We start from the raw sequence: 71852 nt of genomic DNA, 5'->3' as shown, positions 1-71852 counted from the left end.
GTTACGGGGATAGGGTAGAATTGAGGGCGTAAGTGGGTCGGTGCACTCGATGGGCCGAATGGCCTCCTTCTGCACTGTATGTATGTTCTAATTCCTTCTTGTTCTAAGAATTCTTTGAGGAGGACTTCCGGTGGGGCCATGGTGTGTGTGGTTGCACATTTGGCAGCTCCCGCTCAAGGTGATTTTATTTGATCCTTTTTCCCGGTTGCCGGGTGGATGTTTTGGTGAAAAAGGTGCAGAGATGGTGGAGGAAAGCTGTGTTCCACTGGTGAGGTCGGTGGATGGATCCATGGACCAGAAATGTGTCAAGAAGAAAGGAGCTACAGGAATAGGAAAGTCTTTGTGCGACACAGGGGAAGGTGGCAGAGGGTAAAGGGTCAGCCCTACCAACCCAATGGTCGATGGAGCAGTTTGTGGACTTTCTAAACAAAATGTTCAGCCAACAGAGGAGCGAGGCTCAGGAGGATCTGACGAAGGTGGGAGACCCGCTGAAAGCGGGGATCGGCCATGTGGAGCTGAGGCTGGAGACCCAGAGCCAGGCCATCCAGAAGGTGGAGGAGCCGCTGGGGGAGCACAAGGAGCAGCTTAGCTCATTGGCGGAAGAAGTTGGGATGTTGAGGGAGACCCAGAAGTGGCTCAAGGAGAAAGTGGAGTATTTGGAGAATTTCTCCCGGAGGCAGATTCTGAGGATAGTGAGGATGCCGGAGGCATCGAGGGAGTGGATGCAGGCTCCTATGTGGCCAAGCTGTTGGAGCAGCTAATGGGGGAGTGGGCCTTTCGACCGGCCCCTGGAGGTCGATCGGGTGCATAGGGCACTTATGAGGAAGCCGCAGGTGAATGAGCCGCCGAGGGCGATGGTGGTGAGGCTACACCGGTTTTTGGACAAAGAGAATTTTTTTCTTTTATCACAGAATTTACAGTGCAGAAGGAGGCCATTCGGCTCATTGAGTCTGCATCAGCTCTTGGAAAGAGCACCTTACCCAAGGTCAACACCCCCACCCTATCCCCATAACCCAGTAACCTCGCCCAACACTAAGGGCAATTTTGGACACTAAGGGCAATTTATCATGGCCAATCCACCTAACCTGCACATCTTTGGACTGTGGGAGGAAACCGGAGCACCCGGAGGAAACCCACGCACACACGGGGAGGATGTGCAGACTCCACACAGACAGTGACCCAAGCCGGAATCGAACCTGGGACCCTGGAGCTGTGAAGCAATTGTGCTATCCACAATGCTACCGTGCGGTGGGCCAGGCAGCTGAGGAGATGTACCTGGGAAGGCAATGAGCTCCGGGTATATCAGGACCTGGACGCAGAACTGACCAAGAGGAGAGCCGGATTCAACCAGGTCAACCAGGTCAAGAATGGGGTGAAGTTCGGGATGCTATACCCTTCCTGCCTTTGGGTGTCGCACAACGGTCACAAATATTATTTTGGAACACCGGAGGATGTCATAATGTACACCAGTATATCATGGTGCAGGCACACACACACACACTGATGGACATGCAGTGGGACCAATCAGCATACACAACACCGCAGCCAATCACCAGTGAGAGCACACGCACTATAAAGACAGGGGACAGGAGAGTTCCCGCTCATTCTAGTAACAGCCAGCTCGAAGCACAGAGCTCACAGCCTGCAACACAGACATTCACCATGTGCTGAGCGCATCACCTGGTTAGGACTAGGCAAGGGTCAACAGTTAAAGCTGGTATTGCATTTACCCACAGTTCAAGTATGTTAATATAGGTAACATTATAATAAAATAGAATTGCACCACTTCCAGTATTGGTGACCTGTTTGTGATCCACAACACCCAACACATCAGAGGAGGCAATGGGGTTTTTGAGAGACAATGAATATGCAGGAGAGGGAGGACATTGAACTTGGGAGGAAATATGAGGTAGTGTTGTTCTCCCAGCCCCTCGTTGTGCTCTTTTTTGGGTGATGGACAGGGGAGAACCTCTCTTCTCTTAGAGGCTGTTTAGCATTTTTATGAGGTTCTTTGGTGGGAGGCCAGAGGATGGTGGCGGGTGAGTGCACCTTTTTTGTTTCTTTTCATTGTTATTGTTGTTTGCACTATTGTAGTGTGCGAGCAGAGGGGAGGAATCAGTGGGGGTAGGATGCTTGACGCCATGGGCGGGGGCTGCCAGGCTAGCTGAGCGAGCTAGTTTATGAGAGCGCAGAAAGGGAGGGGGGCGATCAGGTGGTTAGAATTTTAGAGGGGGATGGGATTGTTGCGCTGTTTAGGGAGGGAGGGGGGAACTGCTGACAGATGTGTGATAATGAGGGAGTGTGTGACGGTGGACATCCGAGAGCGGGCCTGGCGGGTTGCGGGGCACTCGTCGGGGGCTGGCCCAAGAAAGGTTGATTGATCGGCAGGAAGGGAGGTGGGGTGCCCCCCGACCAGGCTGGTCACATGGAATGTGAGAGGGCTGAATGTGCCAGTCAAACGGTCGTGTGTGTTCGCACACCTGAGGTGCTTAAAGGCGGATGTGGCATTTCTACAGGAAACACATTTGAAGATTGAAGATCAGATTAGGCTGAGGAAGGGATGGGTTGGACAGGTTTTACACTCTGAGTTAGATATGAAGACACGGGGATTGGCGGTGATAATTATCAAGCAGACAGCATTTGAGGTGGAGAGTATGGTGGCAGATCCGGGGGGGAAGGTTTGTCATGGTGAGCGGGAAATTGGAAGGGATGCCAGTGGTGTTGGTGAACGTTTCTGCCCCAAATTCGGATCATGTTGAATTTATGGGGTGTGTGTTGGGGAGGATTCCAGACCTGGACTCACACCAGTCGACCATGGGGTGGGAGGGTGGATTTTAATATGGTTATCAAGCCGTGATTCTTCCAATCCGCGATCGAGGAGGGTGTCGGCGGTGGTGAAGGAGCTAAGGGGGTTCATGGAGTGCATGGGGGCGTAACCCATAGAGGTTTAGGAAGCCGAGGGCGAGGGAATTTTTGTACTTCTCCTGTGCACAGGGTGTACTCGTGGGTCGATTACTTTGTTGTGAATCAGACTCTGCTGGTGGGGGTGGTCAACCCGGGGTATTCAGCGATTGTGGTTTCCGAACACACGCCACACTGGGTGGACTTGCAAGTGGATTGGGGCAGTGGGGAGGCCAGCACCCGCATTGGAGATTAGACGTGGGGTTGTTAGCAGACGAGGAGGTGTGCGAGCGGGTGAGGGCTGCCACTCGGGGGGTCTGTGGAACTGAATGACACGGGTGAGCTTTCGGCCGCCACCCTATGGGAGGCGCTTAAGGCCGTGGTCAGGAAGGAGTTCATATCGATTCGGGCGAACACGGATAGGATGGAGCGGGCAGAGATAGCTAGGCTGGTGGAGGCGATCCTGCAGGTAGATAGGAGGTACTCAGAGGCCCCAGAGGCAGGCTTGTTGAAGAAGCAACAGAAGCTCCAGATGGCATTTGGGTTGGTGTCAAAGGGGAAGGTAGTGGGGCAGTTAAGGAGGGCCAGGGGGCAGTGCATGAATATGGGGTGAAGGCGACTCGGATGCTGGCTGACCAACTTAGGAAGCAGGAGACAGCGATGGACATCAGAAAGGTGAAGGATATGAGGGGAAGTGTGGTCTTGGACCCGGTGAGGTGAATGGGTGGTTTTTAAAAAATAAATTTAGAGTGCCCACTTCATTTTTTCCAATTAAGGGGCAATTTAACGTGGCCAATCCACCTAGCTTGCACATTTTTTTGGGTTGTGGGGGCAAAACCCGCGCAAACACGGGAGAGTGTGCAAACTCCACACGGACAGTGACCCAGAGCCGGGATCGAACCTGGACCTCGGCACCGTGAGGCCCAGCGTTAACCCATTGTGCCACCGTGCTGCCCTTTGAATGGGATGTTTGAGGATATATGAATTGGAGCCCCTGGCGGGGGGGGGGTGGGGAGAGGGAATGCGGTGATATCTAGATGGGTTGGAGTTCCCAAAAGGATCTGCTAGAGGGTCCGCATGCGGGCACCCATTGGACTGGTGGAGGTAATGAAGGGCATGAGGGCGGTGCAGGCAGGGAAGGACCCAGGCTCGGATGGGTTCCCAGGGGAATTTTACAAAATGTTTTCAGGGGATCTGGGGCCCCTGTTGGTAAGGGCATATAATGAGGTGAGGGAGATGGGGGAGCTTCCCCCTCGCTATCATGGGCCTCGATATCCTTAATTCTGAAGAAGGATAAGGAACCGGAGCAGTGTGGGTCTTATCGCCCGATCTCGCTGCTAAATGTGGATGCCAAGCTGTTGACAAAGATCTTGGCCTCGCGGATCGAGGACTGTGTGCTGGGGGTGATTGGGGAGGACCAGACGGGGTTTGTAAAGAGGAAGCATTTGTCGGCGAACGTTAGGAGACTATTGAATGTGATTATGATGCCCCCGGTGGGTCAGGAGGTGGAGGTGGCGGTTGCTATGGATGCGGAGAAAGCCTTTGATCAGGTAGAATGGGAATACCTGTGAGAAGTACTGGGAAGGTTCGGGTTCGGGCAGTTGTCTGTGGATTGGGTCCGATTGCGATATAGGGCACTGGTAGCGAGTGTTAGGATGAATCGGTGGCGTTCGGGGTAGTTTGGATTGCATCGTGGGACAAGTCAGGGATGCCCAATCTCCCTGTTGCTTTTAGCCCTGGTGATAGAGCCATTTGCAATGATGCCTAGAGCGTTAAGAAGTTGGAAAGGGATAGTGGGGGGGGTGGGGGGGTGCATAGACCTTTGCAATATGTGGACGATCTGTTACTTTACATTTTGGACCCATTGGGAGGAATTGGGGGGAGTTCGTGAACATCTTAGTGGGTTTTGGCCAGTTTTCTGGGTATAAGTTAAACATGGGGAAGAGAGGTCTTCCCGATTCAAGCAAGGGGACAGGAGGGGAGGCTGGGCGAGCTGCCGTTGAAAGTCTTGGGGATGGACTTTAGATACTTGGGCATTCAGGTGCCACGGGGATGGAAACAGTTGGAGAAGTTGAATCTGGTGTGGTTGGTAGAGCAGATGAAGGTGGATTTTAAGAGATGGGACGTGCTCCCGCTGTCGCTGGCGGGGTGGGTGCATACCGTGAAAATGATGGTACTACTGAGGTTCCTATTCGTTTTTCAGAGCCTTCCGATTTTTATCCCAAAGGCCTATTTTAGGACACTTAACGCCCTGATTTTGGGGTTTGTTTGGGCGGCGAACTCCGCCCAGGTAAAGAAGGTGGCGCTGGAGCAGGCACATGGGGGGGTGGGGTAGGTGGGGCGATGGCCTTGCCAAACTTAATGAGCTATTACTGGGCAGAAAATATAGCCATGGTTAGGAAATGGGTAGTGGGGGAGGGGTCGGTGTGGAAGCGGATGGAGACAGCCTCATGTAAGGACATTAGCTGAGGGGCACCGTTGATGGCACCTCTGCCGTTGTCGCTGGCCAGGTACTCCACAAGCCCAGCGGTGTTTCGCGGCTCTGAGGGGTGCGGCCAATGGCGACAGCACCTGAGGTTGGAGGATGCATCGGTTTGGGCACCGATCTGTGTGAATCATGTGGGGGCGGGGGGGGGGGGGGGTTGGCGGCGGAAACCATGTCCACATGTTCTGGGCTTGTCCAAAGCTAGAGGGATTCTGGGGGGGCGGGGGGGGCGGGGGGGTCGCTGACGTTATGTCTGAGGTACTGAAGGTGAAGGTTGTCCCGAGTCCAGAAGTGGCAATGTTCGGAGTGTCGGATGTCCCGAGGGTCCAGGGGGCGAGAGAGGCCGCATCTTGGTCTTTGCCTCCCTGGTAGCCCAGAGACGGATCTTGTTGGAACAGAGGGACTCGGGGTCGCCAAAACCGTAGGTATGGGTGAGTGATCTCATGGAATTCCTTAAGCTGTAAAAAATAAAATTCACCTTGAGAGTGTCAATGGGGGGGTTTGCCCAGAGATGGAAGTGTTATGGGCGAGGCATTTTCAGAACCCAAAATGTATCATGGAGTTCAACCAACCTCTCCTTTAATGTATTTGTTGCTTTTCCTAGCACACGGCTTGTTCCCTAGGTTTGGAATTACAATTATGGACACGTGGGTTTTTAAACACAAAGCACTGCTTATTCCATGAACGCAACTTAACATCTGAAATAAACATTGGATCTCTTAACACCCCTTACTTCAAAGATAACTACGAAAATATTAGAACAGTAAATAATTCCTCAAAATGTTCCTTCAAACTTCCAAGAGACTTAACACCTTTAAACAGAATCACATCAGGTTAAAGGCTTTACTATTATGAGTTTAAATCACCCAAATGATCCAGAGATAGTCTTTCATGGCAGACATCACAGCAAATCCAGCTCACTGCAAAACACAGACACTCCCCAAGCTCTTTTCCTCCAAACTGCAGCTCTCTGGAAACCACAGACACACACAAGTTGCTTTTTCAAACTGCAAAACTAAACTGCAAAATGGCTGATCTGAAGCCCAGCTTCACCCACTCTCTGACATTACTGTTTTCTTAAAGGTACATTGCTTAAACATCCATGTCTTAAAGGTACTCTCACATGACAGAAGTAGTATATTGCCTTCTTCAAAGATAGTTAAGACGTCAATAGGGGGTAAAAACAGGGGAGGCAGAATGGATGGAAGGGAACGGCAGGGAGGGTGGGGTGTCATTTATTGGTTAGGAGACTTCCTGTTTGTTCTCTTTTTCTTGGTTTAGGTTGTATTTTATGTATATATTTATAAATGCTTTAATAAAAATATTTTACAAAAAAGAATTCTTTGAGGAGGTAACGAGGAAGTTAGACAAATGAGAGCCAGTGGACGTGATCTATTTGGATTTCCAGAAGGCCTTTAACAAGGTGTCATACAGGAGGCTGCTAAATAAGATCGGACCCCATTGTGTTTGAGGCAAGGCACTGGAATGGATAGAGGATTGGCTGACTGGCAGAAGGCAGAGAGTGGGGATGAATGGGGTCTTTTTCAGGATGCCAGCCAGTGACGAGTAGTGTTCTGTATGGGTCAGTGTTGGGACCATAACTATTCATGATATACATTAAAGATATGGAAGAAGGAACTGAAGGCTTTGTTGCTAAGTTTGCAGATGAAACTAAAGATGTGTAGAGGGACAGGTGATATTGAGGAAGCAGGGAGGTTGCAGAAGGACGCGGACAGGCTAGGAGGGTGGGCAAAGAAGTGGCAGATGGAATACAATGTGAGGTTATGGATTTTTGTAGGAATAAGCAGCATAGATTATTTTCAAAATGGGGAAAGGCTTCGGAAATCGGAAGCACAAAGAGATTTAGGAGCCTTGTTCAGGATTCTCTTAAGGTTAGCACACAGGTTCATTGGCAGTTAGAAAGGTAAATGCAATGTTAGCATTCATTTTGAGAGGGCTAGAATACAAGAGCAGGGACGTACTGTTGAGGCTGTATAAGGCTCTGGTCAGACCCCATTTGGAATGTTGTGAACAATTTTCAATCTTGTATCCAAGGAAGGATATGCTGGCCTTGGATGGGGGAATCTGATTGAAACATACAGAATCACTTCCGGTGGAGGCCATGCGCTGAGCGGTTGCATAGAAGTTGGCTCTCATCTAAGAACTTGGGTTAAGGTCCTTTAACCCCAACAAACAGGCACCAAAAGGTCAGAAAATCCCCCGACCAATCCCTCATCAACCACAGCGCCAACCAGAATGCTGAGGGATCCACTACCCAGCTGTAAAAGTAGCAGAAGTGAGGAGAGGCATATCTCATCCTCGGAGCAGGGAAGCCCAAGTGATGGCACGGAACTGGTGACGGCTGACCTCACAGAATCTCCAGTGCAGACCCAGGCACTGATGGGGAAAATGATGGATTTCATCACCTTCGAGCTCCAGAAACACAGGGAAGCAATGAAGGAGGACCTTATGGCTGCCTTGGGGCGGCAGTCGAGGCCGCAACGGCTCCCATGAAGGAGGCTATGAACAAAATAGAGCGGAGGCTTGAAGACCAAGAGGTAACAACGAGAGACCTCGAAAAAAGCCACGAACCATGGCGACCGGATCGCGGCACTCGAAGCCGAGGTGACGAGGCTGGTCAGGACTCAGAAAGGCCTGAGAGAAAAGGTTGACGACCAGAATAGATTGCGCCAGCAAAACCTGTGGATTGTGGGGCTGCCGGAGGACACGGAGAGAAGGGACTTCACGGAATACGTACTGCGATGCTCAGGATGCTGGTCGATGAGGAGGGCTTCACCAAGCCCACAGAGGTCGACCATGCACACAGGTCGTTCCTGCAGCAGCCCAAGGCGGGGGAATTACCGCGAGCGATGAATGTAAGGCTCCACAGGTACCAAGACAAAGAACGGATCCTAAGGTGGGGGAAAAACATGAAGGCATGTAAGTGGGAAGGACATTCCATCCGCTTGTATCACAGCATTGGAGCACTTCTGGTTGGGTTGGATTTAATGGTGCCAAATCCACACTATTTAAGAGCAAGGTATGGTTTGGCATGCTCAACCCTGCCAAATTATGGGTCACCTACTAGGGCAAGGAATACTACTTTGACTCCGTGGAGGCGGTCAACAAGCTCATTCAGAAAATTGAACTGGAGAAACAGCAGTAAAAGGCAATGGCTTCAACGCGTGCTTTAAAGATTCAAAGGGGCAGGGGCAACCACATCAGGGAGGGAATGTGGAGAGAATTAGACGCATTTAAGAAGGGGATATCCAACCTCTGGGAGAGCCACCACACTAGCGAACAGTCTGGTGTACAGAGGTACAGAGAAGGGGGAGGCCGCGGCCTCTAAGAGGGAGGAAGCACCTGACAGGAGGGGGAGGGGAAAGCAGAAGTTACGGGGAAACAAAAAATAAGAGGGGAGGGAACTGAGGGGGGTGCAGAGAGCGTGGTAAAGGAAAAGGAAGGAGGGTACAAGAAGAGGGGAGCACACGGGAAGGGAGGGCCGATGGGGTGCAGGTAGTGGGTAGGGATGGCAGGGGGGAGGAGGGAAGAATGCTGGTTGCAACAGGTCGCATGTGGAGATGACAAAAAACAGGAAGAAGACAGTGGCCATCTTGAATGGGGCAGCACGGTAGCATTGTGGTTAGCACAATTGCTTCACAGCTCCAGGGTCCCAGGTTCGATTCCCAGCTTGGGTCACTGTCTGTGCGGAGTCTGCACGTTCTCCCCGTGTGTGCGTGGGTTTCCTCCGGGTGCTCCGGTTTCCTCCCACAGCCCAAAGATGTGCAGGTTAGGTGGATTGGCCATGTTAAATTGCCCTTAGTGTTGGGTGGGGTTATTGGGTTATGGGGATAGGGGGGAGGTGTGGGCTTCGGTAGGGTGCTCTTTCCAAGAGCCGGTGCAGACTCGATGGGCCAAATGGCCTCCTTCTGCACTGTAAATTCTATGAAATCTATGAATGGCCCGAGAGGGAGGGCAAGCCCGGGTGAACAGGGTTAGGCTCACAGGGTGAGTATAGCCGGTCAAACGATCCAGATTCCTCGCCATCTCAAAAACCTGAGGGTGGACCGGTGCCTTCCTACAAGAGATGCACCTAAGAGAGAGGGGCCAACTGTGGGTAAGGATGGGCTGGGTGGGACAAATGTGTGCTACGACATGTGGCCAAGGAGGGTGGCTATACTAGTTATCAGGATGGTAGCGTTCACGGTGATGAATACAGTGATGGACCCACGGGGGGCGGGGGGATTTGTTATGGTCAGCGGGATCCTGGAATGGGCCCTGGTAGTTGTGGTAAATATATACGCCCAAACTGGGATGACGCAGGGTTCGTCCAGAAAACAATGACCTAAATCCCTGACCTAGACACCCATCGACTCATCATGGGGGGCTGGCGGGACTTTAATTGTGTGCAGAACCCGAAAATGGACAGATCCAATCCTAGGGTGGGAACCATAACAGGTATGACATGAGAGCTAAACCCCTTTAAGCAGCAGATGGAGGGCATGGAACTGTGGAGGTTCAATCACATGAGGGAAAAAGAATTCCACATGCACAAGGCCTGCTCACACATAGATGTTTTTATCGTAGGGGACATGGTGCTTCCAGGGACAGTTAGGGCGGAATAATCTGCAATAGTGATCTCTGACCAAGTGCCACATTACATGAGGCTGTTTAGCACAGGGCTAAATCGCTGGCTTTGAAAGCAGACCAAGGCACACCAGCAGCACGGTTCAATTCCCGTACCAGCCTCCCCAAACAGGCGCCGGAATGTGGCGACGAGGGTTTTTTCACAGTAACTTCATTTGAAGCCTACTTGTGACAATAAGCGATTTTCATTTCATTTTTTTCATGTGAGGCAGAAGAGCCTGGCCCAACGCCCCCTCCTCCCCCCCCCCCCCCCCCCCCCCCCCCCCCCCCCCCCCCCCACCCATGGAGGCATGGACACAGCCCTCCTCGCCAATATGGAATTCTGTAAATAAAATATCCCAAACCACCAATGGTTATGTAACCGGTAATCAGAATGGGGAGGTCTCATCCTCCATGTCCTGGGAGGCACTGAAGACAGCTGGGGGAAATAATAGCTTATAGGGCCCTTAGGGACAGGAAAGAAAGGGAAACCAAGCAGCGGCTGATCGACTCCATACTGAAGGTAGATTGGCGGTACTCCACGGTGGGGGGGGGGGGGGGGGGGGGGGGAACCGGGGGGGACAGTCGCATGCTGGCACACCAACTAAAGAAGCAGCCTGCCACAAATTGAATAGTACAAGTCAGGGACAGAAATGGTCAGATGGTTGCGATCCCGAATAAGGTTAACAAGGCTTTTGCAAACTTTTACCAAGGCCAGTACGCCTCTGAGTCCCCCAAAGGGGAATTGGGGATGAAGCAGTTCCTTGCTGGACTGGATATACCAGTGGTGGGGGAAGACAAGGGCTAGAAACACTGCTAGGGCTCGATGAAATCATGGAATGCATTAATTCCATGCTGTCAGGGAAGGCGCCGGACCATATGTCTTCCCGGTAAACATTTACAAAATATTTGAAACAGTACATGCGGGAGATGTTCAACGATTCACTATTGAAGTGGGCCCTGCTGCACATGCTGGAACAGGCCTCGATCTCACTGACCCCCAAAAAGACAAAGATCCAATGGAGTGTGTATCATACAGACCCATTTCTCTCGTAAATGCTGATGCTTGAGTCCTGCCGAATGTTCTGGCGAGGCGCCTGGAGAGTTGTCTTCCAGAAGTGATCACAGATGATCAGACCGAGTTTGTCAAGGGCAGTCAGCTAACAGTGAACATCAGATGCTTGCTGAATGTTATAATGACCCCACCCGGGGAGGGGACACCAGAGTTGATCATCTCCCTGGACGATGAGAAAGCCTTGATCGAGTAGAGTGGAGGTACCTCATGGAGGTGCTTAAATGGTTTGGGTTTGGATCAGGGTTCACCACGTGGGTGAAACCCCTGAACAGCACTCCCATGGCGAGCGTGCAGACAAACTCCACCAGTTCCGAGTACTTTTGGCTCCAGAGGGGAACTAGGCAGGAGTGCCCGTTATCCCCGCTCTACTTCGCTCTGGCAATTGAGCCACTAGTCATTGCTCTTCGATTGATGGAGTGGTGGACAGGCATTCAGAGAGGGGGCAGGGAGCACAGAGTTTCACTGTATGTGGATACTTGCTCCTCTACTTGTTGAAACCCCTAGCGAGCATGGAAAAGATAAGGAGACTCCTTGGAGAGTTTGGTGCGTTCTCAGGTTACAAACGCAATCTGGGGAAGAGCAAAATCTTCCTGGTAAACCCTTGAGGAGCAGAGCTGGAAGAACTGCTGTTTAAAATGACCTAAACCAAGTTCAGGTACCTGGGGATACAAATAGCTCACAACTGGACGAAGTTCCACAAATGGAACCTGTCCAGCCTGGTGGAGGAGGTGAAGAGGGACCTGCAATGAAGCAACTCACTCCCTCTCTCACTGGCGGGCAGGGTGCAGACGATCAAAATGAAAGTACTGCTCAGGTCCTTCTTCATATTTAGATCATTCCCGATCTTCATCCCAAATCCTTAATCATCAGAGTTGATATATCAATTATGACCTTTGTCTTTGGGGAGATGGAGTGGGGGGGGGGGGTTTAATCTATCACTGAGCAGCAATTGCAGAGAGGGTGAGGGGGTAGCCGAGAGAGCTGGAGATGGACTGGGTCCAAATGGAGGATGCATCTTGCACTGGGAAGTCTTTCTGGGCCCTGGCCACTGCCTCGCTCCCCGCAAACACATGCTGGGAGCCTCGTGGTAGTGGCCACATTAAAGACCTGGAATCAGTTCAGGCACCACTTCAAGCTGGGTGGTATGTCTCAACTACCATGGGCTGGAATCTCCGCACCCCGACAGCAAAATCGCGGATGGCGCTGGGGCGGAGAATCCATTTCCCCGCATGGATTCGGGATCGGCGCCCGTTCCCCGATTCTCCGGGTCCCGAAAAAGCACCGCATATCACCTACCTGTGGCCAGTCCCCTCCCCCGACTGGCCGAAGTCCCGACGGCGTGGATCTAACATTGTCCTGCTGGTCGGGATACTAGCGTGGCGGCTTCCACTCAGTCCGCAGCCGCCCTGGTCAGGCTGATCGGAGGGCAGGGGGGCCTGAAACGCGTCCAGGCAATTTTTCGGTGGGCGGTCCGGGTCGGGCGCGTGGTCATTCGGGGGGTACTATGTTTAAGGTCTAGCTCCGCTGTCTGTGTCCGCCATGGAGCACGGCGCGGCTGCTGGAGGTCGTCACCATGCGCATGCGCGGCCTCTGACTCGGAAGTGCAGTGGCCCATATCTGCAGCAAAAGCTGCTAGTTTCACGCTGGTTCACTGCTAGCCCCCTGCAGTGTTAGGAATATCTCGAACATAGAACTGTGGCCCTTTCACCCCAGTTTTTCTGGGGTGAATGTCCACAGTTTTTACGACACCGTGGGGACATAGTCCCAAAGACAGAGAATCCAGGCCCACAGGTTTACACCAACTAAAATAGATGGCACGTTTAGGACATGAAAAGAGGACATAGGAACTTAAGGGTGAAGGATGTACGTGGACGGTAGATTAGCACCCCTGGGGGAACTGGCAGAGAAGCTCCAACTCCCAAAAAGGAACAAGCTTTGGTACTTTCAGCTGCATGATTTTCTCCGCAAAGAGACCAAGTCGTTCCCCCAGCTACCCGGACACACACTCATCGATGATGTGTTAAGTAAGTTGGTTCAATGTTGACTGCAACAGGATGCAGTGAAACTAGAAACAGGGTTCTGACACAGGAGATGGCCCAACACTGTTTTATTGAACTTCCTGATTGCTGGACATAGTCTGCTGTGAGTTGACACTCTATCAATCTAACTGATAACCTCCTACTGGCTTGACCAGACTAACTCTCTACCTCATGGTGATAGTGCTCACTGGCTTGTGCACTCTTACTATCTCAGTAGCTGTGTCCTGTAGAGAGAGGGAGAGTCTTAAAGCCCTGTGTGCTTTATAGTGGTGGTGTCCTGTCTGGTGATTGGTTGTTATGTGTCGTGTGTGTTCATTGGTTATTCTGTCTGTCAATCACTGCCTGTCTGCATCTTATTATATGCATGAGCGGATATTATGACATCTCCCCTTTTTGAAGTAAATTTTGGAACGTGGCGATATATATGCATGCATGATTATATACAAGCGGTGAATGAATGAACATATGTACATGGGAAGGTGTCTATCGTGCAGGTACAGAGCAAACTGAACAAAATTTACAAGATTTAAGTCTATAGATTCAGTCTTTGTGGCGGGCGACAAATTCTTGTCAATCGCCTCAGAGGTGGAGGGGGGGGGAACGCCGGCACTTGGACAGGCGGGATTGCTGCCATGTTGGTGGCCTCATGGAGAGGCGGGATCGCTGCCAGATCGGTGGCCTCGTGGTGCGAGATGTCCGGAGGAGGCATGATGACATGCGGAGAAGTGCGGCCGGGCGGTGGGCAGGGAACTTTTCGTAGCGCCCTCCTGTTGCGACGTAGAATGGAGCCATCAACTATTTGGACAACAAAGGACCTGGGGGCAGCCTGCCTGATGACAATAGCTGGGGCTGACCAACCTCCCTCAGGCAACTGGACGCGAACAACATCGTCTGGAGCCAGCGCAGGTAGATCCTTGGCATGAGCATCATACGTGATCTTCTGCTGGTCCCTGGATCGCTGCACTTTCTGCAGCACTATGAGGCGGTCAAGGTCTGGAACATGGATGGCTGGAACAGTTGTCCTCAGGTTGCGGTTCATGAGCAGCTGGGCCGGAGACAAACCAGTCGACAGAGGGGTTGCCCTGTATGCCAACAGCGCCAGGATGAAGTCTGAGGCTGAGTCTGCAGCCTTGCACAGCAACCGCTTTACAATATTGACCCCTTTTTCGGCCTTCCCGTTTGATTGCGGGTAATGGGGACTGGATGTGATGTGACTGAAGTGGTAGGATCGTGCAAAGTCGGACCACTCTTGGCTGTAGAAACATGGGCCGTTGTCACTCATTACTGTGAGTGGTATGCCGTGCCTGGCAAACATCTCTTTGCAGGCTTTAATCACTGACTTGGACGTGAGGTCCGACAGTTTCACCACTTCCGGGTAGCTGGAGAAGTCGGCGACCAAGAGCACATAATCACGCCCATTTGCGTGAAAGAGGTCTATCCCGACCTTGGACCACGGAGAAGTCACGATCTCGTGCTGTTGCAGTGTTTCCTTGGGCTGAGCTGGTTGAAACCTCTGGCATGTTGTGCAGTTGAGGACCGTGTTGGCAATGTCCTGGCTGATGCCAGGCCAGTAGACTGCCTGCCGAGCTCTGCGTCAACATTATTTGACCCCAAGGTGACCCTCATGGATCTGTCTGAGCACCATGGCTTGCATGCTTTGGGGAATGATGATTCTATCTAGTTTAAGAAGGATCCCCTCAACAGTCGTTAACTCGTCCTTAACATTGAAGAACCGGGGGCACTGCCCCTTTTGCCAGCCATGGGCAAGGTGTTGCATCACACGCTGCAGTAGAGGATCTTTGGCAGTTTCTTCACGTATCTGGACAACTCGTTCATCAGTGGCTGGGAGGTTGCTGACACACAACTGCACCTGTGCCTCGATGTGGCGAATGAAGTCGCCCGGTTCACACGGCGTGGTGATGGATCGGGATAGGGCCTTCATGACGATCAGCTCCTTGCCCGGTGCGTAGACGAGTTCGAAGTCATATCGGCGGAGACGAAGAAGAATTCGCTTCAGCCGAGGTGTCATGTCATTTAAATCCTTCTGGATTATGTGGACTAAAGGCCTGTGGTCTGTTTCCACCGTGAGCTTCGGCAGACTGTATACGTAGTCATGAAACTTGACTATTCCTGTCAGGAGACCCAGACACTCCTTTTCGATCTGGGCCGTTGTTCGGTCGGAGTCATGGCCCTGGAGGCATATGCCACTGGAGCCCAGTACGAGGAATCGTCTCGCTGGAGGAGCACCGCCCCAATGCCGTCCTGGCTTGCGTCTGTGGATATCTTGGTATCCTTGGTTGGGTCAAAGAACGCCAGTACTGAGGCTGTGGTGAGCTTCGCCGTCGTCTTCGTGGGCAACACGGTAGCATTGTGGATAGCACAATTGCTTCACAGCTCCAGGGTCCCCGGTTCAATTCCGGCTTGGGTCACTGTCTGTGCGGAGTCTGCACGTCCTCCCCGTGTGTGCGTTGGTTTCCTCCGGGTGCTCCGGTTTCCTCCCACAGTCCAAAGATGTGCACGTTAGGTGGATTGGCCATGATAAATTGCCCTTAGTGTCCAAAATTGCCCTTAGTGTTTGGTGGGGTTACTGGGTTATGGGGATAGGGTGGGGGTGTTGACCTTGGGTGGGGTGCTCTTTCCGGGAGCCGGTGCGGACTCGATGGGCCGAGTGGCCTCCTTCTGCACTGTAAATTCTATGAAAAGCTCAAGCCACTCCGCTTGAGGTGCGGGAAGCCACTGGAACACTGTCGACATTTTAACGAGATGCCGGAGGGCCGTGGTGTGGGATGCCATGCTGAGAAAATTTACCATCCCGAGGAAGCGGAGGACTGCCGTTTTGTCCTCTGGTGTCTTCATGGCATTGATTGCCAGCACCTTGTCGGCGTCAGGTTGCACACCTTACTGTGAAATGTGGTCACCTAAAAACTTGATAGCAGACCGCCCAAACGAGCATTTGGCCCTGTTGAGCTGGAGGCCATTTTCATGAATCCTCTGGAAAACCTGTTTGAGGCGAGCAATGTGATCCTCGGGCGTCGTGGACCAGATGATCACGTCGTCCACATAGACTTGCACCCCTTCGATGCCCTCCATCATTTACTCCATTATGCGATGAAGTACTTCGGAATCTGATATGATACCAAAAGGCATGCAGTTATAGCAATACCTGCCGAACAGAGTGTTAGAAGTGCACAGCTTCCGACTGGACTCGTCCAGCTGAATTTGCCAGAAGCTATGGAAGGTGTTCAGCTTGGTAAAGAATTTGGCGTGAGCCATCTCACAGGTCAATTCTTCACACTTCGGGATCGGGTAACGCTCTCGCATGGTGTTGCGATTCAGGTCTTTGGGATCAATGCAAATGCAGAGTTCGCCAGAGGGTTTCTTGACGCAGACCATGGAGCTGACCCAGTCTGTGAGTTCCGTGACATTTGAGATGATGCCCTGGTCTTGGAGCTCTCGTAGCTGCGTTTTCAGACGATCCTTGAGAGGAGCCGGCACCCGGCGTGGTGCATGGATGACTGGGATGGCATTCGGCTTGAGCAATATCTTGTAGCGATATGGAAGCGTGCCCATCCCATCAAACACACTGTGGTATTGTGTGAGAATGTCTTCTAACTCAGCCTGGAGATTCGCATTGGGCGAGGCCGTCGCCGATGTCGAGGACATGACATGAACTCGCTGTACCAGATTTAGGAGTTTGCATGCGCGAGCATCGAGCAGGGATGCCTTGTCAGGCCGGACGATCTCGAATCTCAACGTCGCCTTGATTGCCTTGTGAGAGACACCTAGCTGACACGACCCGCTGGCAGCTATGGCATTACCATTGTAGTCAAGGAGCTGGCAGGCTGGTGGAAGAATGCTAGGTTGGTGTCGGATGCTGTCGAGGTCCGACTGTGATATGAGGTTCGCAGACGCGCCAGTGTCCAACTTAAATCGGATGCGAGACTGGTTGACCGTGATGACGGCACACCACTCATCGTCAGGATCCACACTGAGGATCGAAAGGTGGTTGGCAGGCACGGTAGAGACCAACTCGCGTGTGGTGATGATGCCCACCCGATATGGAGACTCGAGGCAGTCAGCATCGGGGTCCGTTAGGCTGTCTGGATCAGAATCCTGCATGCCTTGTTGTACTGCAGTGGACACGTCTGCGCTGCAGCTGGGATCGCTGGCTGTTGTTCGATAGAGCGGACCTGCAGAAGGCCGCGTAGTGGCCAGGCTTTCCACACTGTAGACATCGCCTGCCTTTGGCTGGACATTGCCGCTTTCAATGGGCGGAGCCACAATTCGGGCACGTCACGACGCTGACGTCTGCACGTTCTGTACGCCATCGCGCATGTGCAGTGCGGTCGGCCTACGTTCGCGCATGCGCCTCAGGGTCTTCGGCCTCATCGTCCAACAGGTCGTGGCGCACATGCATGGGGACCCGAGAAAAGCGCGCAAAACGGCCACTCACCTCGATGCTCAGGCCTTACATTTTCGCTATGGCCTGCACCCTTTCTGCCTCGTGGGAGGCCAGTTTTGCAGTTTCTGCCCCCCTGATATGGGAGTAGCGATTTTTGGCATGCTCATGGACAATGTACGTCTCGATGGCGATGGAGAGGGTCAACTGTTTGATTTTGAGGAGCTGCTCCTGCAGGGAGTCGGACTGGACCCCGAAAACGATCTGATCCCGGATCATGGAATTAGTCGTCGAGTCATAATTACATGACTGGGCTCGGATGCGGAGATGGGTCAAGAAGGACTGAAAAGGTTCATCCTTATCCTGAAGCCTCTGTTGGAAGATGTACCGTTCAAAGCTCTCATTCACCTCAATGTCGCAGTGGCTGTTGAATTTCAGCAGAACTGTCTTAAACTTTGTCTTGTCTTCGCCATCGGCAAACGTAAGCGAGTTATAGATGTGGATGGCTTGATACCCCGCAGTCGACAGGAACAGTGCGACCTTTCTGGCATCCGATGCTGCCTTGAGGTCGGAGGCCTCGATATACAGGAGGAACTTCTGTTTGAAGACTTTCCAGTTGGCGCCGAGGTTGCCGGAGATCCAGAGTTGCGAAGGAGGCTGGATCTTTTCCATGCTGCTGGATGGCTGCTTGCTGGTCATTGCAGATGCACTCGAGGTAGGTTCGTTAGGATTAATAGCTCCCTGGTACCATGATGTGTTAAGTGAGTTGGTTCAACGTTAACTGCAACTGGACGCAGTGAAACTAGAAACAGGCTTCTGACTCAGGAGATGGTCCAACACTGTTTAATTAAACTTCCTGATTGCTGTACATAGTCTGCTGTGAGTTGACACTCAATCAATCTAACTGATAACCTCCTACTGGCTTGACCAGACTAACTCTCTACCTCATGGTGATAGTGCTCACTGGCTTGTGCACTCTTACTATCTCAGTAGCTGTGTCCTGTAGAGAGAGAGAGTCTTAATGCCCTGTGTGCTTTATAGTGGTGGTGTCCTGTCTGGTGATTGTTATGTGTCGTGTGTGTTCATTGGTTATTCTGTGTGTCAATCACCGCCTGTCTGCATCTCATTATATGCATGAGTGGATATTATGACAGTAGACACAATGGTAACGCTGGACTCGCCAGGAGGAGACAAGTGTGGCTACATAGACGGAGGGCTTGTAGAAAAGGTCGGTACCCAGCTGAACGAAACGCAATGGAAATGGGGGAAGAACTGCGTGTGGAGATAGGGGGAGGACTCTGGACTGATGCGCTGCACAGGATCAACTTCACCTCCTCTTGTACAGGGCTAAGCCTGCTGCAACTCAAGGTGGTGCACAGAGCGCACCTAACCAAGACGCGGAAGAGTGAATTCTTCCCAGAGGTGGAGGACAAGTGCGAGCGGTGTTAGGGGGGCCCGGCCAACCACACCCACATGATCAGGTCCTGCCCCAGACTCAATGGGTTCTGGACAGCATTCTCTGAGGCTATGTCAAGCGCCATGGGGTAAAGGTGGAGTAGTGCCCATTTGTGGCAGTCTTCAAGGTGTCAGAGCTCCCAGAGCTCTGCACAGGGAAAGGAACGGACATCCTGGCCTTTGTCTCCCTGATCACACGACAGAAACTTCTGCAAGGATGGAAGTTGGCAGCATCACCCAGAACCTCGGAGTGGCTCTCAGACCTGGCTGAATTTATGAAGTAGGAGAAAATAAAATTCTCAATCAGAGGATCTGAGGAGAGATTCTACAACTCGTGGAAAAATTTACTAATCTCTTTGAATACCCTTTTGGAACTTGTAACTGTGGGGGACGGGGACGGGAGGGGTCAGCAGACTGGAAGGGGAGGGCACAAGGGGAAGGGAGGGAGAACAGCTGGGGGGAACGTACGCAAGACAGAAGAGAAATGGGGAGGCAGGCCCTACACCTGAAGGGGCACAGGCCCCTCCCACATGTAAAAGACTGGAGAGACAGAGCACCCGATTCATCCTCTGTAATTGATGGTTTAATATGACGCCTTCCGTCCATTAGATAATACATTCTCTTTACTATGCACACCATTATAAATAAGGTAATGCTATTATTGGGATCGTGGTCACAGATACTGTGGTAATCTGTGATACTATGTTGTTCTACTATGTCTTGTGAGGGGAGACCACACCAGCGCCTACTGACAGCTCAGCTGCTGGCATGGAGGTGCGAAGACATCCGTCATGCAGCAAGACCGTAAGAAGGTGAGGTGGGGATCTCCCCAGATACCTCCAACCCCATCGGCCTGGAGAACCCCGCCTCCCGGAACACAGGCTCAGGGGTCACTTGCCCCATGGGTGCTGCACCTCATCCGGGCCCATTGACGCCTCAGTGCCAGGTACTGGGCCCTGCACCGCTTCAGCACAGGTCAGCGAGGAGGGGGTTTCCTCGTGGCAGGCCACCCCCGACAAGTGGCCCCACTTCTTGGAGGGGGGGTTGAAAAACATTGTGACACCCTCCCCCCCCGGTGCAGAGAGGCTGATGCCCTTCCCCCGCATGAAAACTGAAAAAGAGAAACATATATTCACCCCTGAGCTGTTGCAGCTTCCCGAGCAGGATGCCTTGGGGTCAGGTGCGAGCATGACCCCCAAAGGCTTGTTCTACCCGGTGCAGTTTTACAGCCCCGAGGTGTTCATTTTCACCACGCCAGAGGGCTGCGGCAGCTGCCTGACCTCAGCGTCATTGGGCGGTGTTGTCATAGAGAGCGCCCCCCCTCCCCCTCCACCGCAACCTCTGACGCCGATTGCCTCAATCTCCATTCCAGAGCTTTTCCCGGAATTGTTCCCGGATCTGTCCGGTGGACCAGTGTGACAAGAGGAGCGAAGGTCTGAGCCACCGCCTGCCTCTGGCCTGATACTCCAAGAGGAGCTTGTGAGGAACCCGTCTGTTGATGATCGGGGGGTGGGATCGAGGCAGAGCCAGGACTGGTTGGTGGGTCCGTGCCGTCCGCCACATTGAACTCGGTCCCAGACGGTAGCTGCCTGGAGGAGGATGTCAGTTCAGTGGGGATCACGGGGGGAGGATTTTGAGTCCATCTGTAGCGAGGCAGTCAACTCCCTCGTTCCCCAGGGGAACTCCGTGATTTTCTACAGACAAACCGCAGTCGCTGAGACCGAGTGCAGCTAGCCCTCAACCGGTGGTCGGATTGGCGCTGCTCATTAAGTCTTCCCATGCCAATGCTAAAGAGGCGGGGCGCCAACGCCTCTGAGGAGCGCTACTGAAATCTTTCCTCATCCGACTTCAGAGGGAAATGGAGGGGCGCCCGGTCATCTGCTCCCTCCGAGCACTAAAACGGTGACGGTTGAGTTGGCCCCTTTCTGCTGACCTGGAGGTGACCATAGCTAGCCTTTACATTAACGGCAGCAGGGACACAGGTTCCAGAACTTCCCGGTCCTTCGGGATGGGAAGTATGCAGCGTGCTTCCTGCAAGAAACACACATTACTCCGGGAGACAAAGCCACATGGCTCCTGGAGTGGCGAGGGGGGGGGTCTACATGAGTCACCTAACCTTACGTTTAGGCGGGTGGCTATCTTGTAGGCACCACATTTTCACGCCGGAGATCTTGGGGGTCAAGGATCCAGTGCCAGGCCGGTTGCTGCACCTGTCGGTACACGAGGGGGTTGAGGTATTTCACTTTGTGAATGTCTACGCTCCCCAAGCTGGCCGGCAGCAGACAAATTTCTTTGAGCAAGTGTCCACTCATCCTGGGGGAGATTTTAATTGCACCCTCGGCACAAAGGACCGCCTCTGCACCCAATGCAGCTCTTGTGCGGTGGTGAAGTTATAGAATCTGGTCGGGTTCTTTGACCCGTGGACGTCTGGCGGATTCTCCATCCTGACTCCAGCATCTTCACCTTTGTGAGGCCAGAGGTCGGAGCGTCCAGAAACGACCACCTTCAAATTTCAAAGGCTTACCTGCCCTGCATCCCAACAATCTCTGTGCGGCAGGTGTCGTGCTCAGACCACTGTCTGGTGTGGCCGGGGCTTGCCCTGTCTCGCGCTCAGTCGAGGTCCGCATACTGGCACTTTAACAACCTGCTGCTGGAGGGCAAGAGGTTCCTGGGCTCGTTTCGGCACTTCTGGACCGGCTGGAGAAGGAACCAGGGAGTCTTCCCCTCCTTGAGGCTATGGTGGGACGTGGGCAAGATTCACGTGTATATCTCCTAGAAATCCAGTGTCTAGGGGTTGGAGAAAGAGGTGCTTGACCTGGACCCAGCCCTGCAGTTGATGTACAGAGAGAAGGGAGCGCTGCGGGACCTTCAACTTGTTGGGTCCCACGGTGCATACGTGAAGTCGCGGATCCAGATCCTCACGGACATGGACCGCAGCTCCTCCTTCTTCTACCCGCTGGAAAAAGGGCGCTGGGTCCGTCAGCAGCTCCTTATGCTACTGCTCGACAACGGGTCCCTCGTCTCGGATCTGGAGGAAGTCACGTCCCCAAATCGAAGCTTCCACGGTGCCTTCTTCTCCCTAGATCCGTCCAGCGAACATACTTGCAGAGTTTGGTTGGAGGACCTACCGCAGGTCAGCCCATAGGTGCTGGGAGGCTTGATGCCCCTATAAGCCTGGAGGAGCTGACCGGTGCCCTCAACAATCTTTCCAGGGACAAAACTCAGGGCAGGATGGTCTGATCTTGGAGTTCTGCAGGGCATTTGGGACATCCTGGAAAGTGACTACCTGGGAGCCCTAGAGGAAAGTAGCGCGATCGGGACATGCCCCTCTCGTGGCGCAGGGCCAGCATTATCCTGCTGCCAAAGAGGGGGGATGTCCACCACTTTAACAATTGGGACCGGTCTCCCCCCTCAGCACGGACTACAACATATTTGTCAAGGCGATGTGTTCGCGCCTTGGCACCGTGCTGGACCACATGACCCACCCTGACCAGTCCTACACGGTACCGGGCTGCACGATGTATGACAAGATTGTCTGGTTCAGGACCTGGGCCAAGTGTTCCGGATTCCTGGTCAGTCCATGGCAGGCGGACCCCTCTCAGAGGAGCTCAGGCCTTTCATCTGGAGCAGGACCAGCCTCCTGTACTTGGGAATCCATGTTTGCCAGGCTGAGGAATCCCAGTCAGCTAACTGTCAGGAGCTAGAGACCAAGGCCACCGCTCGCTTGAGACGCTGGACAGGACTGCTCCGAGTGCTGCCTTACAGGGGTCGGGTTCTCATCAAAAAGCAGCTGATAGCCTCCACGTTGTGGTATTGGCTGGTCATTTTGACCCCTCCCCCTGACTTTGTCACAAAACTCCAGAGAATGCACTTCTGATGGCGACCATGGAGTGTGCAGTCGCATGTTTGGCGGTTCCCACTCAAGGTGGATTTTTCGGTCCTTTCCCCGCCCAAAGGGTGAAGTATTTGAGTGCAAGAGGTGCAGGAGTGCCTGGGAAGGTTTTACTCCTCTGGTGTGGCTCGTGGATGGATCCAGGAAATAGAAGTAGAGCAAGAAAGAAAGAGCTACTGGAACAGGAGTCTTCATGGTCTGGCACAGGATAAATGGCAGAGGGCAAGGCGGCTGTGCCTGCCTGCCCAGTGTTCTTAACTGAAAGTTCTGCCAGCAGAGGAAAGGGGGGGGGGTTTGGGAGGCAGAGGGAATTTTCATACTTCTCCCATGTGCACTGGGTGTACTCCCTGATTTTTTTTTTGTGTTAGACAAGGCACTGGTCGACTCTGAGTATTTGGCGATTGTGGTTTCCGACCACTTGCCGCTCTGGGTGGATTTGCATGTGGCCCGCTGAGGGAGGGGGCAGCGCCCACAGTGGATACTGGATATGGGGTTGTTGGCAGTGGAGGAGGTGTGCGAGCGGGTGCGGTCTGCCATTCGGGGGGTTGTGGAGCTAAACGACACCGGGGCGGTCAGCTGCCATGCTGTGGGAGGCACTCAAAGTGGTGGCCAGGGGGTAGTTTATCCCAATTCAGGCCCATAGGAAGAAAGCCTAGCTTTCCGGATTCCTGGTCAGTCCATGGCAGGCGGACCCCTCTCAGAGGAGCTCAGGCCTTTCATCTGGAGCAGGACCAGCCTCCTGTACTTGGGAATCCATGTTTGCCAGGCTGAGGAATCCCAGTCAGCTAACACTCAGAGTGGGCAGAGATGGCAAGGCTGGTGGACGAGAATTTGAGGGTAGACAGGAGGCATTTGGAGGTTCTGGAGGCAGGGCTGTTGAATGAGAAGCAGAGGCTGCAGATAGAGTTTGGCTTAGTGTCAACGGGGAAGGCACTGGGTCAGTTATATGAGTACGGGGAGAAGGTGAGCAGATGTTGGCCCACCAGTTGAGGAAGCAAGAGGCAGCGAGGGAGATTGGTAGAGTGAGGGATGATAAGGACATAGAACATAGAACAATACAGCACAGAACAGGCCCTTCGGCCCACGATGTTGTGCCGAACCTTTGTCCTAGATTAATCATAGATTATCATTGAATTTACAGTGCAGAAGGAGGCCATTCGGCCCATTGAGTCTGCACCGGCTCTTGGAAAGAGCACCCAAAGTCAACACCTCCACCCAACACTAAGGGCAATTTTGGACACTAAGGGCAATTTATTATGGCCAATCCACCTAACCTTCACATCTTTGGACTGTGGGAGGAAACCGGAGCACCCGGAGGAAACACACGCAGACACGGGGAGGATGTGCAGACTCCGCACAGACAGTGACCCAAGCCGGAATCGAACCTGGGACCCTGGAGCTGTGAAGCAATTATGCTATCCACAATGCTACCGTGCTGCCCTTAAGAACAAATAAATCTACACTACATAATTTTACCGTAATCCATGTACCTATCCAATAGCTGCTTGAAGGTCCCAAATGTTTCCGACTCAACTACTTCCACAGGCAGTGCATTCCATGCCCCCACTACTCTCTGGGTAAAGAACCTACCTCTGACATCCCCCCTATATCTTCCACCATTCACCTTAAATTTATGTCCCCTTGTAATGGTTTGTTCCACCTGGGGGAAAAGTCTCTGACTGTCTACTCTATCTATTCCCCTGATCATCTTATAAACCTCTATCAAGTCGCCCCTCATCCTTCTCCGTTCTAATGAGAAAAGGCCTAGCACCCTCAACCTTTCCTCGTAAGACCTACTCTCCATTCCAGGCAACATCCTGGTAAATCTCCTTTGCACCTTTTCCAAAGCTTCCACATCCTTCCTAAAATGAGGCGACCAGAACTGTACACAGTACTCCAAATGTGGCCTTACCAACGTTTTGTACAGCTGCATCATCATCTCACGGCTCTTAAATTCAATCCCTCTGTTAATGAACGCTAGCACACCATAGGCCTTCTTCACAGCTCTATCCACTTGAGTGGCAACTTTCAAAGATGTATGAACATAGACCCCAAGATCGCTCTGCTCCTCCACATTGCCAAGAACTCTACCGTTAACCCTGTATTCCGCATTCATATTTGTCCTTCCAAAATGGACAACCTCACACTTTTCAGGGTTAAACTCCACCTGCCACTTCTCAGCCCAGTCCCCGATCGAGCTCCTCCTCTCCTTGACATGGCGGTGTTGGATCAGTAGGGCGTGTTTGAGCTGTTCTAAAGAAGTCTATACAAGTCTGAGCCCTGGCTGGTGGGGCGGGGGTTTGGGTGGCTGGAGTTTCCCAAGGCGAGGAGGAGCTCGATCGGGGACTGGGAGCCCCAGTTGGGTTGAGGGAGGTGGTGGGCAGTTTGGGGCAATGCAGGCAGGCAGGGGCAAAGCCCTGGGGCTGGACAGGATCCCAGTGGTATTTTATAAAATGTTTGGGATGGGGGTGCATCTGGGTCCACTGTTGGTGAGGACGTATATGAAGTAAGGGAGAGGGGGGAGCTCCCCCCTACATTGTCTCAGGCTTCCATCTCCCTGATATTAAATAATGGACGAGGATCTGGAGCAGTGTGGGTTGTACTGCCTGGTATTGTTACTGAATGTAGACGCCAAGATGTTGGGGAAGGTGTTGGCTTCGCGAATCGAGGACTGTATCCCGGGGTGATAGGCGAGGATCAAACGGGTTTTGTGAAGGGGAGGCAGTTGGCAATGAACGTGAGGAGGTTGCTTTATGTAACCATGATCCCTTCAGAGGGGCAGTAGGTAGATGTTGTGATGGACATGGTGAAGGCATTTGATCGGGTGGTGTTGGAGTATCTGCTGGATGTGTTGGGGTGATTTGGGTTCAGACAGGAGTTTGTGGACTAGGTTCGGTTGCTGTACAAGGCGCCGGTCGCAAGTGTGAGGACGAACTGTGTGAGTTTGGGTTATGTTGGGCTGCATCGGGGTATGAGGCATGGGTGCGCGCTCTGCCCGTTGCTTTTCGCCTTGGAAATAGAGCTGCTGGCAATGGCACTTAGGGCGTCGAGGGACTGAGCAGCTGGCGGGGGGGGGGGGAGGGGGTCGAGCACACAGTCTCATTATATGCGAATGACCTGTTGTTATATATCGCAGACCCGTTGGGCAGTATCGGGGACATTATGGGGATTTTGGAGGAGTTTGGCCGGTTCCCCGGGGACAAATTGAATATGTGATTGAGACTAAAGGGCCGCAGAGGAGGTTGAGGGAGCTGCCGTTCAGGGTGGTGGGGGTGAGCTTTAGATACTTGGGCATCCAGGTGACTCGGGGTTGGGTGCAGCTACCCAAGTTGAACCTAGCTCGGGTGGTGGAGCAGATGAAAGAGAACTTTAGGAGGTGGGATGCACTGGAGGGATGGGTGCAGACAGTAAAAATTATAGTCCTGCCAAGGTTACGTTTTGTGTTTCAGAACCTCCCAATTTTCGTCCTGAAATCGTTTTTCAAGAAGGTTAATGCTCTGATATCTGGGTTTGTGCGGGCAGGGAAGACCCCGTGGGTTCGGAGGGTTTTTCTGGAGCGGGGGCTGCGCTTCTGAACATGATGAACTACTACTGGCCGGTGAATATCATTATAGTTAGGAAATGTGTCGGGGGGAGGGGTTGGCGTGAGCTCGGATGGAGGCGGCATCGTGCAGGGAAACGGCTTTGAGGGCTTTGTTATCAGTGCCTCTGCTGTTCCGCCGGTCAGGTACTCCGTGAGCCCAGTGGTGGTGTCGGCTAAGGGTGTGGGGACAGTGGAGGCAGCACTTGGGGCTGGAGGGTGCCTTGGTGTGGGCACCGATCTGCGATAACCATAGGTTTGCGCCGGGGGGGGGGTTAGATGCAATGTTTTGGGGTGGCGGCAGGCAGGGATTGAGCGATTTGGTGATCTGTTCATAGGGGGCAAATTTGCAAAGTTGGAGGACATGGAGGAAGAGTACGAGCTGGCCAGGTGGATTGGGTTCAGGAACCTGCAAGTCTGAGATTTTGTGAGGAGAGAGATGCCATCCCTCCCTGGGCTGCTGCCCCTGGGATTGCAGGACCCGGAGCTGTCGAGGGATGAGATAGGGGAGAGAAAGGTGTCTGAGGTCTACAAGGTGTTGATGGGTTTGGAGGGGACCCTGCTGATGGATATAAAACACAAGTGGGAGAACGAGCTGGGAGGGGATTTGGGGGCCAAGATGTGGGCTGAGGCCCTGCAGAGGGTGAATGCGTCCTCGTCATGTGCGAGGCTAAGCCTCATTCAGCACAAGGTAATACACTGTAGCACAGTGGTTAGCACTGTTACTTCACAGCACCAGGGTCCTCGGTTCGATTCTGGCTTAGGTCACTGTCTATGCGGAGTCTGCACGTTCTCCCTGTGTCTGCGTGAGTTTCCTCCGGGTGCTCCGGTTTCCTCCCACAAGTCCTGAAAGACGTGCTTGTTAAGTGAATTAGACATTCTGAATTCTCCCTCAGTGTATCCGAACTGGCGCCAGAATGTGGCGACTAGGGGCTTTTCACAGTAACTTCATTGCAGTGTTAATGTAAGCCTACTTGTGACAATAATAAAGATTATTATTAGTACATATGATGGCAGTAAGGATGAGTAGGTTCTTTGAGGGGTCAGAGGATAGGTGTGGGTGGTGCATGGGGAGGCCTGCGAATCACATCCACATGTTCTGGGCGTGTCCAAGGTTGAAGGGGTTCTAAGCAGGGGTTTGCGGATGTAATGTCCGAGGTGCTGGGGCTGGAGGTGGTCCCGAGTCCAGAGGTGGCGATATTTGGGGTTTTGCGTATCCCGGGGCTGAGGGAGGCTGCTGTCTTGGCCTTTGCCTCCCTGATAGCCCGGAGACGGATCTTGCTTGTGTGGCGGGACTCGGAGCCAACAAAAGCGAGATAGTCGGAGAGTGACCTGGTGGAATTCCTGAGGCTGGAGAAGTTCAAGTTCGTCTTGAGCGGGTCGGCGGATGGGTTCACCCGGAGGTGGAAGGAGTTTATTGATTTCTTTAAGGAACTTTAAGGGGTCAGCGCGGCGGGGGTGGGGTGGGGTGGGGTTAATGGGGGAAGGGGTAAGGGAGTTAAAATGGGGAAGGTAGGATGGGAAAAGTGGGCGGTATTAGGGGAGCAGGGGGGAGTGGGTGGTGGTGGTTTATAATGTTTGGTTGTTCTTCTGCTTTTGTTTGTTTATATGCAAATGCCTTGAATACATTTTTTTTTAAAGTTCCAGAGAATGCTTGTGGAGTTCTTCTGGGAAAAAGATACTGCGCTGGGATGCTGCTGAGATTCTGCATCTCCTGCTTAGGGAGGGCGACCAGGCACTGGTATGTCTTTGCACCCAGATGGCAGCTTTCCGCTTTCAGATCCTGCATTACCTTTACGTTGAGCCCCTTCCACGTTGGTGTGCCCTGGTGACACATTTCTTCCGCCAGGTGCACGGCCTGAACTATGGCGTGCAGCTCCTGTTCATAGATCTGCAGGGTGTCCGTTACCCTGTGCAGGCACTGCCCACCTCCAGACCTTCTCAAAGTCTGGAGCATGGTCGCTTCGCACCGCAGCTCTCCCCTGTCAGGAGTGGTGGCTGTCGTCAGGGAGCCACTAGTCAGGAATCCGCACCTCCACCAAGACCATTCTGAGTGGCTGGCAGAGGAGCGAGCTGTGGCTGCCGGGGTGACCAGGATAGGGGGCGTGCTGGATGGTGGAGGAGTGGGCTGGATGACACCCCACGAGTTAGCCCAACGGGCGGCGGTGGATGTCCAACTTGTGGCCAATGCCATCCGAGACCTCGAAACGGTCGCGCTCAGATCCAATGTCACTCGTGGTCTGGAGGACACGGTGTGCGGTGGTATGATGTCTGAGCGAAACTCAACTTGGACAGAATTCCACATTGGCCCCAGGCCGCGAAACTTCGCTCAGGTGCTGGGGCCCCACAATCCTTGTTGCCTCACGGAAATGCCCTCCGTGCCTTTTCGCACTACGTGGAGGGGTTTCCTGTATGTGCTGCAGCTGCACACCCTTCACGTCCTTACCCTCGCCCGTTGCCCGGATATGTCATGGTGTGCCTTCATGCCATCCGGTGGCTGAGGTCCCCACTGGATGTCTCTCTATGGAGGAGTCCTCCCCCTCGATCTTGGACATAGGGTGTTGCATACAGCAGTGCCATACAATCACTGATTGCACCAGTTCACGGACCCGAAGAAGCCTGACATTTTTGCGGCCTTATAGAGTCCGTGGACCATGTCTATGTTACGTGTTTGATACCAATCAATCCAGTCGAAAAGGTAGTTAACAAGAACTGTGGTTTTAATCAGCTAGAATCTGCCCACCAGCAGCTTCTCCCGCACTGAGAGGCTGTCCCGGATCGATGGGTTATATACCTTCTCAGAGGGGCGGAGCCACAGGCGGAGCCAACAACAACATCAACACAACAACAGTAACAGTGAGTAAATACAATAATATACACAACAGCTGTGAGTAAATACAATAATATATACAACAGCCATACGTGGCTCACCACATCACCCCCTGTTAAAAAATAGTCTGGCGGTGGTGAAGTAGACTCACAGGTTCAGTCTCACAGGAGGGTGTATTGTCCGCTGTGAACGTCGCAGTGTAGGCGCTGGCGTCGAGATCACAACAGGGTCCCGGACAGGGTGATGGCGCAGGGGCGGTTCTAATTGACCCCGGATGAGTTGATGGGGTAGATGGGGAGGTAGAAGGAAGCGGTGAGGTGATGGTGGGCGCAGGTGTACCAGTTGATTGGGTAGATGGGGAGGTAGAAGTAAGCGGTGAGGTGATGGTGGGCGCATGCGTCAAGTATGCGTACTGAGGGTTCGCATGGAGGAAGTGAACCCTCTCGACCTCAGGTGCTTCCGGAAGAGTACCAGCCCAGGAGTCGTGAGCCAGGTAGGAAGCAAGACCCCGGAGATTGACGTCCTAGGAAAGACAAATAGATGGTCGGAGGTGTCTCGTTTGTGGCAGTAGACAACAGTGGCCGGATGGATTGGAGCGCGTCAGGGAGGACCTCCTGCCAGTGGGCGACTGGGAGACTTCTAGGCCGTAGGGCCAGAAGGACGGCTTTCCAGACCAGAGCATTCTCCCTCTCCACCTGCCCGTTTCCCCTGGGGTTGTAGCTGGTAGTCCTGCTCGAGGCAATGCCCTTACTGAGCAGGTACTGACGCAGCTCAGCGCTCATGAATGAGGATCCCCGATCGCTGTGAATATAAGTGGGGAAACCGAACAGGGTGAAGATGCTGCGCAGGGCCTTGATGACTGTGGCAGAGGTCATGTCAGGGCATGGGAAGGCGAAAGGAAAACGTGAGTACTCATCAACAACGTTGAGAAAGTACACATTACGATCAATGGAGGGGAATGGCCCTTTGAAATCCATACTGAGGCGTTCAAAAGGGCGGGGGGCCTTCACCAGGTGGGCCTTGTCTGGTCGATAGAAGTGCGGCTTGCACGCCGCACAGACTTGGCAGTCCCTGATCATGGCCTTGACCTCCTCTGTGGAGTAGGGCAGGTTGTGGGCCTTGACAAAGTGGAGAAGCCGGATGACCCCTGGGTGACAGAGGGCGTTGTGGATAGCCCATAACCGGTCAGCCTGCGCTTTGGCGCAGGTGCCACGGGACAGGGCATCTGGGGGCTCATTGAGCTTCCCAGGACGATACAAGATGTCGTAGTTACAGGTGGAGAGCTCGATCCTCCACTGCAAAATCTTGTCGTTCTTAATTTTGCCCCGCTGCATGTTGTTGAACATGAAGGTAACCGACCGTTGGTCTGTGAGGAGAGTAAATCTGCCGGCCAGGTAATGCCTCCAGTGCCGCACAGCTTCCACAATGGCGTGCGCCTTCTTTTCAACAGAGGAGTGTCAAATTTCAGAGGCATGGAGGGTACGGGAAAAATAGGCGACAGGCCTCCCTGCCTGGTTAAGAGTGGCTGCCAGGGCAAAGTCAGACGCATCGCTTTCCACCTGGAACGGGATGGATTCGTCCACGGCGTGCATCGTGGCCTTGGCAATTTTGGATCTGATGCGGTTGAAGGCCAGGCGGGCCTCAGCCGTCAGGGGAAAAGTGATGGACTTAATGAGTGGGCGGGCTTTGTCTGTGTAGTTGGGGACCCACTGGGCATAATAGAAGAAACCCAAGCACCTTTTCAGGGCCTTGGGGCAGTGGGGGAGGGAGAGTTGCAGGAGGAGGCGCATGCGTTCGGGGTCAGGCCCTACGACTCCGTTTTCCACGACATAGCCGAGGATGGCTAGCCGGGTTGTGCGGAAAACGCATTTCTCCTTATTATATGTCAAATTAAGGAGTCGGGCAATGCGGAGGAATTTTTGAAGGTTGGCGTCGTGGTCCTGCAGGTCATGGACAGATGGTAACATTATCCAAGTACGGCAATGTGGCCCGCAGCCCGTACTGGTCGACCATTCGGTCCATCGTTCGTTGGAAGACTGAAACCCCGTTGGTGACGCCAAAGGGGACCCTGAGGAAATGGAAGAGATGGCCATCTGCCTCAAAGGCAGTGTATTGGCGGTCCTCCCGCCGGATAGGGAGCTGGTGGTACGCAGACTTCAAGTCCATTGTAAAGGACTTCCGGTTGCGGCTATGCGGAGCTAAGCCGCACATTCGGCGGCTCCCGCTAAAACTGATTTTTGGGCTCTCCAGAGGAGCCCCAACGGCAATTTTTTCGACGACTTCCAGTGTGGGAAGGGGATAGCAAGGTACCCCCAATATAGTATATGGAGTGGACCAGGAGTGGAGCGGTCAAAAGAGCGTTTTTGGAGCAGCGAAAAGTGCGAGGGAGAAAAAACAAGATGGCGGCGGGCGGAGATCAAGCGGCATGGGTGCAGGAGCAGCAGGAGTTTCTCAGGCGCTGCTCTGAGGAGCTGAAGAAAGAGGTGCTGGCGCCAATGCTGACGGCGATCGAGAGGTTAGTGGAGACCCAAAAGGCCCAAGGGGCGGCGATCCGGGAGGTGCGGGAAAAAGCCTCGGAGAACGAGGATGAGATCGTGGGCCTGGCGGTGAAGCTGGAGGCACACGGGGTGCTGCATAAGAGGTGGGCGGAAAGATTTGAGGACCTGGAGAACAGGTCGAGGAGGAAGAATCTTCGGATTCTGGGTCTCCCTGAAGGAGTGGAGGGGGCCGATGCCGGGGCATATGTGAGCACGATGCTCAACTCGCTGATGGGTGCGGAGGCCTCTCCAAGTCCCCTGGAGCTAGATGGGGCTCATCGGGTCCTGGCGAGGAGACCCAAGGCTAACGAGCCGCCAAGGGCAGTAGTGGTGAGGTTTCACCGTTTCGTGGATAGAGAGTCTTGAGATGGGCCAAGAAAGAGCGGAGCAGCAGGTGGGAGAATACGGAGATCCGAATCTATCAGGACTGGAGTGCAGAGGTGGCAAAGAAGAGAGCTGGTTTTAATCGGAAGGGGGTGAGGTTCGGAATGCTGCAGCCAGCACCATTGTGGGTCACATTTCAGGATCAACACCGCTACTTCGAAACGCCTGAGGAGGCTTGGACCTTTATACAAACTGAAAAGTTGGACTCAAACTGAGGGTTTGTGGTTGTGGGAGGGATGTCGGCTGTATACAGGGTTTTAACTATGCGTAAGGAATGTTCCACGGGTTGGGTGATGGATGGGGATGGGGGAAGAGATCTGATGGGGAGACTGTGAGAGAGTGTGGGCGCCGGGGCTGGAGGGAGGAGAGGCCCGGGGATGGGGGAATTGGGATAAGGCCGCAACAGGAGCGGCACCAGAGGGGGCGGAGCCGGCTCAGGAAAACGCGGGTTTTTTCCCGCGCTAGGGAAGGATCGGGGGGGGGGGGGGTGGAGGAGCGCACACTGATTGCTGGGGAGGAGGGGGAGGGGGGATTCTTCCCACACAGGGGAGGGTCAATGGGACAGCGGGGGAGACCATGGTCAGCAGGAGTCAGCTGACTTACGGGACTGTTACGGGGGGAGCAACAGAGCTAGATACGGATCTAGCGGGGGGGAGGGGGGTGAAATAGGGTTGCTGCTGCATTGGCCGATGGGGAACTGGAAACAGAAGAGATGGTCGGGGCGGGGAGCCCCCGTCTGGGGGAACTGGAGAGTGCGGGAGGCGCAGGCACGGGACTGGCCTAGAAAAGGAGATGGCTAGTCGGCAAGGGGGGGTGGGGGTGGGAAGCTATTACTGGCCTCAATGATCCCTTCCCTCAGGGGCCGCTGGACCTCTGACCTGACGAAGGCCTTGTCATGAGCACTGTACCATCTGCTCCGGGTGGTGACGGGCTTACAGTCTGGGGTGAGGTTCGCGAAGAGCGAGGGAGGGGCAACCTTCAGGGTCGCGAGGCTACAGACGGTGAGAGGGGGCAGAGGTCCCCCGAACTTCAGGGTTAGACTACGGAGGTTGCACTGAAAGTCTAAACCCAGTAGGAGAGGGGCACAGAGATGGGAGAGGACGTAGAGTTTGAAATTGGCGTATTCGACGCCCTGTATTGCCAGGTTGGCGGTGCAGTACCCCCGGATCGGCACGGAGTGTGATCCGGAAGCTAGGGATATGACTTGTGAGACGAGGAGGATCCGGAGAAAACAGCGCCTTACCATGTCCGGGTGGACACAGCTATCAGTGCTCCCGGAGTCGAAGGGGCAGGATGTCTCCTGCCCGTTGAGGCTGATGGCCATCATCGAGCTTTGGAGATGGCAAGGCCGGGACTGGTCAAGTTGAATGGAGCTGAGTTGATGAGTGTCGTTCTGGTCGCAAAATGGCGGCGTCGACGAAGTCGGATAAAATGGCTGCCCCCATGGATTGCACACGGCGTTTGATGTTGACGATGTCAGACAAGATGGCTGCCCCCATGGATTGCACACGGCGAGTGACGCATCAGCAGAGGGCGCTTCGGGCAGGCACGATGCCACGCTGCGGGGTCTGTGAGTCTCAGACTGGGCTTGACAGGCTTTTGGTTTTTGATTTTGATTTTTAGGCTTAGGTAGGCATACTTTAGCGTAGTGCCCCTTCTTGCCACACTTGTTACATGTGGAGTTGCGAGCCAGGCAACGCTGCCTGGGGTGCTGGTCCTGACCGCAGAAGTAACAGTATGGTCCTCCGGAGCTGGACGGCTGCCGCACGGCGCAGGAATGAGGCACGCCTGGGTCGGGTGATGGCTGCGCCTCCGACGTCCCCGAGGATGCCGCGTGGTCGGATGGGAGGCATCCGGGCTCTGGAAGGCCACTTCCAGCGAGGTAGCCAGCTTCACAGTCTCCTCGAGGTCGAGGGCCCCCTTTTCTAGAAGCTGCTGCCGGGTGTAGCTGGACCGGACACCTGCCACATAGGTGTCCCGGACCATCAGCTCCGCGTGCTCGACCGCTGTGACAGTCCTGCAGTTACAACTGCGGACGAGTACTCTCAGTTCACGTAGGTATTCAGCCAATGACTCACCCTGGCGCTGACGCCGCGCGGTCAGGAAGTGTCGAGCGAGTACCTCGTTCACCGGCCTCACGAACTGTCGTTTGAGCAGCTCCACTGCCTCAGTGTATGAGGCCGCGTCTCTGATGAGCTGGAAAATCCTGTGGCTTACCCAGGCATTGAGGAGACGCTGTTTAATTTCCTGGGAGACCTCGGCGGCGAAGGTGCTGAGGTAGGCCTCAAAGCAATTGAGCCAATGCTCAAATACTGCCGTAGCCTCCGGCGCCTGTGGGTCAAGATCGAGGCGTCTGGTTTTAAAACGGCTTCCATGTTAAAAAAATTCTAGCTGATTAAATTGATACCAATCAATCCAGTTGAAACGGTAGTTAACAAGAACTGTGGTTTTAATCAGCTAGAATGTGCCCACCAGTAGCTCCTCCCGCACTGAGAGGCTGTCCCGGATCGATGGGTTATATACCTTCTCAGAGGGGCGGAGCCAACAACAACATCAACACAACAACAGTAACAGTGAGTAAATACAATATATACAACAGCCATACATGGCTCACCACAGTGTTATAGGCTGCACTTCCTTTTGTGTTTTCTGACAAATCTTTTGTTGAAGTTTTATTTGCACTTGATGCTCCTGATCTACAGGCACCCAGTACGGACAGGGGCAGAGAACCTCCTTGTGAACCTGCTCCTGGGGCCTTGCAAAGCACGGCAATTATAGGTCCACGCATTGGGCGACCGAAGGGGTCGTCCAACCCGACTGTCTGCTCCTATCCCACGGCTACATTCGCGGTTGGGTGACCCTCGAAAGAGTGCATGCGGTGTCCACGGGCACCATCAACAAGGCCTTCCATGCGGCATCCACGGGCACCATCAACAAGGCCTTCCATGCCTAGTGGGCACGGCAGGGATTAGAGTGCTTTATTGTCCCTTTAATTGCACTCTCATTTGATGTTTTTAAGTTTCCGTTTACCTTTGTTACGTTCGGGCATTGCCCCGAACAGGAGCAGCCCTGGCTGCTTTGCCCCTCGGTCTGTGTCCTTTCTTCTATTTGGTTGACCTCAAGAGTGTCCAATCCACCTAACCTGCACATCTTTGGGCATCCTTCTACGGATCTCCGTTCTGTTTTAATCACAAATTTCCAGCACCCGCAGTATTTTGCTTTTATTTGAGATGCCTTGCGAGACACCCCGTGGCACATGTACAAATCCTGTCGGGGGGGATGCTGAAGGCAGTCTGGTTTTTTTTGGGCTGGGAAGGGGGCCTTGTCTGGAGGGTAGTCCTCCCGGACGGCAGGCGGCGCTGCGGCAGGAGGCGCGCTGGAGTTGGGGCCGCTCTGATCCGAAGGGGGAGGGTTTGGGATGCGCGGGCGGGCGGCGCTCTTGTAGCTGGGTTTCCGCTGCGGCCCATGTGAGCGGCTCGGCCATTGTGTGAGGGAGGGAGGGAGATAGATAAATAGTGAGCGAGCGGCACCGGAGCCGAGCGGGGCGTCAGAAGCGAGTGGTCGGCCCAGTTTTATTTTTAACACAATAAACCCAATCCTTCCCCTCCCTCCAGCGCGGATCGAGCCACCGGGGGCCAGTCTGCTCGGTCGGTCAGAGAGAGAAAAAAAAACCCTCAGCCGCGCGGCGGCCTCCCGTACCCCCCCTTTCCTCCTCCGTTCAGTCAGCGAGTTGTTGCAAGGCCGCTGAAGCCTAGCCCACAGCCTCGGGACCCGCTCTTATTTCCCCCCCCCCCCCTCCCCCTTCCCCAATCCCCTCCCTCCCCCCACCCCCCCCATCCGACCTCGGTTCATGAAGAAATGTCGGCCACCAGCGTCCTGGACCAGGTGAGGATCTGAAACCAGCCCCAGTTTGTGGATTATTTCGCCCCCTCCCACCGCTATCCCTTCCCTTGACACAAGGGAGCGGGTTTAGGCCGCAGCCTTGGCACTCGATTAATGATCTTTCCTTTTTTTTTTAAACCGCTCTCTCCCTCTCCGCTCGAAAACCGAATGGCGCAGAGACCGAAAGGCCAAGGAAATAAAGGTAAGAAAATGCGGCCTCTCCCCCCCTCCCTGCAGCTTCGGGTTGTCCGCTGGTGTTTTATTTTAAAATGGTGGCTCGGTCGCTGGGGGGGGGGGGCGAGTGGGACTTTATTTAGAATCCATTCCCCTCGTCGCTGCTTCGGATCTGTTGAGGGAGGTTTCCTGTGTTTAGGGGAAGGAAAGCAGCACGGGCCTCACAACCTGGGGCTCGAGTAAGGGCCAAGTCGCCATTGTACGTTGAGTTTTAACCGCCTCGACCCTGATTTTCTTTCTCCACCCTCCCAAGGGTGGGAACGGGAAATCTGCCATGAGAATTTAATTTTGTACAAAGATCTCCGATATAAAATGCACATTCCCCCCCATGAACAGGAAGAATGACTAATGCATTTCATTGACATCTTCATTGTAGATTGTATTTTTACAACAAAACAATTGCCTTGTTGCTCGTAACTTGTACTTTCGGAGGTTTTCGAGTTTTCAATTTGTCAAAGCATGTACATTTAACACCAGAGCAGAGTTTTTAAGTACAATTAAACACATTTATAGTTGCAAGACACTCCTTGAATGGGGGGGAGGGGAGAACATTTCACCATTTTTGTTGAATGAGTTTGATGTGTTGCAATCGAATTTTTACACTGCAATTGCCGATTTAAAAACAGAGCCTCTACGTAAATTTTGTAGATTATTTTAAACTTTCTGCTGTTTGAAAGATTTGCTTTTTTAAATCTGTAATTCTTTGGCATAATTATGCTGCAAATGTTTTGTAGAGTTCAGTTGTGAATTGATACCTTTGGTATTTTAAATAGCCAACCGACGATCATTGCTATTGTGCTTTCCCCCTCCCAAGTCCTGGGGCTGCATGCCCTTTGTTTCCACTCTGTTAAAAGTCTTCCCATTCTTCGCTTTTGTTTTCATGTGGCCCTTTTCTAGCAAGAAGCCACGGACATGTCAATACCCATTAATTTGGAGAAGGCTCATTCATATCCAGTTTTAGAGGTGCAAAGTATTTTGATGTAGCTCTGGGAAAAATAAATAACCACTGTTTGCAGTGACAATGCTGCCCTTAATCATAGATATATGGCAACCAATCATTACCTGATGCAGAATGCTCATTTGAATGGTAATTGATTTTCCAGCCATACAAAATGTGTCCCCTGCCCATCACAAGTTCATTACTTTAGTGTTAAATCACCCTAACCCCTCTAGACAATTTCCAACATTCCCTTTCTGTGAGGCCATTCCAAAAGCATTCATCTTTTGCTTGTGCATTGCTGTACTAAAATGCTATTGGGTCATGATCTTCCAGTTTAAATAAACACAGTAAATGAGGAAACTTAATGTAGAAGCAGATCTCAATGGCCTTCATTCATGTGGTGAATTAAAGTAAAAGGCCTTTTGGATTGACCAAGTCACATTATTCAACTTGTCTGATAAATGAATTTGGGATCCAGTCTGTGGAAAAATCCTTCTGGATTCTCAGCTAGCTTTGCTGTTTGAACTATAAACACTTGAACAGCACACACACACGTGCTTCTATTGCTGTACATTCTATGTTTGTACAGGCATGTTGGTCGTAAAACATTCTGTTTAATACAGGGCTTTCTGGAGTCACTGGCTTACTTAAAAGAGATAATTTACTAGTCCTGATTAAAATTGTCGTGTGCTTAGTGTGATTTTAGAATGTGTATTGTGCTGTGCCTGGGTATGCTCTGCAAGATTCCTAAACTGTGCTGACTCACTGGGATACCATTTCAATTGGCTGGCCCCTGTGTGCTAGTCTGGATGTTAAACATGCTGTTCGACAGGAAGGGCCATCACTATTGGATGAAATCCTCAATATAACTAATACCATAGTTGAGCACTTTCCAGCAGGTGTGATTGAATAGTGATCAGGGGCAGTAACTGTGAATGATTCAATGCTTTGTCGCCCTGGGCTGCTTTGGAACCTCTCACTTGCATTCTGGCATAGATTGGAACTTTCAGGTGTCTGACTAGACAACACACAAGGTGGTGCATTTATCAGCTGACTTAGTGAAGAGTTGTGCTCATTGCATTTTCTTTCTTGAAATCTGCAGTTGATGTTGTAAAAGCAGCTGTGTAATGGCACCCTCCGTTTTACCACAACCAGTAAGCTGTGTTTATTTAAAGAGCTGGTTGAGGCTATTATTACTGAAAAATACCTGGGTTTTGTGATTGAGAATATACAGTTTAAAAAAAACATGTGATGAGAAAGCCAAGCTGCTATTCATAGGCCTTGAGCTTGTTATCAGAAATGTTGTATCTTTGAAGGGCTGCACCATGTGCTTGTCTGGCCTACTAAGTAAATACACTGCATGGTGAGCCAGTGAGTCATGCTGACCAGACCCCTGGTTGGATGTGCTGGAGTAGGTGTCTGATTCCCTACTTGCTGAGTTGCTATCTAGACTTATGACTTCATGAGAGGATACAACTGGAGGGCCAGCAAAAGAGTATTAAAAAAAAAAAGTCATGGTTTTGCCTTAATCTAATTCTATTTCAGCTCTTGATTACCAGATTCAGCTTTCATTTCATATTTTGAGGCCACCACTATTGATGGGTAACTGCTGTAATGGCCTAATAGGATTTCCAGTTTTCACTAAATCTTTTCCTCCAATTTCATTATAGTGCAAAATGGAGCTGTTCATCAAAAGGATGCACTAAACGACGATGACTTTGAGCCTTATTTGAGCACTCAGACCAGGCAGGTGAGTGTGCAAGAATTGTTTCGCAATTTATGGAGTGAGAGTTGAGGAAATGGATAATGTTCTATCAGTTTTAAATATGAAGTGCTGGAGGTTGTGATGGCAATGAAGGGAGCAGTTCCATATGCTTACAAAATAAAGTGGTGTCTTTGCGTTAATTGTAAATTCAGTTTGTTGCATGGACCAGTTTCCTTAAGTTGGTTGGGAATTTGTTCGGGCAAGTTAGGTCAGAGATTTTTAGGAATCATTTGCAGCAGCCATGTGCATTTGAATATTCGTTCTGGAGTTGAAGAATTTATACTGTCTGGGCATATTGTTCCTGGATTTGGGCAGCACGGTAGCATTGTGGATAGCACAATTGCTTCACAGCTCCAGGGTCCCAGGTTCGATTCCGGCTTGGGTCACTGTCTGTGCGGAGTCTGCACATCCTTCCCGTGTGTGCGTGGGTTTCCTCTGGGTGCTCCGGTTTCCTCCCACAGTCCAAAGATGTGCAGGTTAGGTGGATTGGCCATGATAAATTGCATTTCGTATCCAAAATTGCCCTTAGTGTTGGGTGGGGTTACTGGGTTATGGGGATAGGGTGGAAGTGTGGACCTTGGGTAGGGTGCTCTTTCCAAGAGCCAGTGCAGACTCGATGGGCCGAATGGCCTCCTTCTGCACTGTAAATTCTATGATTTGTTGTTGGGGGTATTAGAGATAAATCTATCCTGTATTCTCGCCATTTCCTCTTCTTCCAACATCTCATCCGCTGCCTCCTCTAGATTCTCATTTCTGCAGTTAAGTACCTAAAATTGGAAACATTATTTCCTGTGAATTGGAGGGAAAAAAGCCTAGGTACAAATAACAGTATACAATTGCAAAATGGGGGCTATTTTCCATAGCGTGTCAATCCAATTTTTCACGAAATGATATCCAATGTTTCTCCTTGTAAGTGTTTACTCCTGGCAAGTCCGAAGTGGTTTATCCTGGTTCTTCAGGCTGTGACCCCTGGTTCTGGACGCACCCATCATTGGTACCATCTTCCCTGCATCTACCCTGTCTCGTCCTGTTAGAATTTTATAAGTCTCGATGAGACCCCCCCCCCCCCCTCATTCTTCTGAACTCCAGCGATTTTGCGATCTTTAGTGTTGTGATGACAGGCACTGTGCTTTTAGCTACCCTTTTAACCAAACTTTGCATTACAGGCACTGAGTAAAGCAGGTTGTTGCTGACTAATATCATGATGGAGCCTGAGTTTCTGTTTGACGTCCTTTCATATACTGTAGATCTCACTGGTTAGTTTTTGGGATGAGGACGTCTGGCTGATTTGGACTTAAGGCCAATAGCTATGATCTTGAGTGAGACACTAATGTTCACCTGAGCTGGGAAGCTTGACACTTCCTCCATTATAACCTGCAGAAAATAGTTCAATTTACCAAATATTATAAATTGAGCATATTTCAAACTTGGATCTTTTGTGGGTTCTTTACAGCAATTAGCAACAATACCATTTATGTGGCGTCTTAATATTTCACCAGGATTTCTGCGCTTTGCAACCAATTACATAGAATCCCTACAGAGCAAAAGGAGGCCATTGAATCTGTACCGGAAAGAGTACCCTACTTAAGCACTTGCCTCCACCCCGTCCCCGTAACCCAGTCACCACACAACCTTTTGGGCACCAAGGGGCACTTTAGCATGGCCAATCCATTAAAAAAAAATGTATTTTTTATTCTCCTCGTTCACATTTTCTCCCAAATTTACACCCAACAATAATCAGTAACGAATGTAATGTCAATCTCCATATCAATAACAATGATCCCATCCTCCCACCAAACCCCAAACATTAGCCCACGTGTGAACATAAACAAATGACAAAAAGGAATCGAGAATCACCCATAGTCACCGTTGACACATACAGTCGTCGTCGTCTCCCCCCCCCCCCCCCCCAATATTCGATGCAAACCAATTTTTGAAAGTGCATAATGAATAACGCCCATGAATTGTAAAAACCCTCAGTCCTTCCCCTCGGTTCAAATTTGACCTTTTCAAGCGTCAAGTATTCCAGCAGGTCCCCCCGCCACGCCAGGGAACAGGATGGAGAGGTTGATCTCTACCCTAACAGGATCTGCCTTCGGGCGATCAACGAGGCGAAGGCTACAGCATCTCTGCGCCTGGGTCCAGTTTCACGTGCACCACTTTAGAGATTACTCTAAAATTCTCCTTCCAGTAATCCTCCAGTTTTGGACTGGACCAAAACATATGAACGTGGTTTGCGGGGCCTGCGCAACATTCACACGCACCTTCTACCCCCTCAAATAGCCGGCTCATCCTCGCCCTTGTAAGGTGTGCTTCATACACCACCTTCAGCTGTATTAGCCCCAACCTCGCACACAAGGTGGAGGTGTTCACCCTCCAGAGCACCTCACACCAGAACCCCTCCTCCATACCCACTCCCAACTCTTCCTCCCACTTGGCCTTGATCCCTTCTAGTGCCACCTTCTCCTCCAAAATAGCCCCGTAAACCGGCGACACTACCCCATTCTCCAGTCCCCCTGGCGTCAGCACCTCTTCCAGCAATGTGGAGGCCGACTCCACCGGGAAGCTCTGTATCTCCTTTCTGGCAAAGTCTCAAACCTGCATGTATCTAAATATTTCCCCCTGCTCCAGCTCATACTTCGCTCTCAGCTCCTTCAATCCTGCAAACCAAGAACCAAGGCACCCAAGAAACAAATCTGTGTCCTAATTCCTTTCTCCTCCCATCTCCAAAAATTTCCATCTCACTTCCCTGGCTCAAATCTATGGTTCCCCCGAATCAGCATTTCTCTTGACCCTGCCCCAACCCGAAGTGCTGATGAAACTGCCTCCAAATTCTCAACAAAGCTATTACTACCGGACTATGGCCAATCCATTTAACCGGCACATCTTTGGACTGGGAGGAAACCGGAGCACCCAGACACACTGAGAAAGTGCAGACTCCACACAGAGTCCCCCGAGGCTGGAATTAAACCTTGGTCCCTGGTGCTGAGAGGCCGAAGTGCTAACCACTGTGTCCCCATGCTACCCACTCATGCGGTTCATTCACTTATGCATACTTATGCAGCAACTAATTTCCACACAGTTCTCATAAAAGGAAAATTAGACCAGTGACCGGTAAATCCGTTGGTTTCAGTTACTGAAGAACAACCTGCTTGTTCCATGATAACCATGGGGTTGTAAATCCACTTCAGCTGAAACAGCCTTGCTTTAATATCCAACTCCCAAGACCGCATCTCCAGCCATGCAACATTTTAGTACTGCATTTGAGGGGCATCTTAACTTACCTGCTGATTGGGTACAAGAAAGCTACTAGTGGAATCGAGCCATTTTGAGGCCAAGTGCTTCACAGATTTCTCAGTTTGTAATGAACCTTGATGTACCTCATTAGGTGGTTGTATACTTTACCTCATTTCAAAGTCTTATCTTCCAGTAGTTTATTAATAAATCCTGAGCTTCCCATTTGTTTTGAAGTTGTGGCCCATTATATAGCATAAGTTTTTTTTTAACATGGTGATGCATGTGAACTCTTGCTGTTAATTCTGAGGTTTCAGGCAGCATGGTGGCGCAGTGGTTAGCATGAGGACCCAGATTCGATCCTGGCCCTGGGTCACTGTCCCTGTGGTGTTTGCACATTCTCCCCATGTCTGTGGGTCTCAACCCCCACAACTCAAAGATGTGCAGGGGAGGTGGATTGGCCACCCTAAATTGCCCCTTAATTGGAAAAAAATAATTCAGTACACTTTATAAAAATTAAATTGATGTTTCTTTCCCCACCCAAGTATATTTAGGCGTGGCTTTGGAGAGTTCAACTGCTGTGATTTATCGGGGGAAAAATTCACTGTCGTATCTATTAATTGTCTTCAGTGATTTCTTTGTTAGGGAGGAGGGTTGTTATTTGCTGGAGGGTGGAAAGCTAGTGGGAAGCAAATAAAACACTGAGCAGTGATAACGCACTGCAGCCAGCATGAACTTCTTCCAATGAGGAGAAGCTACAACTAACTTGGTTTGCTAATCTGTATTTAAACAGATGCCTCTGTTTTTATAAAAAAAAAAAAAAAGCTAAATATCTTTTGAGAATAATCCCCACCCAGATGTTTGAAATGTCATTTTCAAAATGTTTCCGGGTCCGGCTAATCGGATCTTATGTTTCAAAGAGCTTCATTGCTCTGGAGGCTAAAATCGAGACAACTCTAGGGCAGATTAGAAAGGTGTAATCCATACAAAAAGGCCAATTGCTCCACTTCTCAAAGACTTTCTTAAAGCTGTCCTTCCCTGCCCACCTCCCCCATACCTAGTCAGCACTCTGCCATCTAAGCCATAAAGACCATTGTTCAATTATGGGATTGTGCGATTCGTAGTTGTGTCCTTACTTTGGGATATAGTTAGTTCCCACTCCTCATGATTTCCCATTCTCATTTCTGGTGATGTGGCCATTTAGTGAGGGTTTAGTTGTGATCAAGGACGGGCATGGGGGTCAGCTTCAATATATGCTGATAACATCTGGCTCTACCTCATAAGTTAAATGCCTTCCCACTCTGGGGCTGCTTGTCCGGTGTCTAATCCGAGCTCGTCAGCTCAATATCTGGAAGATCAAGGCCATAATTCTTGAATCTCCCACGGCAAACACCACTTACTTTGCAAGCCATTGATTCTCCATCTCTAGGTCGCCTCCTGCTGAGCTGTCCCTATAACCTGTTACAGCCCCTGCCCCTTGACTCATTCCTTGGGTACCCATCATCTTTGTACTGGTAGCTGAGCCTATGACTACTGTGTACCTTTTCTTTTGAATTCTCTGCTTAATGCTTCTCTTGCCCTTAGAAAGCATTTCCCATCTTTTCAATCAATCTTTTGTAAACCCTTCTCTTTCTGGCTACAAGTTTCGGCTTCACCAGATTATTCCTTTTGTTAGGTGGGATCAGTCAGTCTTGTAAACAGCTCTTGGCTGCTGCAGTAGATTTTATGCTGTCTGTGTGCATGCATAATCCAGTCTTTTAATGATTTAGGTTCTCCCGTGATCTTTGTCTTTTACACTTGTCCTAATCTTTTTGGAGGCATACTCCGAAACCCATCAGGAAGTTGACAGCTTGTCTTTGCATAGTACAAAATAACGAGTGGAACAAGCCCCTCCATGTTAGCCTTTTTTTGAATCATTAACTACCTTGCTGTGTTCTCCTACTGGTCAAAGCTACCTCTTGTAGCATTCTGTTTAAAATGTGACTGACTTTGCAGGGAGCTCTAGAAAAGACTGCAAACATATGGTTGCGTGTTCTCTTGTTTCCTGTCCCTTACGGAACTTGCTTAATGCAAAGATCGACGGAAGGGGATGTTCCATCCCTAAGGAGTCTTTATTTTCTCAGAACACCTGAGGTGCGATCATGACTGTTCCTGATTTATCTGGCTGGCAACTTCCGTCTGGTTTTAATTCACTTTCTCTAAATGAAAGCATTTTCTTCCAGTCCAGTGCATATTCGCTTGAAAAAAAAAATTATGCTTAAATTAGCTCAATCCATTCCATAAGAAAAATAATTCAAAATTCAGAAAGATATGTATCTTAATGTTAATTTTTGTTGGCTGCTATTTGTGGAGTACCCTGGGCATCCTTTGTATAGCTCGATGCAAGTTGTTGATGCTGCCCATGGTCTACTTGTCTTCATGCTCGCAGGATGACCAGTTGTTTTCTAGTGCTCCTTCCTGTCTTCTTGACATCGTTGAGAGGAATAGAGACATTTCCAGTGCCCTTCCCAGTCAGTTACCTTGGCTGGGATAGGGTAGCATAGCACAGCAGCACGACATGCAAGTAAGTCTTTTTTAAATTTAGAGCACTCAAATCATTTTTTCCAATTAAGGGGCAATTTAGCGTGGCCAATCCACCTACCCTGCACATCTTTTGGGTTGTGGGGGCGAAACCCACGCAAACACGGGGAGAATGTAAACTCCACACTGACACAGAGCCGGGATTGAACCTGAGACCTCGGTGTCGTGTGGCAGCTGTGCTAACCACTGTGCTGCCCTTCCCCGATTCTTTTTTCCCCAATTAAGGGGCAATTTGGCGTTGCCGGTCCACCTACCCTGCGCATCTTTGGGTTGTGAGGCTGAGACCCATGCAGACACTGGGAGAATGTGCAAACTCCCCATGGACAGTGACTCAGGGCTGGGATCGAACCTGTCCTCAATGCCGTGAGGCAGCAGTGCTAACCACTGTGCCGCCCCTTAATGAAAGACAAGTTTACAGGAGTCATTGCTTTTCCCTGAATTTGTTAACTGGACTATTTATTTATTAGAGAGATGTAATTGGAAGACCCAAGCATTTCTCTTTCCCCCCCCCCCCCTGAAATAAAGTAACAGTTTATTTTGTTTTGCTAGTAATTGGAGCAACCGTTAGCCATCTTTGAGCTCCCAACTTTCTATCTGAATACCTAATGGGAGTTGTTGCAGCAGGATTGAATAGAAGAGTTGTCATTTCTCCATTGCAGTCTTGTAATTAGAATGTAGTATAATTGTTCATATAGTTTGGGCTTCAGCAATCAGGACAAAGGCTACACTTGTGTATTTCTGTGGAGATGTTTATGGCCAAATTACTTTGCAGAATTCGAAAACCACTTGACGAAGCAAAATTGTTTAAAGCTATTTATTTTTTTAAATATTTTTTATAATTAGATGAATTCTTGTTCTGTTTGTTTTATGCTGACCCATTCATTGTAGTTATTTTAACTGTTTGTATGTTCTGTAATGTTTCTAATGTTTTTTTCCTGCTTAGGCTCTGGAGGCTAAATTGCCGACTCCAGTTCCTAGGTCATGTGTTCTAGGGAGGAGATGCTCTGGCTCATTTTGCAATCCAGCTCTTGGCCTGTAGCATTGTAGGTAACAGATGAGGAACATCTCGGCCATGATAGAATGGTGGAGCAGACTCGATGGGCCGAATGGCCTAATTCTGCTCCTATATCTTATGAACTTATCTGTTTCTCGTAATTAATTAAGAAGAAAGGGGGGTGAAAAAATAATTTCATATTTTCAAACTGTGTTTATGCTTGCCTACGTGAGGGATATTAGTGCAAAGGCAGGGAAGTGATTCGCCAAACAACTTTAAATTTAATCTATGAAATGAAAATCGCTTATTGCCACAAGTCGGCTTCAATTAAGTTACTGTGAAAAGCCCCTAGTCGCCACATTCCGCCGCCTGTTCGAGGAGGCTATTACGGGAATTGAACCATGCTGCTGGCCTGCCTTGGTCTGCTTTCAAAGCCAGCAATTTAGCCCTGTGCTAAACAGCACCTTTTATTCAATAAAACATCCCAACGTACTTTCACAAGAGCATTGTAAAATGAAAATATGATACCTAGCCATGTTGAGGTAATGTTAGAAAAGATGACCAAAAGCTTGTTCAAAGTGATAGGTTTTAAGGGCTGTGTTAAAGTGAAGTGTAGAGCCCGAGTTGTACGGAGGGTATTCCAGGGCTTTGGTCCTAAATTGAGATTGACACTAATGATCATAGCAAAGCTGACTTGAGGATGGTAAATTAGATCTCCATGGCCTTTAATAAAATTCAAGTGTGCGAAGGATTTCTTAACATGCCACGTTCCAACCTTAAGCTGTACTCCAGGAGACACCAGACAAGTTTGATCATTGGGCAGGAATAATATTGAATTATTAACACCTGTTAAAAATTTCAATTAAGTGGTGATTGGGTGTTATGGTGGCATGGTAGTAGTGGTCAGCACTGTTGCTTCACAGTGCCAGGAATATGGGTTTGATTCCTGACTTGAGTCACTGTCTGTGTGGAGTCTGCATGTTCTCCCCGTGTCTGCGTGGGTTTCCTCCTGGCGCCCCAGTTTCCACAAGTCCAGAAAGACGCATTTGTTAGGTAATTTGAACATTCTGAATTCTCCCTCTGTACCCGAACATGTGCCGGCGTATGGTGACTAGGGGATTTTCACAGTAACTTCATTGCAGTGTTAATGTAAGTCTACTTGTGACGCTAATAAAGATTATTATTGATAATGTGATTTCAAAGAAACTTAAGGCTGGATAAGCCTACAAATCTATTTGATTCAGAACTTTTCCAGCTTGTGCAGGATATATACTTTTTCTGCTTTCTTTTACATTTGAGCTTCCAAAATGCAATATTTATAGTCAGCCAAGTCTATTATTTAAGTACCTCTGGTATCTTTGAAGATTGTGGGAGTTTAATAATTATGGGGGACTGCTGTACCTACTGTATAGTCCAAAGATTTCTGGGGATTTCCTTTACTTTCCCAGCAGTGATGACGGTTTAAATGGATGCAAGTAGAAACTTCATATACCCACCTTTAATGTGTTATGAAATCCAAGTGACATTGCTGAGCACTTTTTCTGACAGCTATTGGTTTGATTATGCGAGTTCAATTCAACTCGTGTTGTTTACTTGTACTTATGCAACTTTCCTTAATGAATATTTTCATCTTTTGTTTTTAAACAGAACAATACATATACTGCCATGTCTGACTCCTACCTACCAAGTTACTATAGTCCATCTATAGGGTTCCAGTATTCATTAAGCGAGGCTGCCTGGTCTACAGGAGGGGACCCACCTATGCCCTATCTGACATCGTATGGACAGCTGAGTAATGGAGAGCATCACTTCCTACCTGATGCAATGTTTGGACAGCCAGGAACTTTGGGGAACACTCCTTTCCTGAGCCAGCATGGGTTTAACTTCTTTCCTAGTGGTGTGGACTTCTCGGCATGGGGGACCAGCAGTTCTCAGGGACAGTCCACTCAAAGCTCGGGCTATAGCCCCAGCAGTTATGCCTACCCTCCTAGCTCTTTGGGTGGAGCTATGATGGATGGACAGTCGGCTTTCACTAATGAGACGCTGAATAAAGCACCAGGTATGAATAGCATTGACCAAGGTATGGCAGGACTGAAGATAAATGGTGGTGAGGTCGCCAGTAACGTATCTAAAATGGTAGGTTCTGCTGTTGGGAGTAATCCTATATCGACTATTTCAAATAATGCAATACCCTCTAATCCCATGCCACCAACTACTATCGCTCCCCCAAAGCCAACTTCATGGGCAGATATTGCAAGCAAGCCAGCAAAACCCCAACCCAAGAAGGCAAAAGGTGGATCTAGTGGACCATCCCTTCCACCACCTCCAATTAAACATAATATGGATATTGGTACCTGGGACAACAAGGGAACTGTGGCCAAAAGTGCTCCTCAACCATCAACTCAAGCCAGTGGCCCGCAGCAAAACCAGCCACCTCCGCTGCCAGTAAACCAACAGGTGGTGAACATGCAGCCACAGCAAGTGTCGTCTGGCCAGCAGCAGCAGGTGCCGCCGCAACCAGTACAGCAGCAGCCACAGTCAAACCGCTGGGTTGCACCCCGCAACCGGGCAGCTGGCTTTGGTCAAAATGGAGTGGATGCTGGAGGCATTGGTCTGGCACATGGCAATTCGAATTCTGCTGTGGAAGCACATCCAGTCTTGGAGAAATTGAGATCTGTCAACAACTACAACCCCAAGGATTTTGATTGGAATCCCAAACACGGACGAGTTTTCATCATTAAGAGCTACTCTGAGGATGACATCCATCGCTCTATTAAATATTCCATTTGGTGTAGTACCGAGCATGGCAATAAGAGACTGGATGGAGCCTATCGTACCATGAACGGCAAGGGTCCTGTTTACCTCTTGTTTAGCGTCAATGGGAGTGGTCACTTCTGTGGTGTCGCCGAGATGAAGTCAACTGTGGACTACAACACTTGTGCTGGGGTGTGGTCTCAGGACAAGTGGAAGGGACGGTTTGACGTGAGGTGGATATTTGTGAAGGACGTGCCCAATAGTCAACTGCGGCACATTCGCCTGGAAAATAATGAGAATAAACCTGTCACCAACTCCCGAGACACTCAGGAGGTGCCCTTGGAAAAAGCCAAGCAGGTTCTGAAAATTATTGCCAGTTACAAGCATACGACCTCCATTTTTGATGACTTTTCTCATTACGAAAAACGTCAAGAGGAGGAGGAATGTGTTAAAAAGGTTGGTCATGCTAAAAATGTTAATTGGAAGATTGTAATGTGCTGAAAAATGTCACGCTGGGAAGCCCCTGCAAGCTTTCGAATACAATGTTAAGTTTCATTTTTTACATACAAAATATCCTATTTACTGGATATTCTCATTGTTGATTCTCATTCTGTCTGAATTGATAGCTTATAGAATTAGATTTTTCTAAGGAATGCCACTAGAATTTCAATAAACATGGGAGGGGTATAAAATGGCCAATGACCGCTTGAACTGTAACTCCCCACTTTAACATTATAGATGTTGCCCATTCAAACTTGGGCAGAGTAGAGCATTGAGTTGAGGGATCAAGTGGTGAGAAAAATTTAGGGCATGAATTTGGGGTGTCGCATAAATGTTATCATACAATAAAAGTGAAATATGATTTTTCTTTTCACTAATAATACTGCAAAAAAAGACCAGTCACTTGCACAGTTTAATGAATGCTGTGGGTAAATTTATTTGAAGGATTGGGATGCAGCTCATGACCAAGCTTAAAGCACTTATTGCTCCAGAAATGCTAGTATGCATTCCATTTTCTGTTTGTCGAAAGTAGAAAAAAGTATAAACACCAACCATTTGAATTGATCATAAAGGCTACCTGAAATCTCTGGTGCGTTGGTGCAATGGGTTCGTCTCTGGATATTCACCACTGGGATAAATAATGTAGGTGCCGGGTATACCCAACTACTTTGGTAGCATCGGGTGAACGATTCATTCTCGCACCAGATGCTGCTGGACTGGCTGAGTTTTACCAGCATTTTGTTTTTCAGTATCTGTAATATTGGTTTTATTTCTCCACCTAGACTTAAGGTCAGGTCCAGCCAGACTGATGGGTTGAGCATTCTTTTCATTGAAATGGTTGGTAGCAATTCAGCCGCATCCTGATTGTCCACAATTACCCCTAATTTGGGATGGTGTTGACGAAAAAATCACATCAACATGTGTAGTAAATGAAAAAGCATTATTTGTACTACAGGGGGCATTTTCTAAACTTGAGGTGCAGAAGGGGGACTGCTGCTCCACATCCAAGCATGTTGTACCTGATCATTGTCTGTGACGTTGATGTTTAAGCGAATGACATCAAACATGTCTTCTTCAGCATCAACATGCTTCAAGAACACAGTAAGAAGTCTTACTTGCAACACCAGGTTAAAGTCCAACATGTTTGTTTTGAATCACTAGCTTTCGGTGCACTGCTCCTTCCTCGGGTGAGGAAGGAGCAGTGCTCAAAGCTAGCGATTTGAAACAAACATGTTGGACTTTAATCTTGTTGTCAGACTTCTTACTGTGCTCACCCCAGTCCAACCCCAGTCATACACATCATGCTTCAAGAGCACCAACAATTGGATGAATATCCGTGGTTATGGTGATGTGCCACTCTTATGCTGTTCATATTGCCAAATACAGTTTTTATAAATGATTATGATAATGGGATCTAAAATATTGCATAACAAATCCCACATATTCTACTGGGTAAAGCTGTCCCTTTGATACCCCATCCACGTGCTTAAGCATCCACTATTTGTGTATTATGGCTGCAATGTGCACTATCTATGTACGGCAACAACTCATCAAGGCTTCATTGGCAGCACCTCCTAAATGCACAACCTCCATCATTTTAAAAGGACAAGCACACCGTGATGATGGGAATACCATTGTCTTAATGTCACTGACCATCCGGACTTGAAAATATATCGCTAAATAACGATCCCTAACTGTTGCAGGAACACCCTTGCTGTAACTGTTTAAGAAGGTAACCCACCACCACCTTCTCAAAGGCATGAAAGATGGGCAACAAGTACTGACCTTGCCAGATAATTAAATTTTCAGGTTGCTATAATCCAATTCAAATTGATTAAATAACTACATGGTTAATTGTTTTGGGAAATACATGAGATCTGAGTATTTTAATCAAGTGAAAAGTAAATGTAATGGTTGGATTCGATATTTCATTGGCATCAGATAATATATTCAATTGTATTCTGGACTGAGCAGTGGATTTGGGTACTGTATGGAAGTTGTGTTAACCTCTCGCTGCTGTATTTTTTGGAATGAGTATAGGCAATTTCTGGTAGATCCATGTTCACAGAAAAAAAAACTCCCTGCAGTTAAAGTCAAATGGGTTCCCAGTTACAGGATTGTAATGAAAAATATCAAACTGATGTGCTGGAAGCTACTCTTCTAAAGATTCAGGCTGGGGAGGGGCATTCTTATCTAACACTCGCTAAGTTGAATTTGAAAAATACTTGACGTTAAAACTGTCCTTTTCATTGTGCTAACATTGCGATGAGTTAAGAGGTTGTGGGTTCAGTCCTCACTTCCAAGACTGTGCATGTCATCTCAGCTAACATTGTGCTGCATTGCCAGAGGTGCCCTCTTTGGGTAAGAAGTTGATTGAAGATCCTGTGCACTTTTTGGGGGGTAGATGCTGAAGATCCCACAGCACTGTTTGTGTAGAAAATGTATCCCAATAGTTGATTTTAGGACCTTGCTGTGTAATTAATGAGCTGGGGCATCCTGAAAGGAATAGAAAGGAATGCTGAGTGAGGGGAGGACGGGTGGGAGACAGCTCATGCAGAGTATAAACAATGGCAGGTCAGTTAAGGTCAAATAGCCTGTTTGCTGTTAATTCTGTGCAAATATATGCAACTATCGGCACAAATAACATTTTTATGCTTTGATCTGACATATTGCTGTAGTACGTAAGTATTTTATCGTTCTCTTACCATCAATGTGCACATTTCCTTCAAGAACTATCCAGCATGATTCATTCTGTGTATGTGGAATGACCAACCTGAGTGGTGCCAAATATAGCATTTTGATGGCTCAACCTGAATGGCTGATAACTACTCATCTCTACTTTTTTTAGAACGATCTGATATGTGCTTTTCAAAGCAGAGGTTGATACTGTTTCAGGCACTTGACAAGCAAGTAATCCAAAATGTCCCCCACTTCACTTTACTGTTTTATAACCACATGCTGTTCTGCACTTTTTCCAGTTACTGAATTTTATGACTTGATTGTGTACTCATTATCATCTGGGCACTGGAAACTTAAATAAATATTTAAACCTTTAACATGGAGGGGGGTGTTAAAGAATCAGCTTCATAGTTGAGACTCAAATAAATTGCAGCATGAGTTACATGCAGACAAAAGCTGATAATGTACCTGAAGCCTAGCCTCGTCTCTATGTAGTATTGGGATTGGCATACAACTCGATTTTCTGTGAGAATGCCATGGCTTGTGCACTAAATTGTGACTGGGTTAAAATTAATTTCACTTGGCTGTCTCTCCCAAAGAGGTTTGATTCAAGCCAAAGATTACATTTTTGGATGAGACATCAGATGGACATAAGATCCCTAGTACTATGTAAGAGCAGGAGAGTTATCACCAATGTCCTGATTAATATTTGTCCCTTAATTAACACCAAAACAATTACCTGGTCACCACATTGCTATTTGTGGGAGCTTGAAGTGTGCAAATTAGCTGCTGTTTTTCCTACACAAGTGGCCATACTTCAAAAGTATTAATTGGCTGTCAAGCACTTTGTGGGTTCTGAGACTTGTGATTTAGAATGATGGGAGACTGTGTCTGAAATAACTTGTAGCCAATTTGCATCCTTAACCTGAAATTCTGTTTTGACTGTTTAAATGTTCAGGGGCAGCACGGTGGCGCAGTCGTTAGCACTGCTGCCTCACAGCGCCGAGGTCCCAGGATGGATAAGGCTCTGGGTCACTGTCCGTGTGAAGTTTGCACATTCTTCCAGTGTTTGTGTGGGTTTCACTTCCACAACCCAAAGATGTGCAGGATAGGTGGATTGACCACGCTAAATTGCCCCTTAATTGGAAATAATGAGTTGGGTACTCTAAATTTTAAAAAAATGTTCAGATGTATATCCATTCCTTCTTCATACATCCTCTAACTCTCTATCCCAAGCCAGTGCTTCAGTGCAATACCAAGGGATGCTGCACTGTTGGAGATGGGAGATATTCTATAAATGGCAACCTCTCTGGTCAGAAAAATCCCACGGCCTTACTTTGAAGACTGAGGAAGTTATCCTTGATACTAGTGGTATTTATACCTCGGCCGACATCACATTGTGATCTAGTCAATATCACCTTGCTGTGTGCACATTGGCTGTCCTTACATCCTACAGTATAACAGACCATTCTTCAGAAATATTTTGAAAAGCATTTGGGTTGCCAAGTGCTGTATACATGCAAATTTGTTTTTTTTTTTAAGGCTTTGCTTTTTTTTGGGTCCTTGTTAATGTTTAAAGTATCCAATTCTTCTTTTCCCAATTAAGGAGCAATTTAATGTGGCCAATCCACCTACCTTGCACATCTTTGGGTTGTGAGGGTGAGACCCACACAGACACTGGGAGAATGTGCAAACTCCACACTAACCACTGCCACCGTGCAGCACATCCTGCTTTCTGACATGAGCATCTTCCACTCCCACCTTCAGTGCAAGAGTTTCCAGGGATCTCAGCTTTGCACTTCGACATGCTCTACCTAAACCAAACTGTTGCTGCTCCTCCCTGCCTTATTTTAAAACCACCTCAAATCCTTAGCGCTTTTAAAAAATAAATTTAGAGTATCCAATTCATTTTTCCAATAAGGGGCAATTTAGCATGGCCAATCCACCTAGCCTGCACATCTTTGGGCTGTGGGGGCGAAACCCACGCAAACATGGGGAGACTGTGCAAACTCCACACAGACAGTGACCCAGTACCGGGATCGTACCTTGGACCTCGGCGTCATGAGGCTGCAGTGCTAACCACTGCGCCACCGTGCTGCCCAGCATTTCTTTTCTAACCCCTGTAATTCCTTGTAGATAGCTTCCCCCCTCTATGAAGCATCATTGGGAACTTTCTACATGACAATTACTATATAAAGGGTGGCACAATGGTGAGCACTGCTGTCTCACAGTGCCCGGGACCTGGATTTGATTCTGGCCTAGGGTGATTGTTACTTTTAAGAGCACTTAGAATAACACTAGAAACAGTGGAATTTGTTGTAGACCCAAAGGATAGGCTAGGTACTGACTGGTTTGTAAAATGTGCTACAAATAGCCTGGAGTACTGGAACTTTTGTTTGACCATTGCCCATAACAAATTACTTTTGGTATGAGAGGACAGCTATCTAACAGGCATTGATCCCGAGAACACTGACAGGGGGAGAGGACTGGTATACAGTGGTGGGTAGCATTGTGAAATGTTCCATGCTTATTTGGCTGCATAAAAATCTGGAAAACTTGGGTTTCTCACTGTGAAATGCACAATTCTGGTTGTCATTAAGAGGCAGCGAAAAACCTGAACGTAATGGTGGGAGGTGGGGAGAGTTCCTGAGTTTTCTCCTGTGCTGTCCCATGGGCTGCTTGAGTGCAACCGTGGGAGTCACTTGCACATTATCTGGTATAGAGGAACTGTATTTGTAGTGTCCTGTCATGTCCTCTGGACGTCTCTAAACGCTGCATTTCAAATGAATGATGTGCTCACTTCTATAAGCACATGTCTGACACTTTAAGGAAGGAAAAAGTTCAGAGAAATTCCTAATTGACCACAGAAAATACATATTGAAAAAGTATCCAAATATGACTGGCCAGCTTGTATTGAAATTTCAGTTTTTTACATTTTTGCCTTCTCCCAGTTGATCTTGGTGGCATTTATAGGAGTTCCTAATCGGAATTTAAAATTCAATTAAATTAGTGTGACATATATTGCTGGATCAAGAGCTAAAGTTTATTCAGCAGTGATTAAGCAAACAATAGATGCTGCTTTGTGACAAGGCACAGTGCTATATCTCTGTTCAGACCCTGGAAGATTGGCGGCAGTGAGCTGAATTTCCAGTGTTTAAGCTACTAACTCCAGTTCTTCCAAGATACCTATTGGTACAGTTTCCCAAGGGGTTTGAAAGTTTGTCCTTTGGGTATAGAAGGTTGAATAGATTATGGCTGCCTGAAACTCAAACGTTGCCAAAAGAAAGATGCAGCCTCTTTGTCAATTGCTAATTGCATCTTAACAAGGCTTTATATTGAGTGTTGTTCCTCTACTCTCAAATACCAACTGAGATCATGAGAATTCCAAAGACATTGCAAATATTCACGGGTCTTGCTATCGGTGTTCATTTAAAGTGCTAAATGCACCAGACCATCTCTTCTCTTTGTGCCTCTGACATGATGACAGTATACATTTATATGTAAAATAAAATTGCATGTTGAGATCAAAGGCATCAAACCTGCGGAAAGTATGAAAATTCTGCTGCGGGACCTCTCCAAACAAAATGCGTGGACTGTCTCAATACTGCAAATATGCAAATTGATCAACCGTGCAGGCGGAGTGTCTGCCATAACTGAGAAAGTGTCCTCTTTTTCCCTATCTATTGATTAATGGCCTGACGTGTTTTAAAATGTGCTGTGTATCCTGCATTCCTGGACCCAATTACGCCATTGATGGTTGAAGCTGATGAGTGAATATTTCTCTGTCTTGAAAAAGAAAATACTGACTTGCTAACCTATTATTATAGTATGTCGAATACCTGAGAATCTTGGCATGGAATTGGTGTAAAGCGAGTAGTTGGATTTAAGGGGACTGAAACGCCTGGGTCACGTACCCGGGTGTGCTAAAGATTTTTGAGGTATTTCCTTGAGGAACTCTCTTTTTATACTACTGAGAAAAGCAGATATATTGCAGTTTCTGAATGAAAACGTGCACTTGCATTTTTAAAAAGGGTGCCGATCTGACCCAGGAAGAGACAAATAGTATCAACAGCTGGTGAAGGTTGGACTGAAGGAGTACTTTTAATGCAACAGGTTGGTAAGAAACTATATGGACTATAGTCAGAGGAGATCCTGTGGGTGAACTTCTGTTTTGAGCTTAATGTAAATGAGGAATCTAACCGCAATCTGCAAGATGTAGTTTGCAATTTTAGAAAGGTTGTGGACTATTATACATAATACCCACCTAACATGTCCATCTTTTTTGGGTTGTTGGAGTGAGATCCATGTAGACATGGTTAGAATGTGCAAACTCCCAAGGACAGTGACCTGGGATCGCACCCTGTCCTCAGTGCCATGAGGCAGCAGTGTTAACCGCCGTGTGGACTTTCATTAAAACTAAATAACTAGGGAGCTCAAAATAGTGAGACACCAAAATTTGTGTGAAGATTCACCACTGATCTTTTTGCATCCATGGAACAAGGCTCTTAAGTGTAAGTGCCTTAGAACAGAAAGTGTTGGTGGTTTTCTTTTTAGTTTTAGGTTGGTCTCGAGAATGGAGTCGACCTGGATGGGAATACATGCTTAAACTGAAGTGACTCATGGGGAAATGTTTTACGTGGAGTGAGTGAAATATTACCGAGAGAAAAAGTTCTGTGCTTTTTGCACCATAAATATTGGCACCTAAAATGGGAAACAGCAAGATCTCAAAAACAGTAACTCTTAAGCGGCATTATATATTCATTGTTGTAAATAAAAACTAGGAATAAAAGTATCTGTAAATGAGACAATACAAAAATAGTTGGAGTTAAATGTTTTAAAAAAAAAGACATGTGAAAACTTGCTATGAAAACATGGCTGTCCTGGTAATCTCTACGTGCTGGAATTGTTTTTATTTATTCATAGGATATGGGAGTCATGAGCAAGGTAAACATTTGTTATTTATCCCTAACTACCCTTGAGGTGGTGATCTGCCTTCTGGAACAGCCACAGTCCATCTGGTGTAGGTACACCTGTAGAGGGAATTGCATGATTTTGACACATCGCTATTTCTTCATTACCATTATGTTTCCAAGTCAGGATGATAATTGGCCGGGAGGAGGGGGTGCATTTCTATGCCCTAGTCTAGATGGGAGATCCCTGTAGTGCAAAATGTGCTTCCTGACTGCACCTCCTGAAAGGCTTTGCTGTAATTTCCAGATGGTGCATTCTTGTTTCTGAGTTTGTTCATGAGAGAAACTATTTCTTGCTACCCTGTCAACTCCCTTTTTTAAGCCCCCTCAAATCATCCCTTAACCTCTATACTCTGGGATCAAAGCCTAGGCTATGTACTTTGTCTCAATTTAATTGCACTGTATGGCAGCTTGGTGGCACAGCCTCACAGCACCAGGCCCCGGGTTTGATTCCAGCCTTGGCCGACTGTGGAGTTTCTCCCTGTGTCTGCGTGGGTTTCCTCCCACAGTCCAAAGCTGTGCAGGTTAGATGGTTTGACCATGCTAAATTGCTCCTTGATGTCCAGCGATGTGCAGGTTATGTTGCAGGGTTACGGGTATAGGGCAGGGTGGGTGGGCAAGTGGACCTAGGTAGAGTGCTCTTTTGGAGGGTTGTTCAGGCCTGATAGGCTGAATGGCCTCCTGCACAGGGGGGATTCCATGATCCAGTGCTACCCTATGGAATAGGGCAAGTCGCTTTGAGGTGAATCTACTTGTGGTTGGAAACATTGGAACTGCATTGCTTATATTATAGTTTGGGAATGCCACAAGCACCCCACTAATCTTTTTCTTAATTACCCTCAGGACACGTACGATTCAGGCTTTTTGACTGGAAGGCTGCTGATTGCAGATGTGAGCCTTATAAATAACGTCATCCATCCAGCTAGCTGCAGGCAGAAACAACTGCATTTTGTGGAACTAGTGAGCTGCCTCGGTCTCTTCCTGTGACCTGCTATGCACATTCTTCATTGTGTTGCAGTGCTTGAGCCCTGATCCAAAATAGAACGATGCACAGCGCCAGTCCAGCATTAAAATGAATAAGCTCCTGGAACTTGCATAACTTTAAATTGATGATAAATGTATTTGTTTAATCTATCTTGTAATCCAGACGTGAGAGGTTATACTTGTGAGGAAGCTTTCTAAGATTGTGATAGGGTAAATGTAGGGCATAGATGTGATGCATAGCTTTCCCTTAAATGCATATGCTAAATAAAGCACATGAGAAAACGTAATAGGAAGCTTGCTGTTAGGGTAAGATGTAGTTGCAATTTCATTCCTTTCACTACTTGTCCCATAGGGCTTTTCAGCCAATGCGATGTTGGCTCATTGTAAAAACTGAGCAGCCAATGCGATGTTGGCTCATTGTAAAAACTGAGCAGCCAATTTGCACACTGTTTCTACAAACAGTACTAAAATATATGGCCAAGCAATCTGTTTCAGTGCTAAGGGTTGAGGATACATATTGGTCAGGTTGCTGAGAAATCCCCTGCTTTTTAAAAATTAATATGGAGCCTAACATCCACCCGAGTAGGTGTGGGCTTCAGTTCAACACTTCCAAGGTTCATGGCAGGACCAGTCGGCATAAGACCCAGAGTAAATGTAAAGTCACTTGAGTACAACCATCCTCTAATATAAGTGCATTCTTGTGACAGTTAAGTTGGAATTAGCCCGCAGAGTCCTATCGAAGTGTTTCTAGAATTTCTTGGCCATAACTCATCAAAAAGTGCAATCTTGGCACAGTTTATAAATATATTTTTGAACAAAATTTGTAAACCTTTAATCCACAGTAAACTCTAAGACTAAATATTTAGCTGTGTATGCATTAAGCTTGCAAATTTTGATTTGAGTGAAGTTATGGGAGGAGACAGCCAGCATAATATCTGGAAAGAAGCCGTCTAAATTTCCATATTGGGATAACTTAAATACACAGCCAGACTCTTAAAAGCAAATATTGGGTACTCTGGAACTCGTGATCTGCATTGATCTCTTCCTGTGACCTGCTAAACACATTCTTTATTGTTTTGCAGTGCTTGAACCCTGATACAAATTGAATGATGCACATCTTACCAAATTATTGTGAGACCCAGAAATGTTTTGACTTTTACTTGTGGGTGGAGATAGTTTTTTTTTTTAAAATTAACGATGTTAGCACTTGGGGATTTTAGAGAAGATGTGCACTTTTAATAGACAAGGATAAATAAGCGAGAGTAGAAAATTGGATGAAATGAATGAGGAAGCAGTACTGTTAAGAAATAAATCTTTTTACCTCCAAAATAATTTAATTTCATTTCTTCTGTTCCAGATAATTTAATAATCTTTATTGTCACAAGTAGGCTTACTTTAACACTGCAATGAAGTTACTGTGAAAAGCCCCTAGTTGCCACATTCCAGCGCCTGTTCGGGTACACGGGGAGAATTCAGCATGTTCAAATTACCTAACGGCACGTCTTTCGGGACTTGTGGGAGGAAACCGGAGCACCCGGAGAAAATCCATGCAGGCCGCACACAGACAGTGACCCCAGCCAGGAACCGAACAGGGGCCCTGGAGCTGTGAAGCAACAGTGCTATCCTCTGTGCTACCCAGATAACTGGCTTGGTTGCTGTTTACTGCAGCAGTCGCATTACATGGGGCTAGGAGAATACTGATAGTTAACCTTTATTTTACTTAATTTCCTTTCGCCCAATTTTCTACAGTTCCATCCTACCCTTTCCACCCTTTAGGTTTGTGTGTATAATATGCACACAATCTATTTTGCTTTTACAACTTTCTGAATCAATCATCAAGCTTTGAATGTTCCTTCTTGGGTATAGCAAACGAGTTTGAGTGCAAGTCTTGGGATATCATCTAGAGTCTCGTATAGAGCTAAGTTAGGAAGATGCGTCCAAATGATAAGATTAGCTGAGTGTAATTCTCAATATGCCATAAGTATTCTTGTGCATAAATGAACTGCGTTTTGAAATACAAGATTACTTCCAGTCAGACTCGCTAATATCATTCCTGAGGTAGCAAATGCTGACGGCTGTATTTTATACTATGAAATTTTCCAGTGGAAGCAGCCTAGAAATATTTTGTATTTTTGCTGGGTGCATAATTTTCTTTATTTTTTCATGGGATGTGTGTGTTGCTGGCACAGCCAGCATTTGTTGCCCATACTAATTGCCTTTAAACTGAGGGGCTTGCTGGGCTATTTCAGAAGAGCAGTTAACAGTTAGCTAAAATGCAGTGGGTCTGGAGGCATGTGTACATTGGATAGACCAGGTTCGGGCAGCTGATTTCCTTCCATTTAAAAAAAAATAATAATAAAAATTTAGAGTGCCCAATTCATTTTTTCCAATTAAGGGGCAATTTAGCGTGGCCAATCTACCTACCCTGCTGGGTTGTGGGGGCGAAACCCACACAAACGCAGGAGAATGTGCAAACTCCACACTGACAGTGACCCAGAGCTGGGGACAGACCTCGGTGCCGTGAGACCACGGTGCTAACCACTGTGCCACCATGCTGCCCTCTGATTTCCTTCCCGAAAGGGAACCAGTTGGATTTTTACAACAATCGATGATAGTTTCATGATTATCACTACAGAGAGCAGCTTTTTATAAAAGATTTATTAATACAAATCCCACCAGCTGCCATAACCCCAGAGCATTTGAGCAGGCCTCTGGATTATTAGTTCTGTGACATTACTATTTTGCCATAGAAACTATTTTGCCAGCAACATGTCTGATAATCATAGAAACCCATTACTCAAGTAACCAAACCAAACTGTTGAATATGCCACACCCCATTTTCATGATAGATAGAAAGCATGCTATGTTCCCCAGAAGTGACACCTACCTGCATAATCCAGAGTTCAGATGAGGTTCGCAGACCCAAAGACTGAGAATGACCAAGAGTGTGCAGCGATATTACTGAAATAGCTAAAGATGCACGCAGCAGCAGCAGGCTGCTATATGCTTATTCGGCCAGTGCTACATTTGTAGGGTTATCAGGAGCTGAAAGGGAGTTTTGTACTATTTCCCTGTGCCTATGTGGGTTTCCTCCCACAGTCCAAAGATATGCAGGTTAGGTGGATTGGCCATGCTGAATTGCGCCTTGGGTTGCAAGAAATGGACGGGGGTAGGGTTGGTGCAGACCTGATGGGCTGAATGGCTTCTTTCTGCACTAGAGATTCTATGATAATTCCAACTGTCAGTGATTGATCTACTTCCCCTCCAGCTTTGTGTCGGGCAGGCTAGTCAATTGTCAGTGATCGTCTGAGGTGTTTGCAGACTTGTCTGGCTTGAATATTGGTTACGGAGCCTGCCGCAGGTTTGGTGTGGTTCCACATATTAACATCCATGAACCCAAGGCGTTTTATACAACGTATGCCAGTTTTTTTTTCTCTCTTCCCCACCCAAAACAAAACTTTCCACTTTTTCACTCTTTTCTGAATGCATTGATTCTTGTAATGGTTTGAATTAATAACTGGTGCTGATACCGTAAACAAGTGGCAATTTCTCATGTGTAATTCCTAGCAAACTGTTCTACTGATGTTTTGGAGTCATCATAGCTGTGCATGAAATTCTAACTTCACCTGACACCATCTGGTCAATTGATGGTGATCAAGAGCAGGAGGTCTGGCTGATTTTCCAAACCTAAATGTTGCTTTTTATATTAAAATATTATGCAAGATATCTTATCGCATTGTATATCCCTCATCTGCTCTGAAAGAAACCGGATGGCTTCAGGAACCCAAGGGGTTGTTTTTCTTTTGTGGATTTCCTGGTACCATGGTGGTACATAAATCTAAACCATATTCTCATGAATTTACTTTTATCTCTGGAGGGGTGGGTTGCTAGTTGGAATTTCCCCACCAATGAAGTGACCGAATCAAAATGAGCTCTTTCCAATTCTTTATGCCCACAATATTCAAATAGGACAAACCAGCCAGTAAGAAATGAAGCACAAAAAAACTGGTTTGAAGCCAAGTTACCAAAGCTTGGGCAGCACGGTGGTGCAGTGGTTAGCACTGCTGCATCATCGTGCTGAAGTCCCAGGTTCGATCCTGGTTCTGGGTCATTGTCCATATGGAGTTTGCACATTCTCCCCTTTGCATGGGTTTCGCCCTCACACCCCAAAGATGTGCAGTGTAGGCAGATTTGCCATGCTAAATTGCCCCTTAATTGGAAAAAATGAATTGGGTACACTAAATTTATTTTAAAAAATGTAACAGGTTGGGCACCCATAGTGTGAAGGACATGAATTGGTGACTCCACAATCGTCTGTGCAATTAAACAGCCTGCCAGTGCACTAATGACTTGCGGTTCCAGCCTCAGCAACTGTCAATGCTCAGATCAAACACCTATTTGAATCACAAGAAAATTCTCGGAAGGACATTGAAACTTACCTTTATTTCCGTTGATACTTTTTCTTAAAGTTGAGACTGTGGCTGGAATGCTAATCCATGGGAGTCAGTGTCATCATGTACCATACACATGTGGTCAGTTCATTATATTGCAGTAAGCATATCGTGATTGAAGTTGATCATAGGCGACACAGTGGTGAACTGGTTAGCACTGCTGCCTCATGGCGCTGAGGGTGCGGGTTCGATTCCGGCCCCGGGTCACTGTCCGTGTGGAGTTTACACATCTTTCCCGTGTCTACATGGGTCTTGCCCCCACAATCAAAAGATGTACAGGGTAGGGAGATTGGCCATGCTAAATTGCCCCTTAATTGGGAAAAAAAATCATTGGGTATTCTTAAAAAAATAAAAATTTTAACTATGTAATGGGCTCAGGTGTTGACCATTTGGCTCCTTGAGCCTACTCCGCCGTTCAGTAATTTAATTGCAGCTTTGATTGTGGCCTCAATTCTATTTTGCTGCCCCGGCCAAATAACCTTTGACTCCCTTGAAGATTAAAATATGCCTTGACTGAACTGTGAATATATTCAGTGTTCCAGCTTCTTTTGCTGCCTGAGGAATGAATTCCAAAGATTAGTGACAAAAGAAATTCCACATCAGATGTGCAGGCTAGATTGATTGACCATGCTAAATTGTCCCTTCGTGTTCAATGGTTAGGCGGAGTTACAGGGCAGTTGGCTTAAGTGGGGTGGTCATAGGCAGCACGGTGGCACAGTGGTTAGCACTGCTGCCTACGGCGCTGAGGATCCGGGTTCGAATCCCAGCCCTGGGTCACGAGCATAATGTGTAGAATGCCTTCCCTCTGTTTTCTAAGGTTCTGTGTCCTCCCTCTGTTACTTTCAGCCCCAGGAGTGAATCACACCGTATCCTTTCACTGAAATCTGTCAAACAGAACAGGGTTTGAGGGCAGCGCAGTGGCAGCACTGCAGTCTCACAGCACTGAGATCCCAGGTTCGATCCGGCTCTGGGTCACTGTCCGTGTGGAGTTTGCACATTCTGTGTCTGCGTGGGTTTCACCCCCCATAACCCAAAAGATGTGCAGGGTAGGTGGATTGGCGACTCTAAATTGCTGGGTACTCAAAATTTATATGTTTGAAAAAAGTGGAGTGATCGTTTGGAGGGTCAATGCAGAATCGAATGGCCGATAGGCAATGATGGGATTCTTTGATTTGTTAGAGAAGATGCATATTTCTCTTCTGAGCGCACTCATTGCAAACTTAAGGAAACATGAATATCAGTGGTGTGGGTGGCAGTAATTTGTATGGTTTCATTTGATTTTTTTAAAAAAGTTTCCCTAAGAACTTTAAGCTGTAAATGCTAATTAGTCAGTGAAAAATAAATACCAATCATCCAATACAATGTACCCTTCCAAAATTACAAGGATTACACAAAATAGATATTTGATTTTTATATCAAATTTTCCATAGTACTTGTCTGCCAAAATATTTTAATCTCAGAATTCCTTCCACCGTTATCAAATGAGAGGATTAGTTTCTAAATTTGTTTCAGAAATTATTTCACGTGTCATCATGGAGTCAAATGAGAACATCTCCCCTTTGGCTTGATCCTGAAAATTCTGACAATCTTCTTTAAAATGAAAATGCTGCAGATGTTGGAATCTAAAACAGAAAATGCTGGAAAAATTCAGCAAGTCTGGCAGAAAAGAATAGTTAATGTTTTGAGTCTGTATGACTTCAGAGTCTAGATTTATTTGAATTTAATTTGTAATCTTAAGTATGATATTATTTATTTGTTTACCCTAGGTTCTACCTCCTGGAGGTGACTCCTGGTATGCTTAAGAAAGTTGAACTGAGTGCCATTTTAGTTGTAAAATGCGCGCACAATTAAAACTTGGTTCACCAAAGGCTGTTGAACCATTAGACACTTGTGGTGTGAAATATATACAGCACAATATCAGTAAGACTTAAACAAAAAGGCATTTTGTGGATAGAAAAGTCTCTCCTTTGGTTTCCGATGATTAATTTCTCCTTGCTTTAATGATATGTCTGCAAGAGAAAATGTAGTTTTATGACATTAGACTATAAATCCAACTCGTGCTCTCTCAAAGTATTGATTTCAGAATCCAATCTCACTTTCTTCCCAATTTCTCTCCTGGCTGAACCAGGAAGATATTTTGGAATTGCCTGCAAAATTGGGCCTGGCAAAAGAACCATTTTAATAAATCAGAAGTGGCAATCAGCTTGACATGTGCATCATCACAGGCGATGCATTCTGCAACATGCAATTTGGTGTCTCAGACTAGTTTGCTGGTATATTGAGATAGAATTCCAATAAAGGTATTGTGATCTGTTCTCTGCCAGCTTGAGATGTCTGTACTGCAATTTGCATTTTGTCCAAATAATTGAGCTCTCGAGAATGCTGTGGAGTATGTGAAGTGTAAATGTGCCCCAGGTAAGCAACCTCCTTGTGCTGGCGATGATCACCATTGCATCACCACTGGCTTGTGGGTTTCACATCTGGGGAAGTGCTGTTTTGCAATTTCCTGATGTTTGGAGCTATGTTAAATTAGCTGCAGTGCAGACTGATGAACAAAAATGGTAGTGGTGAGAAAAATTTAAATGTGAGTGATTGGAAGATACAGAGAAAACCGCTCATGAGGGATGTGTCCCAGGAAAAGGACATATGTTGGGATAATAGGAAAGACTAATATAGATTTAATCGCAACTGTATTTTGCTTGCAATGAATAGCTTTCAAATCTGATTGAACTTTGGGGGGGGGGGGGGAATTGGTCTGCGGTATTTATCTTTTTTGTACATTGGAATTGTTCTTTCAAAATATACATTAAATTCTCCCCTACCAGTTTGCAAATTCCCCCGTGTCTGCGTAGGTTTCACCCCCACAACCCAAAGATGTGCAGGTTAGGAGGATTGACCACACTAAATTGCCCCTTAATTGGAAAACGATAATTGGGTATTCTAAATTTAGGGGGGGAAATTTTTAGAAAAAAAAAATCTTTTAGCAATGTGGCAGAGGGTGGCTGGTGGGGAAGGTGAGATTTTTTTTAAATTTAAACTCAGCGAGACGTGATCTTGAATATGCTGCCTGAAAGGATGGTGCAAACATTCTGTGGTAATTTTCAAAAACATAAATAACCAAAAGGGAAATATATGCACAACGATGGAGAAAAATGGGAACCTCCTTTCGGACAGCTGGCACAGGCAAGATGAATCAAATGGCCTCCTCTGTTCTATGACTATGTTGACTTCAAAATTCAGCTTTCTCATTGACTCACTCCCTTCCCCGCTCGAAGGTGTTGACTACCATCTTGTGTGATGTTTGTTTGGGATCACTCCCACCCCACTCTAATGGATAACACAGGAAGGTTGTGTAACATCACACCAGAATGCATAAAAGTACAAAATGTTGTGCATGTATATATGTGCGAATTTACAAAAATTGTAGTGTGGTGAGTGCTTTGTAAACTCATTCAAAACCAATGATCTGAAGCCACCAGTAAATGGCCATCACAAAAAGAACTTTAGTTCTGTGTGTGACCCAAGTTCAATGTTTCTGAGCAGTTGGGCCTGAGTAACATGTACTGAGTAACATGTACTACACGCACTGCCCTGTGAGGCGTACTGGCTAACTGTTCTCTTGTGCCCTGAGACCTTTTTATAGTGTAGATGTGAAATGAATCACAATGAAACAAAGCAATCAAATAATTCTATGCAAAGTAACTTGTTATCCACGGGTCTCGAGTTTATTCACTTTGCCAATAATCAAGTTAGCAGGATTCTGCCTGTGACTTAAGTCTGTGATATTTGCAGTTTTGCTTTTCGGCCTTTGGGGAAAAAGACAGTTGATAGTTTAATACTAACACCATTTCTCTCCTCTCCTCTAAATAGATAGTGAAAAGGAGGTGCAGAAGTGCATGTCACACTTTTTAAAGCCTCCCTGATTCAAAAGTGTATTGGGGTAGAATTGAAGATTGAATGGCAGATTGGGGAATGAAAGGAACGGCAGGATTAAAAAGTGACCACGGTTTCACATAAAATGTTTAGAATTGAGGTTAAGATAGAAAGTTCTTTCAGATAGGGATAGCATTACTGGGAGCTGATTTATTAGAGCCTATTCATTATTAGCATGAACTAAATACATGTCAGATTGGTCGAACCAGAAAGACTGGAATTATCTTTATCTTGTCAGTAGTCTTGAGAAATAATTAGAAAATTAGGCATTTGAAATGACACATGGCAGATACACCTCTTCCCCTCCCCCTCAAAATGTAAGGATCTTGACTCATCCTAAATGGCCATTCTTTACATCACAAACATTCAGAAAGTGACACATGGGTGGTCCTGGACCATCCTACCTGTCCTATACAGTTGTGATGTCTTAAATGCAGTCACTTTTCACCTCAACCCTTTGAACTGTGGAATCTCCATGGAAGGGCCGGCAAATACCTCTTTAATCGCCTTGGCTGGTCAAAACTTGTCCAGGGTGGAATCGAACCCGGGTCCTCAGCGCCCTCATTTTCAATGCGAGATGCCTAACTCTTGTAGCCAGAAATGGGTCCAGCTTTTGACTTCAAGGAATTCAGTAAATCAAGTGTTCATTACATGAACTCACTTGTTCTAGAGGTTTCCTCCGCTGGTGTACAGAAACACCTCCCATCTAGTTCTGTTGTGACATGAATTGCAAATGACTCCCTGGTTCCTCCCCTAATCTATTCAGTTGATTTAGTCAATAAATGCCAAGTTATTCTCCAATGGCAGCATTAAGTTTGCCCTATTACTCATCTAACACCTACACTTCCCAGCAGGGACCACTGATATCAATTAGGAAAGTGCTAGCTGATTTTTCTCACCCTCTGCCTCCATGCCTTTGTTCTCTAGTATCATTCCCTTCCTGCATGTGCAACCCACCTTGCTCCCCAAGCTCAGGATGATTGCACCCTTGTTATGCTGTTTCCTCCGTTGGAAGCACCTATAAAGATGGCAGCTTTTCCAAAATAAAAAGTTGGATGTGAAGAGTTTTGGAGCCTCCTGAGGAAATCTGGCATTGTTTAAGTGCAACTTTGTATTTAATTTCTCACTTGTGTCCAATGATAAAAGAGCACGTACTAGACACAAGTGTCCTTGATAAGTATGCACCTGTCAGGCAGGGAGGAAGTGGTCGAGCGAGGGAACCGTGGTTTACTAAAGTAGTTGAATCACTTGTCAAGAGGAAGGAGGAGGCTTGTGTAAAGATGAGATGTGAAGGTTCAGTTAGGGCGCTTGAGAGTTACAAGTTGGCCAGGAAGGACCTAAAGAGAGAGTTAAGAAGAGCCAGGAGGGGACGTGAGCAGTCTTTGGCAGGTAGCATCAAGGAAAACCCTAAAGCTTTCTATAGGTATGTCAGGAATAAAAGAATGACTAGGGTAAGAGTAGGGCCAATTAAGGACAGTAGTGGGAAGTTGTGCTTGGAGTCCGAGGAGATAGGAGAGGTGCTAAATGAATATTTTGTCAGTATTCACACAGGAAAAAGACAATGTTGTCGAGGAGAATACTGAGATACAGGCGACTAGATGTTAGCAATTCTGGAAAGTGTGAAAAAGATAAGTCCCCTGGGCCGGATGGGATTTATCCTAGGATTCTCTGGGAAGCTAGGGAGGAGACTACAGAGTCTTTGGCTTTGATCTTTGTTGTCATTGTCTACATGAATAGTGCTAGAAGACTGGAGGATAGGAAATGTTGTCTCCTTGTTCAAGAAGGGGAGTAGAGACAACCCCAGTAACTATAGACCAGTGAGCCTTACTTCTGTTGTGGGCAAAGTCTTGGAAAGGATTATAAGAGATTGGATTTATAATCATCCAGAAAGGAATAGTTTGATTAGGGATAGTCAACACAGTTTTGTGAAGGGTAGGTCATGCCCCTCAAACCTTTTTGAGTTCTTTGAGAAGGTGACCAAACAGGTGGATGAGGGTAAAGCATTTAATGTGGTGTATATGGATTTCAGTAAAGCATTTGATAAGGTTCCCCACAGTAGGCTACCGCAGAAAATACGGAGGCAATGGATTGAGGGTGATTTAGCAGTTTGGATCAGAAATTGGCTCGCTGTAAGAAGACAGTGTGGTGGTTGATGGGAAATGTTCAGACTGGAGTCCAGTTACTAGTGGTGTACCACAAGGATCTATTTTGGGACCACTGCTGTTTGTTATTTTTATAAATTACCTGAGGAGGGCGTAGCAGGATGGGTGAGTAAATTTGCAGATGACGCTAAAGTCGGTGGAGTTGTGGACAGTGCGGAAGGATGTTACAAGTTACAGAGGGACATAGATAAGCTGCAGCGCTGGGCTGAGAGGTGGCAAATGGAGTTTAATGCAGAAAAGTGAGGTGATTCATTTTGGAAGGAGTAACAGGAATACTGAGTACTGGGCTAATGGTAAGATTCTTGGCAGTGTGGATGAGCAGAGAGATCTCGGTGTCCATGTACATAGATCCCTGAAAGTTGCCACCCAGGTTGATAGGGTTGTTAAAGCGTACGGTGTGTTAGTTTTTATTGGCAGAGGGATTGAGTTTCGGATCCCTGAGGTCATGTTGCAGCTGTACAAAACTCTGGTGCAGCCGCATTTGGAGTATTGTGTGCAATTCTGGTCGCCGCATTATAGGAAGGATGTGGAAGCATTGGAAAGGGTGCAGAGGAGATTTACCAGAACGTTGCCTGGTATGGAGGGAAGATTTTATGAGGAAAGGCTGAGGGACTTGAGGCTGTTTTCGTTAGAGAGAAGGTTAAAAGGTGACTTAATAGAGGCATACAAGATGATCAGAGGATTAGATAGGGTGGACAGTGAGAGCCTTTTTCCTCAGATGGTGATGTCTAGTACGAGGGGACATAGCTTTAAATTGAGGGGAGATCGATTATAAGACAGATGTCAGAGGTAGGTTCTTTACTCCAAGTAGTAGGGGCGTGGAATGCCCTGCCTGCAAATGTAGTGGACTTGCCAACATTAAGGGCACTTAAATGGTCATTGGATAAACATCTGGATGATAATGGAATAGTGTAGATGGGCTTTAGATTGGTTTCACAGGTCGGCGCAACATCGAGGGCCGAAGGGCCTGTACTGCGCTGTTACGTTCTATTGTTTCATGTTCTGTTCTATTCTATTGAAGCTGGGCCTATAAGTGTGACATACTCGCTTTGCCAACAAGGCCATCAGCAGATTTTAATTGATTGCCACCGATCAGAGAAAATGAATTCTAGGGTTATTAATCACTAATTATTCCAAAATGGAGATGGCCCATATCGTTTGTGCCAGTGTTGAGTCTATACAAGTAATGTTGTTTAAATCCCAACTGCTCCCTTCCCCAAGCTTTTTCAAGAAGAATATTCAAGGATAGTGACCTTGCCCTTTAAAAGAATCTACAGACTCTTCGTTCAACAACTGAGCATGCCATGTTCTAAGCGCATGTAGAGCGTTTTTACCTGAAAAGTTCTCTTTTTAAGTTGTGCTATTTGTGTTTTGGTGTCACTGAAAGTGAAGCCGCTTTGGGAGCTGCGTATTAAACCTTTTCCTTTCCTTTACAGGAACGCCAAGGTCGTGTCAAGTAACAACGTATTCTCTGGAAATGTGACGTCGACCTAAATGTCGTGTCCTGAATTCTCTTCAAGAAATTGAGTGATAATGAAGACACCCCCCCCCCCCCCCCCCCCCGCCCAACCACCGTTCTTCCCGTCCTGTCCCTACCTTCCCACCCACCCTCTTTCATTTTCAGTGAATTCTACGACTTTCAGACTTGTAGTTGTCAAACTTTAATCCTCTTCTATAGAACTTTGGTAACGATAGCAAGAACTAGGTGGGGGAAAAATGTTTAAAAATCCTTTCTCAACAATCGGTTGTGACTTTACAAAGTGGTGCAACTTGTTTTCCTTCTGTTTTAAAAAAAAATTTAAATCAATTTTTGATTTTTATGGTTCGTGGGCTACATTTAAATACATTTCCTTGGGAAAGAAACCAGCTGCTTCACGGCATCCGAAAGGTCATCGCACAGCTGGGTCAGCACGTGGACAGATTCCTTCTCCAACTCAAGTTTAATTTATGGAGCCCAAACTGAAACATCCAGGTCCTTTTGAGAACTGCATCCCACCCCAACCACGTTTTCCTGAAAATGCTGCTCATTTTGTTTCAAAAATGCTCCAGGAAAGAGCTGTTACTTCTCTGTTGTCCCTCCTTTCGTTGCAAAAAAAATTAAATGGTTACTGTTCACAAAAGTTAAAGTGAGCAAGTTTTTTTTTAAAATTGCCGCCAATTAAGTATAAATCCACCTAACTAATAAAGAAGACTGGACTAAAGGAATACTGTAAGGAATTTTTTGGACACTGAACTTTGAAAAACAAAAACTGCTTATTCTTTTTCACTCCTCATCAACAGTGAAAAGCTGGGAATTTGCCCTTCATTATTAATCACTTCTCAGTAATAAATGTGATATCCTGTTCAGCAAAACCATTGCGTTTGTTCGCCTTTTTTTGGTCATTCCTCACTTTGCTGTATTTGTTTTCATGTTGATGTGGTAACAGGCTGTTGAAGATTAGAGGAAGCTAATTGAGGGTGGCACAGTGGTTAGCACTGCTGCCTCAGCCCCAGGGGCTCAGGTTCAATTCTGGCAGTTTGTGTGATTTCCTCTGGCTTTCTCCCACTGTTTAAAGATGTGCAGGTTAGGCGGGTTATGGAATTAAGGTGGGGGAGTGGGCCTAGGGGGGGAGCTCTTTCAGAGGGTTGGTGCAGACTTGATGGGCTGAATGGCCTCCTGCACTGAAGGGATTAGATGGTTAGCCTGATATGCCATCCGTAAAATGCTATTATTAAGGGAGTCTTAACAATGCATTTGGAATGTCATAGTATGTTCATACAAATTCTGTGGTTCTATGGAAACTCCACTCTGCATCTGACTCTTGCCTGCCTGTTAATGTTTGTTGCTAACACTCGGTGCCCAAAATGGACTAAAATTCCTCCTCTTGAATGCAAAATATTCAGAGTGGGGCTGTGATCGGGGAGAGTGTAATCTCCCAAAATTTAGGGAGCACAGCACTGTTGGGTGTGCCAACTTATAGCTGAGATGTTAAACCAAGGTATGTCTGCCTCCTCCGATAAATGTCAGATCCCAAGCAGTATTTGAAGAGGAGCAGTATGGTTCCTGGCTAAAATTTATCCAATAAGTTGTTTGTGTCTAAGGTGGCTTCTGCATTTTCTCCATTACAATACTGCCAACATTATTTAATTAGCTATAATGCACTTTGGAATATATTGAGTCCACAGAAGACACCATATAACATTCTGTCAAATGTTACATTTACCCTGGGTAGTTCCATAAATGTGTTTCAGCTATGTAGAGCATGTTTAGACTGGAGTTATTTTCCTTGAAGCAGAGAAGGCTGAGGGGGGGCCCTGATTGAGGTGTATAAAATTAAGGGACATAGATGTGAAATAACGTTCCCCTCAGTAGAGGGGTCAATAACCAGGGGGCATAGATTTAAGAAATGGGTCAGAGGATTTGAAGAAAACCTTTTTCACCCACAGGGTATTGGGAATCTGGAACTCTGCCTGAAAGGGTGGTAGAGGAAGGAACCCTCAAACATTTAAGATGAGCACTTGAAAAGCCATAGTATACAAGGCTATGGGACAAGTGCTGGAAAATGGGATTAGAGTATACAGGTGCTTAATGGCCAGTGCAGACCGG

The 71852-nt window shown here is 48.0% G+C and overlaps 1 protein-coding gene across 1 annotated transcript; it reads left to right on the top strand.

Annotated features, from left to right (window-relative positions):
• Positions 1-35651: 35651 nt before the first annotated feature.
• Positions 35652-70618, top strand: ythdf2 (YTH N6-methyladenosine RNA binding protein F2). Its single transcript, XM_072501027.1, has 5 exons — positions 35652-36088; positions 36263-36287; positions 38930-39009; positions 47480-49042; positions 69703-70618. Exons 1-5 carry the CDS (start codon positions 36062-36064, stop codon positions 69724-69726), a joined length of 1719 nt encoding a protein of 572 aa, XP_072357128.1. The 5' UTR covers positions 35652-36061; the 3' UTR covers positions 69727-70618.
• Positions 70619-71852: the final 1234 nt, after the last annotated feature.

This window comes from Scyliorhinus torazame, chromosome 1 (genome assembly GCF_047496885.1).
Source record: "Scyliorhinus torazame isolate Kashiwa2021f chromosome 1, sScyTor2.1, whole genome shotgun sequence".
In the NCBI taxonomy this organism is placed as follows: Eukaryota; Metazoa; Chordata; class Chondrichthyes; order Carcharhiniformes; family Scyliorhinidae; genus Scyliorhinus; species Scyliorhinus torazame.
The sequence above is the reverse complement of the archived record's forward strand: the minus strand, read 5'-3'. Positions and strand labels throughout refer to the sequence as shown.

Excerpts from the sequence above, each read along its gene's own strand:
- ythdf2 (XM_072501027.1), top strand. The coding sequence starts at position 36,062 with ATGTCGGCCACCAGCGTCCTGGACCAG. Across the intron at positions 36,089-36,262 it reads CCACCAGCGTCCTGGACCAG|AGACCGAAAGGCCAAGGAAA; the intron begins GTGAGGATCTGA and ends CGAATGGCGCAG. Across the intron at positions 49,043-69,702 it reads AGGAGGAATGTGTTAAAAAG|GAACGCCAAGGTCGTGTCAA; the intron begins GTTGGTCATGCT and ends TTTCCTTTACAG.